We start from the raw sequence: 71,571 nt of genomic DNA, 5'->3' as shown, positions 1-71,571 counted from the left end.
TTGAAGGGATAGTGCCAAGATAGAAGTCAGTAAGAGGAAAGAATCTATTATCGAAATATTGAAAGAAAAGTTCCAAGAGGAACAATGTGAAGAGGATTGGCGGAGTCCCATAAGGGAGGTCTTGATGAAAGGAGGTGAGCCTGCGGAGTTAAAGGTACTAAAAGATTATACTCTGGTAGGAGGAGAACTATACCGCAGGATGCCAAGAGGGGTCCTGTCTAGATGTGTGGGGCAAGAAGAGCCCTAGAGAAAGTTGAAGGAGGTATATGACAAAGCCTGTGGATCCTGCGAAGAGATCAGCCTTTACCGCAGACTCCAAAGGGCAGGTTTTTACTGGCTGAGTATGGGAAAAGATGCGGACCAAGTCCAAGTCCAATGTGAGACCTGCCAGCTTGCGGCTGATAAAGAAGAAAGCTACGCTGTGTTTGTCAGCGAGGATTGGAGAAAGCCATTCACCCAATACTTAGCAGAAGGTGTCCTACCACAAAAACACAGTGAACGATACAAGCTTAAAAGGCTAGCAACACGTTACTTTCTGCACAACGGAATCCTCTTCAAAAAAGGGTATAATGGAGACCCACTACATTGTTTGGGCCTCGAGGAAGCAAAAAGTATGATAAAGGAGATACACGCAGGAGAATGTGAAGAGCACCAAGGAAAGAAGAAGTTATACAAATGTCTGCTACAGATGGGCTACTACTGGCCTACCATGAAAAGGGACATAGCAGAATTTGTAAAAAGATGTCACAGCTGCCAGGTACAGCCAACTTGATTCACACCCACCCGCAGCAATTGCACAATATGGTTACCCCATGGCCATTCCATACTTGGGGGCTTGATCTGGTAGGGCCAGTTAACCCACCATCACGCAAATACATATAGATCCTGATGGCTACGGAATACTTCACCAAGTGGGCAGAGGCAGTGCCACTTCGCAAAGCCACAGGAGGAGCAGTGGCGAACTTCATTAAGGAAAATATAATGGTATGGTTCGGGGTTCCCCATAGAATCAACAGCGACAATGGAACGTTGTTTGTCAATAGTGATGTAAGGAGGATGCTAGAATTCTACCAAGTCAAACGCCATTGATCATCACCCTACTATTAGCAAGGAAATGGGCAAGCAGAGGCGACAAACAAAATTCTCATAAAAATCATCAGTAAAATGAGTCAAGCGTATATAGGAGGATGGGCAACGCATCTGTCAGATGCCCTTTGAGTTCGTCGAATTCAGCCACAGTATTCTCACCCTTCTCTCTGGTCTACGGAACAAAAGTGATGAGCCCAGCAGAAATAATGACCCCTTCCCTACGAGTTATGCAAATGAAGGAAAAAGAAAATGAGAAAGAGGTCTTTGCGACAGAAAGATATGAGGACTTAGAAGGGCTTAAGGAGAAGAGAGAAGAAGCTCAGGAACGCAGCCACAGATATAGACGGAGGATGACAGAAGCTTACGGCAAGATGATCAAAGAAAGGGTATTCGAAGAAGGGCAACTTATATTAAAAGTGGCAGATTATGTCAGAAAAGGCATGGTAGGACCGTCTAAGTTTGCACCGAAATGGGAAGGACCCTTTGTGATAAGAGAGGCGTATCCCACTAGGTATTACCGCTTCACCCAGACGGATGGCAAGGACTTGATGGACCCATCAATGGGAAGTGGCCGAAATGTTATTATGCGTAGAAGGAAGAAGAACAAGAGGTCACGAAATCACCCTTTTTTCCTTTTGAAGAGTCTTATGTTTCCCTTTTGTTTTCTCTTATCTTTCAAGTGACTATGTCACGAAATAAGGAATTGTAACATGCTTCCATGAAATATGCAATGAAAAGTTATGAAGCATTATAAAACATCCCATGTCATAATAGTAGCCAAAAAAAAAAAAAAAGCAGTAGCATTTTATAGTTACAAAACCCAAATTGTGGCAAACCCGCCAAATAAGTGCTAAAAAAAAGAGAGAAGGGAAACATAAGAGGTACTAAACAGAAAAGGAAAGGAATCACATCAGTGAAGTCCGGAGATAAGAGTCTGGTCACCAAAATGGCTAGAACCACCAATGCTAGAAACGAGGCACTCACAACGACTCTCCAAGTCTGCCACCTCCTTCTTCAAAACCTCAAGGCGTGTGTCAATAGCATCAATGGCAAGCTGAACCTTCCTCATAAAAAAGGCACGAGCAATCTCACAGAGATGGTCCAAGATGAACTCTACAGCAAACCCCACACTGACAAGCTCCTGAATCGCTACCCTCCACTACAGGATCCTCTCAGTTGAAATAGTGTCAACAAAGTTATGCTCAATGTCGTTCATCACACTCCTTAGCAGCTTCAAAAAATGCTCCCTGGTAGACCGACCAAACCGAAATTCTAGCATAAAATCACCACGACTATTGTAAATCGCCATGAGATGGGAAGCGCAATCCTCAAAAATCCTAAAGTCATGGAAGTCAACATAGGGGGGCCCAGAACCCTAGAAATCTGCAGGATCGAGGTCGTTAACCTCGTGCTGGTCAAAGTAGGTGAAGAAGGCTGTAGCCTCACTCGTCGAATCCGACGCTGCGGCAGAACTGCTACCGACCTCAAACTGAGAGGGAACAATGGGAAGCGAACTTGGCAGAAGGTGTAAGAAGTGGAATATGAATACGCAAGGCAAGCAAATTGAAACGCACAGCTAATGGAGGATGAAGAGGAGGAAAAGAGGAACTCATCAGGGCCTGCGAGAGTGGGGGCTGTAGGAACGGCAGAAACAAGTGCTACGGGTGCGGCTGAGGAAGTAACTATAGGCATGTCTTTGTTTGCTGCAACTTCTAGCTCTTCAGAGGTCTCTGCAATAAGAAAAAATGGGCATGCAAAATAATAGGAGACTGCAGCAGGAAGAGTTTCATTGATATATATATAAAGAAGAGATAGCAAAAGAAAAAAAAAAAAAAAAAAAAAAAAAAAAAAAAAAAAAAAAAAAAAAAAAAAAAAAGGAAAGGAAATTTGGCAACACATAGAGATATGTACCCATGAGTTCAATTCCGTGCCTAGAACTTTCTTCTTCTCCTTCAGATTCGGAAACCCTCTTTTTCTTGGCAGGTTCATCATTAGAGTCCTCAAGAACATCCTCAGACTCTTCAAAAGACAAGTCCGCGTCAGGACCACGGGTGGTAGAAATAGGAATGGAGGAAAGGGTGACCACTAAAGAGGAGCCATCCTTCACAGCCTGGGATAGAGATGCGAAAGGATCATCGGTGGAGATAATAAGAGGCGCGACCGGAGAAATAGCATTGGCTTGAGCAACAGCAGCAAGAATAGCCCTTTCTTGGGAAGTAGGTGTCGAGGCAGGAATGTGAATAGTCTCACTGACCCCCTCAACAGGAACTCCCTGTGGAGTAGCAAGAGTAGTAGGGGTCGCAGTAGGAAACACCATATCCGCCCCGTCGAAGAAACCCTTCATAGGGGTGCCCTTAGAAGCAAAAATCTCCTCAACCGTAGGACGATACACAGAGATGGGTTCAGGATCGGCCTGAGAAAACAAAAGACGAAGGTTAGAAACACGAATATAACCACACAAAAAAAAAAAAGGAGGAAGAAGGCATACTTCAAACTCGGGCTCATCAAGCGGAATAGGATGGGTAGCAGACAAGTCTTTCTTGTACTTCAACTGTAAGAGAAAAATGAGAAGAAAGGGACAAGCCAGCATAGGCACGAGGTTAGCCACAAGAATAATCCTAAACAAGAATGACAAAGAGAAAATTAGAGATGGCATACCCTCCGCTCGGTAGTGGTAGGCGCTTTGGGGGGAGAACTTTTCCTTTCATTGCCCCGTGTCTTGCTGGAGGGAGGAGCATTAGTAGATGGCCGAGGAATGGTAGGCCTGGTCTTGCCTGCGGCGGAATGCTTGCTAGAATAGGTGCGAATGGAAAGAGGAGTAGTGCTCTCTAAAACGATGTTACTCATAGGAGGTAGATTACTTTCAAAAGGAACAATATCTGAGCAAGTTTCAGAAGAGTCATTACCTGCATTCTTCTTTGCAGGCTTGGACTTGGTAGAACTTTTCTTCGCTGGCACAGGGACATTAGTCACTTTCACTCTTTTCTCCTAGCCCGCGGGGTAATCGCCAGCGTGCTAGTACCACCCTTTCTCCTCCTCAACCCACTCGAATATGGTAGAATGGCTTTGTTTTCTAGCATAAGCCTGCATGGATGCAGAAGGTAAAAGCAAGCGAGGATTGGCGGAGACAACCGCGCCAAGCCCATCAAGAGGGATGAGGGAAAATCCACGGCTACCCAATAACTCCTTCTCAAAAGAAGTCATCACTGCCTGCCAGTACCCATGCATAGCAGCAGTGCAAATGCCCTCCCTATGAGAGCCTAGAATAGTAATTGCAGTGAAGTGCCAGCTCCAAAACTCAAAAGCAGTATGCCGCAGGAAAGGTCGGACAAAAGTAGGAGACTCTGCAAGAAAAGAGATGTCATCAAGAATGTCTTGATCCAGTCCAAATTGCCTCCTCACCCGGTTGGCAGGATAATGCACAAACCTGACGCCTTCATCAGCCAAATAAGGCAACCACCCAGCGTTGGTGGCTACCAAATATGTTATACCCCTCTCCTCAAAGTTAGTCAGCGGGGTAGTAGTGCCAACAACATCAACAAATGTACCCATAACAAAATCCATAAACGTATAACCTACACCTAAATTCCTATACGCCCTCTAAGAAAACCAAACTCCTTTATCGAAGAATTCAATGATAGGATGCTCAATTGGTTTTAAACCAGCCCAACGAAAAGCCAAAGGAAAATTGAATCAAACCTGCCACAGAAGTCCGTGATAACCTTCGGACACAAACTGTACTTCTCTTTGGCAAATCGGACAGGCTTACATTTTGCTAAATGCTTGGCACAACGTTCATACAACACGTGTTGCAAGATGGTACTGTGAACAGAAGTAGTGATCAAGTGACAAGAACCTGCTTGACTTTCGTCGCTCCGCAAGATGTCTAATTGGACATATAGGTTTCCCAAGAACATGGGTGCTAGTGGCAGGCTCACACTAACAGAAATCTTGATGCCCAATCGAAATTACAGAGGCTTCAGAGCATAGTGAGGGTGGGAACCAAAAACAAACTTACATAGCTAGAATGTGACAAAAGCCGCACGGCTAGCAACGACGGAAAGCTGTGAAGGAGAACCAATCCAGAACGACAACTTGGTGTTACCACTCATCATTTTCTTCAATTCGGCCTCTATGGCCTCTTCTTCTAGAGAAAGCTCAAGGGTGGCAGGATCGACATCGCCAAGGATGGGCAGAAGCAACTGATTCGCCACGTCCTCCAAGGTTACGATGATCTCACTGCAAGAAAGAAAGAAGGTGTGGGTGGTGGTGCACCATTGACGGACTAAGTGGCGGAGATTAAATAAGTCTCTGAAATTGGCCAAGCAACGGGATAGAACGATGGCCTTCAATACACCGGCCCATTGAAGTAAACCCACGAAGCTCGTATCAGATAACTCTCTGTCTACCCACTCTTTCCAACCTAAGGCAGCGCCGAACCCAAATTCAAAATGGATGGGTACAGGGAGTGAAATGCCTTAGCGAATAGAGAGATCAGAAATCGAAGAGGCCAACAGAGCCCAAGAAACGTCGGGGTTATGCCGGCAAAGGGCATGCCACACACGGCCTAGCGGTGGCGGCGCATAATCTTCGGGAACCTTAGGGAAATGGCCGTGAACATCATACCAAGGATATATGAGGTGGGCACACTCACTGTTAGGGTCGTGTCATTCTACTTCCTCGTCGAAATGGTCCGACTCAAAATAGGCGACCTTTTCGCCTGTCTCACGCGCAACAGGATCATCAACAACCTCTTTTCCCTTACAGCGGGAGAAGGTTTGACCTTTCCCCAGTGTCATGGTGTGTCGGTTGATTGGGGAAGACAATTTGTGGTGATTAGGAAGAAGGACACAAAGAAGAAAGGAGAAGAGAAAGAGTGTTTGTGTCCGAAATCTAAAGGGACTAGATCTTAAATAATCGCGCCATGGGGAAGGGTGCGAAGGGATGCGATGGGTCAATCAGCGGACAAGGGAAGAAGTTAATGAAGTAGAGGTTGTGTTTCAGAATACCTGCTAAACTAGGAAATTCAAAGAGACAACATTGTTCACGGCAGGAAAAGAAAAGAAAAAGTGTGTATGAGTTGGGTCCACCTTTTTTGAAAAAGCTCGCGAAGGAAAAGAAGAAGAAGAAAACTGAAGGGACAGGAAAGTCTTTATTCACATATGAACTACAGAAGCACTTCATATGCTCAGGGAGCTAAATGTAGATGCTCTTTTTTTTTTTTAGAAGCCTAGCAGGAGAAAAAGCCCAACGACATGGGCAGAAGAGAGTGGGATGGAAATACCAATAAGCCCAAGTGGCAAGAATAATGGATCATGGGTCCATAAAGCAAACAAATGGACTCTGAAGAAGTAAATGGGCCTAAGAAGGCTCGGAAGAGAGAAATAGCAAACCCATAGGCAGTATGGATGTAACAAAGTGAGAATGGGTCACGGCTGTCACATCAGGCCCAAAGCAATGTAAGTAAAGAGAGTAAAAGGCAATGGAGAATCCATGAGCCCCAAGGATGAAGTATGAAGCACTTGGGCTAGGGAAGCCCAATGAGTTAGTAAAAGCCCATGGGAAGCATAGAATTGGAAAGGGACAAGGATGCCCCAAGAAAGTAAACGAGCCAAGGATGCCCAAAGAAAATCAGGCGGGACAAGGGAGCCCGCAAGCAGTAAAGGGCCTAATGAGTTTATTAGGCCTTCAAAGAATGAAGAAACAGAAAAGCTCGAAGAGGCCCAACAGCCCTGGGCCAAGTAAACTTCACAGTAGGCATAATAGAATGATGTGGTAGGAAGCAAATGATAAGGCTGAGAATAAAGCACAAAACAGCCCACAATCGGGCAAGGCCCAGCCCCATAAAGAAGCAAGCCATAAATAAGAAGTTAGGGAAAGCAACCCACGACATAAGAAGTCAAAGATGAACGGCAGACTGGGCAGATGGACCTTAAGACTGCGGCAGACACATGAGCAGCGGGCAAAATTTGAACGAGCATGGAGGTAAGGCACGCACAAGGCCTAGACATCACCAGCCTATACCCAGCCAATACAAGAAGTGGTGAGGTCATGGGTCAGAGGTAAGAGAGCATGGTCTAGCGGTGGGGAGGGGAAAAAACTCATTTTCGTGTTTCCTGCTCAAGCTTTTTTGGAGGCAACGTCCTGCTGGGATGACATACCACCCAAAAGAGGCAAAGCTGAGTTGGAACCATTAGGTGCATGCCATGAGGGACGGAGAGAAAAAGAGTATTTATACCGTGGCAGGGAAGAATGCCACGGCAAGCAAGCAAACAAACAAAAGAGCCTTCTTTGTCTGGTGAGGTGGAGTGGCACAACGAGTGCAGGTAAGTGGCGCTGGCTGGGTGACTGGTCAGTCAGTAATAGTCGGCAAGGACACCTATACCAAACAAAAATGGTTGAAGGCTAAAATGGAAAAAGCCAAGCACGACTGGCATTATATAAGGAGTCTTTGCTATGCATGGCAGGGGAAGCAACCTCTGGGGGGATAATCGCAAGAATTGAAAAAGAAAGTAAGAATAAAAGTCAAGGGAAAAGAGAGAAAGAATTAGAGAGAATAGAAAGAAGAGTAAGAACGAATAGAAAGAAAGGAAAGAACTAAAGAATAGAGAGAGGAGAAAAGAAAGACAGAGAGAACAGAGTGGTAGGCATGCACCAAATGGGTCGATCTCCCTCTCCCTCTCCAACCCATGTTCTCTGGTAACGGAAAAGGACCTCACTAAACACAAGTCATTCAGGCCCACCCCTTCAAAGCAGTTAATTTCTCCATCAAAGAGGTCAATCGCGTTGAAGAGGTGATTCCCCTTCTTGACTTGGACTTGGCAACATAGCTTATGCGGCAGATTGACATTTGTTTCTTTTAATAAGCTTATTGTTGTTCATTCAATACCTACCCTTTTGTTACTATTTCATAAAGCAGGCATTCCTTATCAAAGCCCATTATTCACTTCTGTCTGAATCGTAAAGGAATTTTCATTATTGTCTTTATTGTATCTGTCTGCTGTAGTTAATGTAATAGTTCTACTTGCCATTGGCATGTGATCAAAGCCTGATTAACAAGGGCATCGTTTGCTCATAAGCAGGACCAAGGAGGGTTGCTCTTAGACCAGGATCAGCTCCCTAATCCAGAAATCTTTGGGCCTAGTGTAGCAGGCGACCCAGCCCAACATTTGTAAAAAAGGCCCACACACCCTCAAACCCTAATCAAACCATATACATCATATGTTGTTTTTGTTGCTATGGAGAGTGGGATAATAGATAGGACAATGGCGACAGCAATGAATTGGCCAGCTTGTGGTGGCTAGGGATGGCAATTTAAATCCGACCCGCGGATACCCGGTCTAGCCCGACCCTAATGGGCCGGGTTTTACCCGGTCCGATAAAGAATAGGGTCGGGTATGGATTTTAAAAAAAAAAACCCGAAGCGGGTCCGGGTCGAGTCCGGGTTTTATCAAAAAAATCCAGACCCAACCCGAAACCCGACCCGGATAAATACCCGGTTAAATACCTGGTATATTAAATTACTAAAATACCCCTTATATATATATTTTCTGATTTTGTATGGGAAACCCTAAGTCTCTACTCTCTACTCTCTCACACTCACAGCCAGCCGCCTCTCACACTCAGCCCTGCCCTCTCGCCTCTCTCACACTCACAGCTAGCCGCCCTCTTGCCTCAGCACACAGCCCTCTCGCCTCAGCCCGCAGCTCTCGCCTCGCCTCGCCTCGCCTCGCCTTGCCTCAGCACAGATTTGAGGTATGTCTTATGTTCTTACGTGAATTGTTTTTGCCTTTTGAAAAGCTCAGCTGGGTTTGATTTGGTTTTGTTCAATTTTGTCGTGTTTTGGTTTGTGATTATTGTTTATGATCTGGGTTATGGTTGTTGGGGAAATTTTTTCAGAACAGGGAAAAAAGATTGGATTTTGGAATTGGGTTTTGAATATTTATTTTATAGTTTTGATCTGATTAGCTTTTTGGGTTTCATTTGGACTTGTTTTGATTTGGGAGTGATTGAATTTTAATTTTGACGTGTTTTTGTTGAGAAAATCATAGATATAAATGCGATTTATTAATTAAAAGATTTGATATTAAGTTTCAATTCATCACAATAATTTTTAATGTTTGGCTGCTGGACATGGCATTAATATATGTTTGTTTGATGTGATTATTGGCATTGTATTTTGCTATGTTGACGAATTAACTTCAGGCATCAAAATATATGTTTGTTTGGCTGCTGGACATGGCATCAAAATATTTATATGTTTGTTTGCTGATAGATTTGATATATGTTTGTTTGATGTGATTATTGGCATTGTATTTTTAATGTTTGGCTGCTGGACATGGCATCAAAATATTTATTTTCTTCTATCAGCAAAGAAAATGAAATCGAGAATATACCAATCAATTAGCAACTCCATGTCATGACCTTATGGATTTCCTATGAAATTAAACTTAATATATCATGACCTTAAGGATTTCCTATGAAATTAAACTGACCCTACCTTCTTTCTTCTGATTATTCCTTGTTTCAAATGTCTTTAAGAAAAAAAAATCCCAATTGATAATTTTTTGCTTACTGATCCCAATTGATAATTATATCATATAATTACACTGCTACACATATGACCCTATAAAAAATCACTTCAAAATTATTAGTCTATCAAGTAATTCATGTCACATGATTTTGTGTTTGTTGTGAATGCAGAGCCTAAAACGGAGATGGAAAACACAAACAAATCTAGTTCTTCCTCGCCGAGCAGCTCTCCCTTGAGAAACAAATCTAGTTCTTCCTCGCCAAGCGGCTCTCCCTTGAGAACCGAACGTTTTCCTTTGCCAGCTATGCGGCCTTCTTCACCATTTTCACGTTCACCCTCACCATTGTCGCCTGGCAGCTCACCCTCAGGATCACCATCACCTTTATGCCCATTAAACAACGAGTAAGCGTTTGGAATTTGTAGTTAATCATGTTTAATTATATTTGGGTTGATAGAATTTGTGAATCTGTGTATTTATGAATTTGTGCGTATTAATCAATGAGTATGTCACATAATAAATTTAAGTATATTTGTTGTGATTCTAATTCCTAAACTTTTGAACCAATTAGGAGTCCAAAATCCCCAACGGTGGATTTAGGAGAAGACTTAGAGTTAGAGGAACAAGAAGGGGGAGGAGGAGAGGGAGAGGGAGAGGGAGAGCGAGAGCGAGAGCCTACAAATGAGGGCTTGGAGTTGGATACAACTAGAAAAAGAAAGACTACCTCAGATGTTTGGGATCATTTTACAAGGAAGAAAGTTGATGGAAAAATTAAAGCCCAATGTCATCATTGTAGCAAACTTTACTTGGGTGATTCTAGCCAAGGTACAACCCATTTACGTAATCATTTAGCAAGATGTCCACGGTTGAAGTTTAAAGATATAAGGGATATGCGACAACAAGTGTTAATTAAACAACAAAATAAGGTGGATGGAACTATGAGTTTAAATTCTTATCAATTTGATCAAGGCAAAGTGAGGAATAATCTTGCTCGTATGGTCATCCTACATGAATACCCCCTTTCAATAGTTGACCACATTGGATTTAGAGAATTTGTGGTTTCTCTTCAACCGTTGTTTAAACTTGTCACAAGAAATACTTTGAAGAGTGACATTCTTAAAATCTATGATAATGAGAGGGAGAAAGCTTTGAAGATGACGGACAAGAATGGAAGTAGGATGGCAATTACAACTGATATGTGGACTTCAAGTAACAAAAAGAGAGGGTTTATGGTCATTACCGCTCATTTTATTGATCATACTTGGACGTTGCAAAGTCGGGTTTTAAGGTAATTTTTTTATCTATAAATTGAATGTTAAAGACTTTACATTTAGAATGTTTATTGAGTTATGTTATAATTATTCCTATTATTTTTTTAGGTTTGTTTATGTTCCTTCTCTACACACAAAAGATGTCCTTGCTGATGTCCTTGTTGATTGCTTTTTAGAGTGGAATATTGATAGGAAGTTGTCTACAATAACCGTTGATAATTGTAGTACTAATGATGCTATGATAAGACTTCTCTTGAATAAGCTTGATACTAGTTCTCTCATGTTGGGTGGGTCTATGTTGCATATGAGATGTGCTGCACATATTTTGAATTTAATTGTTCAAGATGGATTGTCTCTTATTGGTGATGGTATTGAAAGGATTCGTGATAGTGTGATTTATTGGACTGGATCACCAAAAAGGAGGCAAAAATTTGAAGAAAATGCACGACAATTGCGTGTTCAATGCACCAAAGAGTTAGTCTTAGATTGTAAAACTCGTTGGAATTCAACTTACTTAATGCTTTCTACTGCATTGATTTATAAAGATGTTTTTCCTCGTTTGGCTAAACGTGAAACATCTTATTCTTCTTTGCCATATGATCATGATTGGGAGTTAGCTAAAGATATTTGTGGGAAGTTGGAGTTGTTTCATAGTGTGACTGAGTTTTTTGAGGTCGTAAGTACCCCACAACTAATATGTATTTTACTTTGGTGTGTGAGTTGAAAATTGCATTGAATGAATGGAGTTTGTCTTCAAATGAGATGATAGCTACAATGGCAGAAAGCATGCTTGCTAAATTTAATTCTTATTGGGCTAATGTTAGTGTTGTTATGGCTGTTGCTGCTATCTTAGATCCAAGATATAAGATGAAGTTATTGGAGTTTTATTATCCTAACATTTATGGTGATAATTCAAATTTGGAGATTGAAAAAATAAAGAATCTTTGTTATGATTTGCTTGATGAGTATGGAGATCTAGATGAGTCCCCTGCAAATAATGAAGGAAGTTCTCATATTCCTGCAAGTAGTGCTTCAAGCCCTGCGGCTCAAATGAAGTTTAGGTTGAGTGGGTCAATGTCATGTTTTGATTTGTTTGTGAACAATAGTTCAAAGAAACATGAGAGTGCTAGAATGGAATTTGATTATTTCATTGATGAGGGAGTGTTGAAGAGAAGTGAAGATTTTGATATTTTGGGATGGTGGAAAAGTAATGGTCTCAAGTATCCTACTTTACAAAGGATTGCAAGAGATATTTTAGCCATTCCTGTCATAACTGTTGCTTCAGAATCTGCCTTTAGCACTAGTGGGAGGCTTTTAAGTCCACACCGTAGTAGGCTACATCCCAAGACTATAGAGGCAATGATGTGTGCTCAGAATTGGTTATGGAGTGAAATCAACGGTTAGTAATTGTCTAATTTTTATTTATAAAATCAAAATTGTATTTTTATATTTTCTTGTTACAAATTGATGAAGTTTATTTCATTTTTTAATTCATTGTTGTTGTAGGTTCTTCAACTATGTCTGGTGATTGTGATTTTCAAAAAATTCTTGATGATAAGGAGCCTAATGAAGAGGAAGGGAGTTGTGTCACAGTTGTGGACGATTAAACATTTTGTAATAATTTAGTAGCCGTTTTAATTTCTTAGACTTGTTAGATTAATTTGTTGGTTTGTAATTATTCTAAACCATTTGCAATTTCTTAGTCTTTTTAATTTGTTGATTTGTGGAGGATAAGACATTTTGTAATTTCTTAGATTTGTGAGATTTATTTTGTAGCTTTTTAAGTAATTTATTGCCATATAAGATGATTTTGGGTGCCATATAATGATATAAATGGAGGTAAATGATTTGGCTACCATATAACAGGGCAAATTTTGGCATTTGGGCCATGTTAAATGACTTGAATGGGCTTGAATTTAGGAAAAAAAAATTTAATGGGCTTCAAAATTTTTTTTTTTTGGTTGGGCTAAATTTGGGCCCAATAAGTTAAACGGGGCCCAGCGGGGCGGGTCTGGGCCCCGAGAAAAAAAACCGATTATTATTCGGGCTGGGTCCGGGTTTCGGGTCTTGGCCCGCGGGTCGGGTCCAGGTATGCAAAAACCCGGCCCGAACCCGACCTGTTGCCATTCCTAGTGATGGCATACTGCAGCATGTGATGGCATATTTCGGCGTGGGTGGTGGGGTGCCTAGGTGTGCTTCTTAGTTCTTGAACTATAGAAGAGGAGCTGAGATTTTAATTTGTGGAATAGGATTATGTGTGGCAAGTTGTAATTAATTTTTTTAGTAAATGTTAATATGGCATTGTGTTATTGGTGGCATTAACCTTCAGACAAAATTTAAACTCTAATGTTACATATATATATATATATATATATACACCCACACATACAAATACACACATACTTGACATAATATTTTTTTTTTATAGGTAAGAAAATAGCATTTGTTAAATCATGTTACAAATAAATTTTATGTATATTTAGCTTGGCCCTCTGTGAAGATATTTTATGGCTCTATCACTGCATATATATATATATAAAAGTCCTTGGTTGTCCACTCAGCTTCAACCTCCTGCGCTAGTCCAAATCGGCAACCTCTAGTATATCTCTCTCAATGTTTATCCAGTTAGCTAGTTACTGCTAAAGACTAAAGGAACTGCAATTTACTCCTCAATTTAGAATAGAACCAACCAAAAAAATTTAAAACGTAAAGTAGTTTACTTTGGATTACGGTGTGTTGTTTTTAACAACAAAAAAAGTTTACCGTGTGCTATGTGTTTTACGGCTATACTACTGTTCATATTTTACTAATTTTTTTTATAGGTTTTTTCAATTTTACTGCCTGTGGTTCAGTGGCGGTCTAAAATAATTATTTAACTACTTAACGTTATTTCACTTATCTAAATAGTATTTTACAGTTATTCCTCACACAATTTGTTTCTTTTTTATTTTGCTTTATAACTAGCTTATAAAATTCAGTACTTAGGCTTCAAAGTGTGAATAATCTGTGGAGGAAACCATTCGTAACAAATGTTGGAACTTAAGAGGTTGAACCTTTAAAAAAAGGTTAAGGATTTCTTTTTATTAAACAGGTCCAAGATGTTAAAGCAATGGCAGTCGTAAGAGCCATTGAATTTGTGCATGAAGTTGGTGTATCAGCAATTATATATCCTAGAAGGAGATTTAGAAGAAATCATAAACTCTAAAAATCTCGTAGCTCTTTCAATATGGATGAAAAATGTTCCTTTTTATCTTAACATTGTATTTGAAGCCAATTTGGCTTTTATTTAATTGAAATCACAGCTTCTTTCTCAAAAAGATTATTTCAACTAATATGAAAATATATGGTTAATCAACACAATGAAGTCCATTAAAAATTTCTAAAAGCTTGACCTCCCTTAGAAAAAAATTCCCTAGCTTTGCCTGGATATGATTGATAATTTCTAGCCATTTTCTATGTTGCTTAATATTATAACTAATATATATGATGTTTATTAAAATATATATATATATATAATTTTTATATAAATGTGTTACAAAAATTAAAAGTTAGTTAATTTTCAAACAAAACAAAACGCAAATCCATTTTTTTAACAATTTCCAAACGCACACAGTTTACTACCACTACTACTAGGCTACTAGCCAACAGCTTTTACAGGCAACTTCGAAAATCGAAGTGCAGAGTTGACCCCTGGCTACTCTAAAGTCTAAATTCGTCCCGGCAACAGCACTTTGAAACAAACTCCCTGGGCCAGCGATTTACCCCATTATGGGCTCACCCGTCGCGAACAGTGATTAGTCTCTGGTTGAAAGCTTTGAGGATACACTGTGGGCAACCAAAAAAAAAAAAAAAGTCTAAATTCTAAACTCTTTTCAAAAAACTCTAAAGTCTAAACTTTTTTTTTTTAATTTTTTAATTTTTTTTTTTTTTTTGCTAAACAAGTCTAAACTAAATATTAATAACAACCGAGTAGAACCTGCATTTTATTTAACTGGACAAAGACCTAGGGGCCTAGCCCCTCTTGGATGAACCAAGAAGTAAGGAGATGGAGTAATTACCAAGCTTTAAAACCAACAGCTCACATAGTACGTTTGGGAACCACTCTATTGACTAATCTAGGAGCAAAAATAATTGACCAATTACAAAAAGATAAAATCTTTTCAACCTCTTCATGATTGACACCCTCTATTTCCCAATTCTTAGTTGAGTCCTCCTTTATTGCCAAAACAAACCTTCTTTACATCTTCAAAATGACCTTGGAGAGACCTAAACTCCTTGCTTCAGGGACAACTACCACTGCCACCTTTGTTTCCACCCACTCTCCAGCCATATCCCTAGCTGTCAAAGACTCCAAGCATGTCATATGTTCCAGAAGAATCCCTATACACAGCGGCACAATACACTCCATTTTCATGTACTGATGCATAAAAATTAAACTTCAGCCATCTATTTGGGTAAGGCAATCATTTATGCTTGTGCTCTAACAGCAGGATTAAGGAATCCCACACTGACTTATGAGTGAAATAACTCCGGTTGATAGATCTAGGTAGCTGTAACAGTTCCACACTCTCATCACTGAAGAAAAGCTCCTCTCATTTATCAAATTTGATCACATAAAATGGAAGCAAAGAGCAGGAAGTATTTTTCCTCCTCCTTGTCAATGTTCAAATGCAAGAAAGAGTTTGACCAAATGATCACAGCAAAAGACCAACCAGTGTACAGCTAGATTTCAGAAATTAGACAAGTTGCATAATGGTGTAATGAGCAATAATATTAGGTATGAAATCCTGCTTAGAATAACATGCAGCATGCTGTGAGAGACCCTGCTGCTCATGCTAGGACTCTGCTTAGCACAATCCCAGAAATTCTATTTTAGAAAAACCTGGCATTCTCTTATACAAAGATCTTTCATCCTCATTGAAATTAAAAGGGGAGTGAAGGATCCACATTGCAGAGTACCTAAATTCCATTCTATTTCTCATATGATCAAGCTCAAAATATAAATGCACATGAGTAAACACAAACACACAGACCTTGGGAGAATAATTGCAATTAATTAGGTGTTAAAAAAGCAACGTAGGGTATAGTTGATAAACGGAATGAAACTCAATTAGGCAAACCAATTTCAGGATCATGTGGGGAAAATAAATACAAAAAAATAAACCCCAAGTCCAACCATTCATTTTCAATATACTCCGAGATCTTATATGGTTTGATAATTAAACCAACTAACAATGCCAATGAATTGTTTGTTAGGACATCACCTAAATCAGGAAATCACCAAACTGATAACAAACACGCTCAAGAAATGGTAAGAAGGTTACAAAATTTGAGTATCTGAGTAGTATCTCAAACCCTCTTTTTCCTACCCAATAGAGGTCTCTTGCCAATAGTTGAAGTAGTCCTGCCAGAGTGTGGCATCAGACCACGCAGAATAGCTAAAACACCAAAACCCAAGAAAGGGAAGTACATCATCAATAGCTTATCAGATGCCTTGTGAGACCCAATTAGTTCGGATAATATAGTAACCTGAAATTCAGATGAGCACAAAATGTAAGAAGAAAGGAATTGGTAGTCTTAACTCCTAAGTAATATGTGACAAGTTCAGTATAAATGTATCTAGCTTGTAAGCTAGAAGACTTTTATGTTCAATAAACCAACCATATCCAGATTCCTCGTTAGTTTAAAAAAGGTTAGGCAAGCAAGTTTTGGGATCATTAGTAAAACTATTTGAGACACAAACTACCATGGCCACAATACATGCCACTTCACCAATCACCAATCACCAACCGGGAGGTGATAGCTTCTGCCCCAGAGGCATGCCTAAAAAATGAGGAATCAAAAGATAAATTATCATGCTATTCTGGATGGAGTTGAATCGAACTATCCAACCACATTTTCTGAATGATCAGATCTAAACTTTTCAAAGTAGTTCACCATTTTGTTAGATTTTACTCTACATCTCATACCACATAAAGCTAATTTCTTTTCATAGTTTTGTAGACTCGCTTATTTCCTCTAAAATGTGTAAATTTAATTGTTCACTCTCCAAACTGTACAAAAATTAAGTACCACTAGTAAACTTAAAATGTGATTCATTACCTTAGTTTCAAATTTCAAAACCATGTCTCTCTCTTTCACACACACACATACAAACACACAAAACCAGAAATTATTTCATGTGTATATATGTAATGTTCCTTTTAACATTCATATCCATAGAAACCCAGATCCCAATTCCCATGGACTCCAACCAACAATTGACTGTACGGAGAATTTGTAACATACCCAATTCAGCATACCAGATAATGAGCTAAAATCTAGACCCTAACACCTCTCACAAAGTAAAAAAAATTCAACTTTTTTTTTTTTTTTGGTTTTCTATGGGGACCCAACGAAACAAAGCATAGAAAAGAAAGAGAAGTAGTTACCATGGAAGTTATGCAAGAGGCCCCATAGATCAAGCAAGTAGTATTAAACCAAGGCTTCCGAGCCAGAATAGCATACAAATTGAGAAGAGCAAGCGGCCACTGGAAAAAAAGCTCGAGCCACACGATCCCAACGAAGAAATCGGGCTTCTCGGCTATTAAATAGTCTCCATACTCGCGGGCATACCAGTTCTTGAGGTCGAGGAGCAAGTCAGGGAACAAGCTCAGAGGAAGACACGTCTGCGCGTCTATCAGTGGCGCTGCCAACGCGATCACCATGAAAAACACAAACAGCACCGCGTCTATCAGCTTCAGCTATGCACCCATTTTTGAGGTTCTTCTTCTTCTTTCCTTTTTTTTATTTGGTTTTTGGAGATTGTGTAATTTGTATGATTGTATCTATGGGCGCTAGAGCAAAATGGGGATCTTGTACCGTTGAAAATTCAACGGAGGCAACTATTTATATGGGCTCTTGAACCTAGCTGGCCCATATCATTCTAAAGAAAAAAACAAGTGCGGTGTTCCACTTGGGATTCACATTTCAAGTTTTTTGCTGCTTTTTTAGTGGCGGTTTTAATGATTTCAAGGCTAAATTCCAAATTGATTCCTTTTAACCTTGCCTAAAAATTAATTAAGTCCTATGATTTTGTTTTTGTTCAATTTAGTCATCTAAATTTCAACTTTATTTAATTCAGTCCTCCCATTAATTTTCATAAGAATTGTGCCATCAATAAGCTCTAAAATGATGTCATTTTTGGGTCTTGTTTATGGAAACTTAATGACAATTTTCTAATAGATGTGGACATAAGGACTAAATTGAATTTTAGGCAAAGTTAAAAGGTGAAATTTATAACTTAACATTATTTAAAATTTTAATCATTTATCCTAAATTTTTTATTTTATATAATATATTAAAGTTGAAACACGATCAAAATCCAAATCGAATCCAAATTAGTTTTTATACTCACTCAAAGAGTAATTTGAGTGTTTGTATATTTTTGGTGAAAGAGTTATTGGGTGTATTGGAATTTTAGAATTGTGAATTTGGTTTGTAGGGTTTGATTGAGAGTGGTTGTAATTTATATCGTTGATAATGGATTTTAGTTGGCATTGCTCATGGATGAAGGCTTAGAGTTTGTCAAACCATGTTCAATATTGTTATCCTGTGTGGATGTTTTTATCTTTCTTATTCATGTGAACGTGCTCCCATTAACCCTAATTCACAATAATAATCTATACTACTAATAAGAGAATTTCCCTGTTTTGTCTTCAATTTTTGGAGTACCAAAATATCCTCATACAAATTTTAAAATAACATGCCTTTTAATTTAATGTTTTTTCCTACAAAAAACAAAAAAAAGTTAAAAGAGTAATACTATCTCACATAACAAAGGGGGAAAAACAGTTACTCTTATTTGTGTTTGATACATATCCTATCAAAAAAACAATGTCTGATACATATCTGTATTTATTATCTATTTGAATTCAAATACTTCAATTATGTTTACCCAAAAAAAAATACAAAATTACTTCTTACAAAAAAAAAAATCACTATTTCACATAAAAACTACTCATTCTTATCCCGTAATCAAATGTCTAATTCTTATCTGTATTTGTTATCTTTTTGAATTCAAATACTTCAATCATGTTTTAGGTTTTTTCCTTTATCTTTTCCATTCTGCCTGAAACTTAGGACACTATCTCTATCTCATTTTTAAACATTATTCTATGTTACCTTACCTTTTTATTTATTAAAAAAAAAAATTACACTTTACCATCCTATACAATGCATCATATTACACTTTGCATCCTAGACTATTTGAAGGCACACTTTACACCCTAAACTATCACACTTTGCACCCTCGGTGTTACTTTTAATGTTATATTTGATGAAATGCTACTGCATGTGACAAGCACATGCATTTTGCTTAAGTGAAACAAACTTAAAAGACCAAAATACCCTTCTTCAAAATCAATTAAAACAAAAGCCAATTTTTTCCACATCTCTCTCCCTATCTTCTTCCCCAAATTCAAATTCTTGTAAACCCTAAATCCCCGATTCGAAAATTGCTTGGGTTCCACCGTCCCAAATTGGAACCCTGGTGTGATAACTGGCATATCCATATGGCGTTGCTGTTGAAATATGGTTATAGAGAGTTGATTTCAGTGTTGTAAAGTCATGATTTTTCAACCAAAAAAAAATGCTAAAGAGATTCTCCGAATGTAAGAATCCCTTTTTCAAGCATCCACGAAAAGCTGGAAAAACTGTTAAGGAGATATTTATCATAATAATGCTCAAGTAATAGAGTTAAAGATAAACAATTGCAAATGCATCTCTTTTGTGACAGATAACAGATCACCTTAAGGTCAACTTGATGGGGGCCACAGCAAACGCTTTATCTCTTGGCTAGCAGTCAAAGTGTTTACAAGAATATGAATTTGAGAGAGAGAGAGAGAGAGAGAGAGGGGAAAAAATTGGCATTGTTTTAAATTTTTAATTGATTTTGAGGGAGGTGTTTCGGTTTTCTAAGTTTGTTCCACCTAAGCAAAATACACGTGCTTGCTATATGCATTAGCATTTCGTCAAATATAACAACAAAAGTAACACCGGAGTGTAAAGTGTGAAAAGTATAATAGTTTAGGGTATAAAGTGTGCGTTCGAATAGTTATGGTGCAAATTGTAATTTAATGCATACAATGTATCACTTTTAAACATAGGGGGAGAGTTTCAACTTATGGCATCCGCTCTTAATGATAGATTTTTATCATCAGACCAAGACACTAATCAGTTTTTGGTGTAGGCGGGAATTGAACCCCAGATCTCTTATACAACCATCAGAGACTTTATTAGTTGAGCTAACTGAAACTCACTATCACATTTAAACATTATAACACTAAACCAAAAAAAAAAAATGTATTATTGCTTGCGCTTTGATGAGTCTAGTAATAAGATAATATAATTAAGTTTACATTAATAATAATATAGCTGTAAATTGCATTATATATCATATTTTCTAGGGATAATTACAATTTCAAAGTAATCCATATAATTTCAAATGTTTTAAATTAGACTTTGAAGTTTGAAATGGATTATAAATTAAACCCTATAGTTTTGTTAGTTTCCAGTTGAACACTTAAAATTTTAAAATATTAAAATATAAACCCTTCAACAAAACCCAAATTTAAACCCCAAACTAAACCTAAAATGGACTTAATTTTAAAAATCAAAGAATAACACAATTAAATTTATGAGTATGAAAGCAAAGTTACCTCACATTTGGAGGACAAAAAGTGTACTTTGATTAAAAGTTGTCTTTCAATGTAAACAAATATTTACAGCATTTCAAAAACTTTTGGGCCCCAAAATCTTATCTAGTTCCGCGGATGATCCTCTGCAATGATATTAATGATAACGAAAATTGTACTTGACATGTTATCTTTTATAGCGGATGGTAAAGTGGGGTCACATTGAAATACAGTAAATTCGAACAAATTATGCTAAGGATATTGTAAGTTCCTAAAACTCTGAAGTACAAATAGTTTAACCTAGTTATTTAGTCAAGTAATTATTTAAATAAATTATTTAGTTTTAGGTTAGCACATTTAAATCATTTCATGTAATAATGTGAAAAAATAAAGAACACAACGATATGATAACCCTAGAAAACTAAACTAGTAAAAAACGAAGATTTAAACTAGCTATCCTTAAGGTAAAAACAAATTCACTATGAAAGAATTGAAGTTTTTAAAATAGAACTTAGACCACTAACATCCTATTGCTACCTCGAGTAGAAAACTTACTATCACAACTATGTGACAGCTCCGAGTCCACGAACTACTTCTTTCTTTAAGCAGCAACTGAAGCGATCATCAAGTTCTTGACGCGAATCTTGATCTTGATAAACCTATGTGTGTATGAAGATAAACACCTCTAAATCTCACAAAAGATTCAAAACACAACACTCCAAAAAGACCTCTAAAACGTAGCTAAGGTTTTTCCTTTTACACTTGGAGTAAAACATAAAACCCTACACGTCAAACAAGCTTGGGCTGAATTAGAAATTCTGCAGAAAAATAAATTTGCACGTGGTTTGATTGATTAAGTCTAATTTTCGATCGATCGAGCCTTGCAGATTTTGTCCAATAAATCATACAATCACTTGATTCCAATTTTACAATTAAACACACTTTGAGCAAGCTTAAACCTAGACTCTATGTTTTGATCATGGTTTACCTACATAATACATATTAAAGTTCTAATACATTAGTCCCTAAGGTCTTAGAACCTAACAGATATTATATAATTCATCCATGCTGATATAAAATACTTGGACAATCGAGTCAGTCTCTCAGTTGCTAAGAAAGTAAGCTCCTCTTACTTCGCTTAGGCTGTAGAAGTTCTGTCCCTTCTTCGAAGGAGAGTTTGTTGTTGTCCTCAAGGAGTATTAAGCATACTTTTAGAGCTAGTGGTATTTTTTCTTGTGGAGTTTTTTGGGAAACAATTTTTTTTTTTTTTTTTTTTTGAACTTCTCTCCTCTTAATCTAGCTTGTGCACTTTTTTGAGGTGAAACATGGAGCAATTAACTATGAGTTGGGAGAACCTATCATTATCCAAGAAGGAAAGGTCAAGATATATCCTTCCCGAAGATCATAGAAAAGGCGAGTTCATCATAGCGGCGAAATTCTTAACCTCCCATTTTCTTCAAATGGAGGCCGTGGCAAGAACATTCAAGCAGTTGTGGCGAACAAACAGTGGGTTCAGGATTTGCAATCAGGGCAACAACATAGTCTTCTTTGTATTTGATAACGTGGAGGAAGTTGACAAAATCCTCAAAAGCCAGCAGTGGAGCTTTAAGAAGCATTTGATAGTCATGCAAAGATATGTAGGCGATGTTCCAGTGCAAGAAATTAACTTTGATAAAGTTCCTTTTTGGGTGCAAGTCCACAACATTCCGGTTAACTTCCTGACACGTAAGGTGGCCGAGAGTTTATGTGAAATAGTGGGGGAAGTTCAGAATTAAATTGGAGCGGTGGATGAAGATGGTGGTAGTTTTTTTCAAGTAAGGGTGGAGATTAATATAACTACTCCACTATGCAAAGGACGAGTTATCACACTACCAAAAGGAGGCAAAACCTGGATTAATTTTAAATATGAATGACTATTGAGCATATGCTATTGGTGTGGCTGCTTGGATCATGATGACAGGGATTACGACATCTTGATGGAGAGCAATGGTACACTGTCGATGGATCAACAGTAGTTCGGTCCATATCTGCGCAATCCTCAGTTCAAAACTGCCAGTAAAGATGTTATTTATGTTCTAGAATTATTTGAGAAAACGAGTTGGAAATCTCAGTGGAGAAAGAGAGGGGAGGAGGATGCTCAGGTCACAGTGGGAGAAAACTCAACCACAATGCCTCCGGTGGTGGTCTTTGTTACAGATGGGGAAGTGCTAGAGACAAGTTTGAATAAGGAGACCATTACACACTTTAATGCTCAATGAAGAATGGGGAAGAAAAGTGTTACTCTAGAGAATTAGAATAGTACTCAATCCACCCCGAAAAATATGGAAGTAATTATGCCAAATTTAGGGAGCAATGATTTGGAATTAAACGCAACAACTGGCATGATTGATCACGCAATTGATTATGCCAGCCCAACTCTTGAAGCCTAACTCTTGAAGGATCAGATATGGTAACGAATAATGTGCTTAACTCTGGATTTTTGGATACAAATCCTATAATGAATGCAAATTCTATAATGAATGTAGATCCTGTAGAAGCAGTAGTTTTGGAGAGGTCAAATACTTTAGAGACAACCTTAGCCGCCTCAACACATGTGCACCACGTGACAATTAATTTGGATCAAGATCAATTAAGTCCATCAACGGTAGAGAATGGGGAACAACCAAAGAACATTAGGTCATGGAAGCATATCATGCGTCAACCTAGTCCTAATGTGACTGCAATTCTTGTTGAAACAGAAAGGAAGAGGAAATAGAGTAAATGCATGGAAGCTATCCTTGATTTTCCTTGTAAACGGATGCAAGTTCAGAGTGACCAATCATCTTCAAGTTCAATGGTAGAGGCTGCACAGCAGCCCCACCAGGAGCCATAAGTCTCTTAGTATGGAACTATTGCGGGCTTGGGAATCTGGTGAAAGAGAAGGAGCTTGGTGATTTAACCTGAGCACAAGATCCCTCCATCGTGTTCATAGCCAAAACATGGACGGATGAAGCTACACTAAAAAAAAATCAAACGAAATTTGCATTTTGATCATATGTTCTTTGTTCCACAAATTCATCGAGGTGGTGAATTTGTTTTATTCTAGAAGGAGTCATTGAACTTAAAAGTTGAGACATCATCAAAGAACCACATTGATTGCATCATTGGTAAGGGTAGTGAAGGTGCCTAGAGGTTCACTAGGTTCTATGGTGAACCGATCACAAGAGGTATGAATCATGGGACTTACTTCGTCAATTAAATTCCCAATTTAATCTGCCTTGGTTATGCTCAGGAGACTTTAATGAGATCTTGAGGGGATCGAAGAAGAAAGGTGGAACCAATCGAAGTCATGCTCAAATGCAACTCTTCCATGAAGCGATTGATGTGTGTGGTTTTATTGATATGGGGTTCAAAGGCAATCCATTTACTTGAATTTTTTTTTCAGAGATGGGCATTCGATGTGGGAGAGATTAGACAGAAGCTTTGCCAATAATGAATGGTTAATCAAGCTTGGAGGGTCCACTGTTCACCATCTGAGTTGTAGCACTTCAGACCATTCACCCCTTCTAATTGATATTATAGACTCAACTATACCAAATAAACCATTTCGATTTGAGGAAATACTGCTCACTGAAAAAGGTTGCTCAGACCCTGTTAAATCCAAATGAGGAAAGCAGAGGTTCAACAACCATGCTTCGGGTATTGTCTTAAGAATTAATGATTGCAGCGTGGCCTTGAAAAAATGGAGCAGCAAACACTTTGGTAGCATACAAAAGGAATTACAATACAAGCAGAAACTACTTGCACAGGCTGAACTGGATGCACTCAGTACATGTGTTAATTTTCAAGCCTGGATGCTAAGGTGCAAGGTAAATGATCTTCTTGATAAGGAGACAAGGATGTCATTCCAGGGTTCTCATTCTCTATGGGTTGTCCATGGAGACAAAAATTCTAAGTACTTCCACAGTAGAGCTACACAACAACATCGGAAGAACAAAATTAATGGAATAAAAAATTCTTTGGGGCAGTGGTGTACGGATTCAAGAGTGATAGCTAGAGAGGTGACTAATTTTTACAGCAACCTCTTCTCTTCATCTAACTCTTGCTAACCTGAGTTGGCAATGTAGGCAATAGAGGCCATTGTGACTGAAGACATGAACAAGCAACTAGTGGAGATTTCAAAGAGTGTGAAATACAAGAAGCACTTAATCAAATAGCACCACTGAAGTCTCCAAGTCCAAACAGCATGCCACCACTCTTCTTCCAGCACTTTTGGGATTTGGTGGGTAAGGAAGTCACATCCTCAGTTTTATCCTTCTTAAATTCGGCCACACTACCTGAGCACCTTAATCACACATTTATAACCTTGATTCCAAAAGTTAAAAACCCTGAATTGGTCTTGGAATTTCACCCCATAAGTTTATGTAATGTGTTGTACAAAATATTTTCTGAAGTGCTAGCCAACAGGTTGAAGAAGATTCTCCCTAACATCATCACCGAGCACCAAAATGCTTTCACAAAAGACCGTCTGATAACAGACAATATCCTTATTGCTTTTAAGTACTTTCACTGCATGTAAAACCATAATTCTGAAAATGATGGCTATATGGCACTTAAATTATACATGAGCAAGGCATACGTCTGAGTGGAATGGGCTTTCTTAGAGGAAATTATGAGAAAATTGGGATTCAATGAAATTATGGATCACTCTCATGATGCTTTATGTATCCACAGTCTCATACTCTATTCTCATAAATGGTGTACCTACGGGTTTTATTAGACCAACAAAGGGCATAAGACAAGGCGATCCCCTCTCTCCATTCATGTTTCTCCTATGCACTGAAGGGCTTCATGGCTTAATCACCCAATTAGCCTTGAGAGGAGATATTGATGGCTTTTCCTTGAGTAGGAGAAGCCCATCACTAACTCATCTTTTATTTGCAGATGATAGCTTGTTGTTTTGCAGATCTAATGCAGAGGAGTGCCAAAAAGTGTTGGAAGTTTTGCAAGTGCATGAGATGAGCTTGGGTCAACAAATAAATAAGGCTAAAATCACGGTGTTTTTTAGAAAATCCACCAAAGAGGAACGGACAGCTTCAATCAAAAATACATTAGGGGTGACCGAGATTCGACATTATGAGAAGTACTTAGGTTTGCCTTCCCTATTAGGAAGAAATAAAAAATCTAGCTTCAATTATATTAAGGAGCGTGTGTGGTGGAAACTACAAGGGTGGGAAGAGAAGCTACTTTCTCAAGCCGGTAGAGAAATACTCATCAAAGCAGTTGTCCAAGCCATCCCTACCTATACCATGAATTGCTTCAAGCTTCCAATTGGTCTTTGTAATGAGATTAAAGGTCTCATCCGGAGATTTTGGTGGGGACAAAAAGGAGAACGACAGAAAATCCATTGGGTGAGATGGGGTGAACTTTGTAAGCCTAAAGGTAAGGGTGGCATGGGGTTTAAGGACCTAGCATTGTTCAATGACGCAATTTTAGCTAAACAAGCATGGAGGCTCCTCCAAAATAGAAACTCACTATTTTATAGAGTTTTCAAACCAAAATTCTTCCCTCATGGTTCAATTTTGGAAGCGCCACAATCATAAGTAGGGTCGTATGCTTGGAGAAGTATTTTAAAGGGGAAGGATGTGCTAATGGAAGGGATGAGATGGAGGGTGGGCAATGGAACATGTACTCGTAGACATGGCAAAACAGGCGAGTTGGGTCGGGTCAAACGGGTTGCAAGTCAAAAACGGGTCATTTTAAGCTGGTTAAAAACAGATTCGAGTCAATCGAGTTGCGGATCAGGTCGAGTTGACCCGTATTTTCCACATGAATTTTTTTTAAAAGAAAACAACATATATTTGTCATTTGGAAAGTTATGCAAAAAATTACTTGATGTAAAATGTATTAGTTTGAATTCACCACTTATATCAAGAATGAACTCAATTAAACTTATTAATACTTATTCAATAAATTTAAAATTATACAAATCATAACATTGCTATCTAAAACAAAATAACACAAAGATAAGTAAAACAAATACACAAGTTTTATCAACATTCCAAAATATAAAATAAAATTACAAATGACTTATTGGATAACACATTTGATAAAGAATAAAGACATATAAGAAATTTACAATCTTGAAAATTAATTTTATAATCTATTATCAATTGTGGTTGACACTCTATTTCAATTTGAGATATATATTAAAGTTTGATTGTTTACTTATTTATACATGATCTTTTTTATGAATATCATATTATTGTTAAGCAACACACACTCTAGGAAATATCATAATTTATTTTGAAAAGTCGTTTATTTTGTACATAAATTGTTAAAAAAATAGGTCTAAGCATTCATAATTTATACTAATTTGATACTTTGGCTCCACTATTTTCACACTTGTGATTGTTTCTCACATATGTCTACAATTTTAAATTTATATTTTTAACTCTACTGTAACCAGATTATCTTAGCATGCACTTTGCTATTTGATATCTAAAAATCTTTACTTATTACAGAATGCTCAATCATTCATCTTTCAATTAATTTGCATGCTGTTATGTAATAATCAATTGTTTCTTTAAAGCTCACAACAAATAATTAAACCAACATTGTCTTAATTTTTCTATTTTTTACCCAAAAAAAAGTTTTAAAAAAATGGCTCAGGTTTGGGTTGGGTCGCGGGTCGGGTCGGGTTGACTCGCAAAAAATAAGGGTCGGGTCACGGATCATGGGTCAACCCATTTTTGCTTCGAGTAAGAAAAAAGGGGTTCGGGTCGGATTTTTTTTGGGTCGGTCAGAAAATTCTGATCCATTTTGCCATGTCTATGTATTCGGGTATGGACAGATGCTTGGCTGCCTTCTGAGTTTTTGCCCTTTGTGACTTCTTCAGTAGTACCAGGTTTGGAAAATTTGAGTGTATCTTCTTTGATCAAACCAGGCACTAATGAATGGAATGTGGACGCATTGCAGGAAGTATTCTCACCAAGGGATATCTCATTGATTGAGTCAATCCCTTTGAGCTCCATTCAAGTGGAAGACAAAGTCTTTTGGCCCTTTACTCCATTGGGTTCCTATACTGTTAAGTTGGGTTATCAATTTCTAATGATGCCAAAAATCGTCAGTAAGTCACACGGTTCTTACATGCTCCCAATATAGAATCTGCACAACACAAAAGCTGAAGACCTTAAAAGGAGTACCGGTGTGGTACCGGCCAAATACCCTCCAACGTTCAAGTTAGAGAAATCTCTTGTTCACAGCTCTAGAGTGCCAGAGTTGGGATGAATTATGCATACCTTGATTTATGAGAGTTTTGGGGTATTTATAGTAGTGTGGGGTTGACATCCATGCCTTGGCCAAGAAGTCCTTTCCTTCCAGGAAAGAACCTCTTGGATTTTGTATATCTCCTAGAGTTCCTTTATTTATAGGAGTTTTCTTGATTAGGGTTAAGGTTGTGGCCCAAGAACTCTCCTTATACACGTATGCATGAAGATCAAGTAAGGCTATAGATGGAGGTTCGCTTACCCTCTTCAGCTTGTTCTTGTCAACCTACCGAGTCGACCCTTTATTAGGGGTCGTCAGCTTATAACGTCGTCCCTTTGTTAGGGTCGTTAACCGTTATGAAGCTGTAAACTTCATGATGCAGTCACTTGTACTGCCGACGGGATCATTGGGTTCGTCGCCTTTTTTCCTCGTCATGGTTTAACTACAAAATTATCCTTATCAGCTGCCCTTACTTCATAGCCTCGTCAGCTTTGGCTGACGGGTTATAGAGTACACATCGTCAGCAAGGTCATTCATATGTGATACCTCGAGCCGCCTTCATTAAATGCTTGAACACGTGGCACGAATTGATTGGCTCCATTTCTGGACGAGCGTGTCGCTTCGTCTTCCGTGCCCTCTTTGCCTATATATATTTCACCTCCTTTCTCATTTCCAACTTTTCATCCTTTGCTAATTTTGAGAGAAAGTGACCGTCACTTTTCATCCTAGCCTCGTCATCTTCGTTGCCGTCAACTTCCTAGGATCGTCCCTTTTTCCAAGGAATCGCCCATCTATAAGTTGTCTTTCCTTTTATTCTACCTTTTATTTTTATTTTTCTAGCTAGTAAACTCTATAGTGAGGTCGTCGACTTAGGTTCTTAGAATGAATCTATCGCTTGTAGGTAGTCAGATGTCTAGAGAGGCGACGAGTGAACAATCATCGATCAGCGAGGGAGCGGGTTATGAGGAGGTCTTCCAATTAGGTTGTGAGCCCAAGGAAGGCTTCTCTTGGTCGTCGGAGAGGGAAACGTCAGCCCATTCTTCTGACGAGGAAGTGGAGAGTTGTAGAGAAGGTGAGATGAATGAGAGCAAAGACGAGGATGATGAAAGGGAGGAAGAAAGAATAAGTGACGAAGACAAAAAGACTGGTGAAGAGGAAAGGGAAAGAACGAGTGACGGGGGTGTAGACGACGGTGGTGAGGAGGTCTTAGAGAGCACCTCGGAATTCCCCGAGGATGACCATCCTTTCATTGTACCCAAGAAATGGACCATTAATGAATTCTTGCCGACGATGTCAGTCAATGTCTTCAATAATTTACGTGCCTGTTACCAAATTCCAGACGACATCCCAATCCGTCTCATTGAGGAGGGCGAGAAATGTTATTTAGAGCAAACCGAGGATGTTGGCATGTACGACGCCATGTTTGCAGCAGGATTGAGACTACTGCTGACAACACTTCATCGTTAGCTGGCTAATTTTTTGGGTTTATCCGTCAGCCAGATTGTGCCTAATGCTTGGTGAATATTTATTGGGGCTGAGATCTTGTGGGGTCGTCTGAGTGGCGGGAGCCGTCAGTTAACCCTTAATGAGTTCTTTTGGTGCTACCGACCCAAGCATATCTCCTCATCCTAAGGGATATACCATTTCGCAATAAGGAAGAAAGAGCTAAAGTTGGTGTCAGATATGCCCAATTCAAATAGGAATTGGAAGGGCAGATACTTTTTTGTCAAGGGGACAAACTGAGTGTGCCGTCAGGAGGAGTGGGAGTCAATGCCCCATGGTTTTGACAACACTTGGGCTTATGTCAGGGACTCAGGTTGATCCTGTCTGCTTCTTTACTTAGTCCATTTATTTTAAACTTCTAACACCATCTACTTTTCTTTTCAACTAGCGTTCCTCCACATATCACAGCGGAACAAGAGGACTTTATCCGTCGGGTAACAGCCATCTCTTTGGACGAGTGGAAGTGTCAAGACCTGATTACACTCGACGCTTTACATTTATATTGTGGAGGTCCAGAGCCAACGCCAGAAGCTTGTAGGTTAAACACCTACTCTTGTCGACGTATGCATCCCTTAACTTCCCCCGTCTCTTTTGTTCTTGTCATTTTCTCCTTTTCTGATTCTTACTTCTCGTCTTTTGCAGAAATGGAGGCAGCTAGGCAAAGGGTTTGGGCTGCTGCTGCCAAGAGGAAGGAAGAGGAGAAGAAAGCAAAGGGGGAGGGAACGTCTTCGTCAGCCCCTAAAGTCGTTGGGAAGATGGCTAACAAAAGAAAAGCTGACGGGAAGGAAGAATGTCCCTCCAAGAAAGCCAACATCATCCCTGAGGGCAAGCACCCCAAGAAGACATCGCCCCTGAAGCTGAGTCATCGAGCGGGCAAGGGGTTAATGACGTCGTCTGGCCTTGTCACACAAGAACCTGTCTATCGTCTTCTTACTCACAAGGACTATGCTATTGAGGTGATGGAGTCTGTCCTCAAAAGTGAGGAATTAAATCCTTGTGCCGAGCAAGCGACGTAAGAGTTGGGGGCGTCAGGCCTCTTTGACCTTTCCCAGGTATGTTACTTTATTCTTTATTAACATTTCTTCTTCTTTTTCACGTTACTGACGGTGTTTTCGTTGCATAGGCACTGGTTCGTATGAAGGCTTTGCATGATAGGGGCGTCGCTAAGGAAGGAGTAATTACCTGTTTGCATACGCGCATCAAGAACTTGACTGACGCCCAAAAGCAATACAAGGATGTTGTCCGCGATTTACATCAGATAGTGAAGGAGCTAACTGGAGAGCTGGAGGAGGAGGGTCGTCAGAGGAAAATAGAACAGGAGGCTAAAGAAACGGTAGAAAAAGAGTTAAAGGCTTTTTCAAGCCAGGTGGAGACGGCCAAGAGTGACGCCGTGGTGGAATTTAAGGATTCGCAACCCTTTATAGACGCTTGTGCCGTCTACTACGGTGACAGGTTTGAGGACTGCCTAAAGCAAGTCAAGTCCGTCTACCCTGACTTGGATTTATCCTTAGTCACAATGGATGAGCCTCTACCGTCAACTCCTGTGGGTGATACTATCTTTGAGGAAAGTGACGATGCTACTAAGCTCGAGGCAGACCCAAAAGATGATAGCATCGTCCTTGCCCAGCCTACCGTGGACAAGCCCGTCACCTTGACTCCGTCAGCCAATCCTCATGTTAAAGACCTTAATGCTGAAGATCCTTCCACTCCAAGCGTTCAGGCCCTTCTTCCAAAGGGTGAAGAAAAGTCTCAGGACCCCCGGTTCCATGAACTTAAGCTTTTTCTTTCTTTATTATAAAATATAAGCTAATTCCAAACAGTGTTTGACGCCCGCTTGTTTTTGGGCTTTTGCTTGTAAAAATCACTTTTTGCTCGTCACTTTCGGTATATATGCGTTACTTTTTATTTGGCATGTGTGTGTTTATCTTTTGCACTTGTATGCCAGGGTACTTAGTGAAATAGGGCGAAGCCGTCTACATAGGTTGTCCTTAGGCTCATCTTCTTTACTGATTTCAACCAGTCATTTTAGGTACTCGTCATGGATCCGTCAGCTCGGATAATGGCGTCAGCTTTCTTTTAGTTGACTACTCGTCCACTTTGTGGATTGTAATAAATTCATTCATTTTGTAGGTTTTGTAATGAACTTGTCCACTTAGTGGACGTTATATTGAACCTATCCACTTTGTGGACTTAATAAACCCATCCATTTGGTGGACTTTATATTAAATTTGTCTAGTTTGTAAACTGGTGATAAGTTTGTCCATTTTATGGACGTAGTGCTAAATTCATCCACTTCATGGACTTACCAGTAGACTGGTCCACCTTGTGGACTTAGGGATAAGTTCGACCATTTTGTGGACTTAATAGTAGACTCGTCCACTTTGTGGACAGTGGTAAGTTCGTCCACTTTGTGGACTTAGCAGTAGACTCGTCCACTTTGTGGACTTAGTGATTAGTTCGTCCACTTTGTGGACTTAGCAATAGACTCGTCCACTTTGTGGACTTAGTGACAAGTTCGTCCACTTTGTGGACTTAGTAGTAGACTCGTCCACTTTGTGGACTTAGTGATAAGGTCGTCCACTTGGACTTGATAATAAGGTCGTCTACTTGGACTTAATGATAAATTCGTCCACACAACAAATATGCCAATCGTTTCTGAATAAACTCCTTTTATTATGATGAATGCATATATAAGTAGAAAATTTTTCCAAAACGAATAAACTTCAGCCCTTTGGGCTTGAAAAGTATTGTAGGCAAAAGTAAACTAAGATAAATGACTAAAAGAAATAGACTGGGAATAAGGAGTAGCGTTCTTCATTTTGTCTTCTACTGGTAGTACTTCCTGAGATGCTCGGCGTTCCATGGGTGGCGCAGCTTCTACCCGTCAAGTGTCTCTAAGTGGTAGGTGCCCTTCCTTAGCCATGACGTTATTTTGTAGGGTTCTTCCCAGTTTGGGCTGAGCTTTCCTTGTGTAGGATCTCTAGCGGCGCCCATCACTTTCCTCAAGACGAGGTCTCTAACTTTGAAGTCTCGGTGCTTGACCTGGGAGTTGTAGTGTTTGGCCATGAGGTCCTGGTATTGTGCAAGTCTCTGATCAGCTGTCACCCTGACCTCGTCAACTAGATCAAGTTGTAGACGTATGGCTTCATCATTCCTCTCCTCGTCGTGATTGTCCACCCTGTAGCTCGTAAGTCCTACCTTGGCTGGGATGACCACTTCACTTCCGTATACTAGTCGAAATGGAGTCTCTCCTGTGGGGATCCTGGCCGTCGTCCTATACGCCCATAGGACGCTGGGCAACTCCTCTGGCCATATGCCATTTGCCCCCTCGAGCCGAGTCTTGATGATTCGAACTAAGGATCGGTTCGTGATTTCAACTTGTCCATTGGCTTGAGCATTGGCAGGGGAGGAGTAGTGGTTCCTAATTCCTAACTATAAGGAAAAGTCTCTGAAGGAATCATTGTCAAATTGCTTTCCATTGTCTGAGACCAAGACCCTAGGGATTCCGTACCTACAAATTATGTTTTTGCAAACAAAACTTCGCACGTTCTTCTCAGTTATGGTGGACAGGGCTTCAGCTTCCACCCATTTGGTGAAATAGTCTATATCGACTATTAGGAACTTCAGCTGCCTTACTGCTATCGGGAATTGGCCCATGATGTCTAGTCCCCATTGAGTGAACGGCCACGAAGCCGTTATCGAGGTCAACTCTTCCGTTAGTTGTCTGATGATGCTGCTGAACTTTTGACATTTGTCACAGGCTTTAACATAAGTTTGGGAGTCCTTCTGCATAATCGGCCAGTAGTATCCTACCCGAATCAATTTATGTACCAATGACCACGACCCTGAGTGGTTGCCGCAGATCCCCTCGTGTACTTCTCTCATGACATAATCCGCCTCTTCGGGGCCTAAACATCTTAAGTACGGTCAGGAGAAACCCCACTTATACAAAATGTCCCTTATCAATACGAATCACGCCGACTGGACCTTTAGCTCTCTTGCTGCTTCCCTCCCATCATGCAACGTGCCGTCTTTTAAGTAAGAGATTAAGGGGGTGGTCTAATTGCCTTCGGAACCTATCTACTGCACATCGACGACATCTATCAATGGTGAGAGCTGAATAAAGGAGAGTACCTTGTCGGGGGTGATCATGTATTCCGCCAATGCGGCCTTGGCAAGACGGTCGGCTTGCTCGTTCTCTAGTCTTGAAATTTGGATTATCTTGGCCTGCAACTCATTTACCCTTCTCTTTGCTTGCTCCAAGTACTGCTTCATCTTTTCGCCCTTACACTCATAATCACCGTTCACTTGGTTTGTGAAAACCTAGGAATCACAATGGATAACCATATTCGCAGCCCCTACTGCTTTGGCGAGATGTAGCCCTGCTATTAGGGCTTCATATTCTGCTTCGTTGTTAGTTATAGGGAAGTCAAGACGGACCATGCCTTCAATCTCATTGCCTTCTGAAGATTGAAGTACGACCCCTGCTCCACCAGCTTGTCTGTTGGACGATTCGTCCATGTATATGTTCCATTGGGGATATTCTGCCCCCTGGCCTTCTGCATTTGTGAACTCCGCAATGAAGACGGCAACCACCTGTCCCTTGACGGCAGTACGTGGGCGATATTGTATGTCGAATTCACTAAACTCTATTGCCCACAGCTCCATACATCCGGCAACTTCGGGACTGTTCATCGCTCGCCGTAAGGCTTGTCAATTAAGACGATCATCGTATGGGCTTGGAAGTATAGCTTGAGCTTACGGGCAGTTGTGACTAGAGTGAAGGCAAGCTTTTCCATTGGAGGGTACCTTTCTTCTGCACCATGAAGCGCCCGACTAGCGTAGTATACAGGCCTTTGCACCCGGTCGTTTTCTCTGACCAAGGCCGCACTGACGGCAGCTGGGGAGACAGCCAAATAGAGGACCAATTCTTCTCTCGATTGTGAGGGACTCAGCAGCGGTGGTGAAGAGAGGTAGGCCTTCAGGTCCTTGAATGCTTACTGACATTCAGCTGTCCACTCAAAAGATTTCTTCAGCGTGCGGAAGAACGGTAGACATTTATCCGTCGCTCTAGATATGAATCTATTAAGCGCGACAATCTTACCGTTAAGGCTTCGTACTTCTTTTACGTTTTTAGGAGGCGCCATTTCTATTATAGCCCAGACCTTGTCCGGGTTAGCCTTAATACCTCTCTGAGACACCATGTATCCTAAGAATTTTGCCGCTGTTACTCCAAAGGCACGTTTGCCTGGATTAAGTTTCATGTTGTTGGAACGAAGAGTGTTGAAGGTTTTCCTAAGATCCTCCAAGTGATCGTCTTCCTTTCGGCTTTTCAATAGCATGTCATTAACATATACCTGGACATTTCTCCCAATCTGCCATGCGAACATCTTGTTCATGAGCCTTCGATATGTTGCGCTGGCATTTTTTAAGCCGAATGGCATGACCTTGTAACAAAAAAGGCCTTGGCTAGTTATGAACGAAGTCTTCTCTTGATCAGCTTTGTTCATTTGGATTTGGTTGTATCCTGAAAATGCGTCCATGAAACTTAGCAACTGGTGCTGAGCGGTAGAGTCCACCAAGAGGTCGACCCACGGGAGGGGGTAGCTATCTTTAGGGCACGCTTTATTCAGGTCCTTAAAGTCTACTCACATCCTCCATTTTCTGTTGCTTTTCTTGACCATCACGATGTCCGCCAACCAATCAAGGTAGTGAACTTCCCTAATGAAACCTACCCCTTGTAGCTTGCAGACTTCTTCTGCCACAACCTGATCTCTCTTTGAGGCTAACACTCGTTTCTTTTGGTGGACAGGCAGAAAGGAAGGAGACACATTCAACCTGTGCACCATGACTGACAAGCCGATTCCTGGCATGTCTTTATGGCTCCAAGCGAATACGTCCCGATTTTTGTTGAGGAAAGTTGCGAGTGCTTGGCGAATCGTCGGGTCTGCAAGGGTGCCGATCTTGGTTATTCGTTCTGGTCGAGAATTGTCAAGAGGTATATCTTCGAGTCTTTCAACAGGCTCTGTTGCTGTCCGATGTTCTTCTATGCTCATAGCTTGGAGGTGGTCATCCATTTCCATCAAAGCTACATAACACTCGCGTGTAGCCACCTGATCTCCTCACAATTCTCCTACTCCATAGTCAGTAGGGAATTTTATCATCAAATGGTAGGTTGAGGTTATAGCCTTCCACGAATTGAGGGTAGGCCGTCCTATGATGGTGTTGTACACCGACAAGCAATTGACCACGAGGAATGTTACATTCTTAGTGATCTGTTGGGGATAGTCGCCTACAATTACAGCCAAAGTGACAACACCAAGGGGGAATACCCTTGTCCCTCCAAAGCCAACGAGTGGAGCGTTAATTGGAACTAGTCGCTTCCTACCAATCCCCATCTGCTGGAATGCGGGGTAGTAGAGGATGTCAGCCGAGCTGCCGTTATCAACCAGAACCCGGTGCATGTTATAGTCTCCTACTTGTATGGTGACAACGAGTGCGTCATCATGTGGGTGGTGAAGACGTTATGCATCTTCTTCCAATAATCCAATGAGGGGGTTGTCAATCCGCGCCATCTTGGGTACAAAACCCGTCATCTGGATGTTCTAAACCATCCTGAGGTAAGTCTTGCAGGCCTTTTTTTACGACCTAGCAGTCGCGGTGCCTCCTACGATTATTCTTATATCTCCTATGAGCGGCCTGGGGCGCTCGTTCTCCGGTCGTGGAGCCTATTCCTACGGCGAGTCCAATTCATTCCTTGCTAACGAACCTCTGCAACCTTTCTTGTCTAATAAGAGCTTCTATTTGTTGCTTCAAGTCATAGAAGTCAGTTGTGTCGTGGCCGTGATCATGATGAAAACGGCAATATTTGTCCCTTGACCTCTTGTTAGAATCTCCCTTCAGCTTGCCGGGAAAAGTCAGGGCTCCTTCATCCTTAATTTGCATCAGTACTTGGTCGATTGGGGCAGTTAGCGGGGTGAAGCTCGTGAACTTTCCTGCAGGTGGTTTGGAGCATCAGACCTTTAGTCGTTCTCCAGTTCTAGCCATCTTCTGCCCCTATCCGATCGTGCATCTTCCTGTCTTTCCCTTTTTTTGGGCTTCTACTCTCGGGCCAGTAGTGCACCTTCCGCATTTATGTACTTGGTCTCCCTGTAAAGCACCTCTGAAATGGTTGTTGGGTCATTCTTATATAGGGAAAATAGGAACTTTCCCTTCCATAGCCCATTGGTGAACGCCGCTACGAGTATCTTGTCATCTGCTTCGTCGATCGAGAGGGCCTCCTTATTAAAACGAGTTATGTAAGACTTCAGCTTCTCGTCTTTCTGCTACTTAATGTTCATCAGGCATGCGGTGGATTTCTTATACCTGTGCTCCCCGATGAAGTGCGAAGCGAATTGGGCGCTTAACTCTTTGAAAGTACCAATGGAGTTGGGCGTCAGCCTACTGAACCAGATCCTTGTGGGTCCCTTTAGCGTGGTGGGGAAGGCTCTGCACATGATTGCGTCCAGCACCCCTTGAAGGTGCATCAGGGTCTTGAAAGACTCCAAGTGATCTAAGGGATCCTTGGACCCGTCGTAGCTTTCTACCTGTGGCATACGAAACTTTTGTGGAAGGGGGAATGAACTAATGGACGCTGTGAATGGTGAGTCAGTTCGCTGGACCAGGTCATCAAGATTGGTGGACACCCGTCCTCTAAGGGCATTCATCATGCAGTCCATTCGCTCCTTCATCATCCGCATCTCAGCGACTATGTGAGGTGGGACGGTATCGGTGACAAATGGTCGGCTCGTGTCCTGTCGTTCCGGCCTACTTGGGGCGTTCTTACCTTCCGGCCCTTCTTGGTTCCTTCTCTCCGCGCTAGTTCCTTCTTGATCTTCCTCCTGGGTGTTAGCGCCCACGTTCCTTTGGCACAATTGTTCTTCCAAATCTTGGTTCTATTTGGTGAGGCGTTCCACAATGGCAGCCAGAGTTTGGACTTGTCTCTTGGGTGCTGTCGTGCGTGGCTCATCTCCTTGAACGTTGTTGGTGGTCATCATCGAGCGAGTGAGTACCATGCAACTCTTTGTTCGGGAAGCGATAGCACGGCTTTAAAAGTCGCTAAAGTTTCCCACAGACGGTGCCAACTAATGATGTTGAAAATCGTAAGTCACACGGTCTTCACGTGCTCCCGATATAGAACCTATACAACACAAAAGCTGAAGACTTTAAGAGGAGTACCGGTGTGGTACCGACCAAATACCCTCCGACGGTCAAGTTAGAGAAATCTCTTGTTCACAACTCTAGAGTGCCAGAGTTGAGATGAATTATGCGTACCTTGATTTATGAGGGTATTTATAGTAGTGTGGGGTTGACATCCGTGCCTTGGCCAAGAAGTCCTTTCCTTCCAGGAAAGAACCTCTTGGATTTTGTATATCTCCTAGAGTTCCTTTCCTTATACGAGTCTTCTTGATTAGGGTTAAGCATGTGGCACAAGAACTCTCCTTATACACGTATGCGTGGAAATCAAGTAAAGCTATAGATAGAGGTTCGCTTACCCTCTTCAGCTTGTTCTTGTCAGCCTATCGAGTCAACCCTTTATTAGGGTCGTTAGCTTATAGCGTCATCCCTTTGTTAGGGTCATCAGCCGTTATGAAGCTGTAGACTTCACAATGCAGTCACTTGTGGCAAGCGCTGCTGATGGGATCATTGGGTTCGTTGCCTTTTTTCCTCGTCATGGTTTAACTACAAAATTATCCTCATCAATTTCTATACAAGGCACAAAGCTTCAACAACAATGAATATCAACCGGAAGATAATAGCTTATGGAAGAGAGTTTGGGGGCTGAATGTTCACCAAAAATAAGAAACTTTCTATGGCGAGCCATAAAAAACACAATCCCATTGAAAGTGAACCTCCAAGACGCATTACCATAGCTGAGGATTGCTGTGAACAGTGCAAGGTAGAATCTGAAGATGTGGTGCACACAATTTGGTCTTGCTCTCAAATTTCCACGGTTTGGGAGCAGCAGGCAGAGTGTTCGGGAAACAGTGGCTTTTGTTACCTTTAAGGAGTTGGTGGAATATGTCGTGGAAGCAGGTAAAGACTTGGCACTTTTCGCAACCATTGCATGGACAGTGTGGCACAGGAGGAATGCCTTGCGAACAAGCTTTGTCCACTTCTCAGTTCAGCGAGTCTAGCAGATGGCAAGGTCATACAGAATTGACAATGCTCGTTCCTTACCCCCAAAACCCCCACACCTATCCATTACAGCCTCCCAACGACCCATCTGGAAACCCCCACCTTGGCCGAACCTTAAGGTAAACTCTGATGGATCATGCTTTCGAGGAGAAAATCTTGCAGGTGCAGGTGCTATAATCCGAGATGCAAATGGCCAAGTTCTAACATCAATGGCTGATAAGTTTCTCTTACCTCACTTTATAGTCGCGGTTGAAGTCATAGCAGCTATTAAAGCTCTCAGATTTGCAATTGAGCTTGGCCTTACTTCCATTATTCTCGAAGGTGATTCTAAAATCGCGATTAATGCAATGTTGTGCAAGGTACCAATGTTGGCTGAATACGGACACTTGATTGAGGAGGCAAAGCTGCTGGCAGACCAGTTTGTTTCAGTTGAGTTCAGCCATGTTCCAAGACAATGTAATAGTTTAGCCCATAACATTGCTACACATGCGAGACATGTTAGTATGTACACAGTGTGAATGGAGGATGTTCCTCCATACCTTTCCACTGTACTTCATGCCATTTCGGCTTCCTAAATAAAATCGCAATGTTCTTTTTCAAAAAATAAAATGCTGATATAGTCGTTATGCATAAATAAAGTTTTGATGTCTTTTCCCAATAAAAAAGGATATTAATAATTATTCATAAATTAATGTGTCAAATTTTACATATAAGATTTAAAAAATTAGTTTTTTTAAATGGACAAAAAAATGGTTTAAAAATTATTTATTATTACTCTCTAATCCCATGCAGTGCATGTATAAAAAAAATTAAAAATTATATATGATATATATATATATAATTAATAAGAACTAATAAATAAAAATTTAAATTAAATCATTTGTAAAAAAAATGACTTAATTTCATTAGAATTTATTTGCAGAATATTATATCTAATTTAATATATATTTTTGTGTGTATTAGGTTAAATTGGTTTATTATATAAAGAATGTGAGTTCTAATTAGTTTAATTTATATAGTTTAACACTATTTGTAACTTTAAAACTCAAATTTAAAAAATATATACAGTAAGGGTTTGATTGGTAGGAGAAGTTTTTATTTTCAAAACAATATAAAAACAATTTTCAAAAATTGAACTTGAAACTAGTCTTCAAATAATAATTTTATATTTATGTGTTTGGCTCTCACTTTTAAGAATAATTTTCAAAATACTAAAAGCAAAAAATAATTTTTTGGGAGACCATTTATATTTTTGAGATTTAAAAAAAATATAAATTTACAAAAAGTAATGTGTAGAATCTGTAGATTACTTTTTTTTTTTTTTTTTTTGTGATAATGATACGAGAATAAAGCTCATCGTGTACTTTTTTTTTTTAAATGATAAGTTTCAAATTTAAAGGGTGTGAATTCTTTTTGCGATAAGATAAACTCCTTATTTTAAAAGATAAAAGAGTTATGTGAGGTCAACTATTTTCAATTTATTTACAACTATGTCATTAAATACATTTTCTATATCAAAAACTCCCTCTTAACCATTTCAAAATCCTGTTCTAAACTAGGAAAATAGGACACGATTTTTAAAAAACTATATTTAGAATATATTAGCCAAATAATATATTGAAGTGCAAGACCCACTATTTTGTGGTTTGCAAAACAAAAAACTATATTTAAATACTCTTACCAAACAGGCCTTAAGTAACTCATTATCCATGCAAGTCAACAAAGAGAACTTATATATGATACATATTTATTTGGAAAAGGTTTTGCTGCATACTTGTATGCAGCAATTGTTGCATACAAGGTTATGTGGCAATAAAAAGAAAGTGACAAGTGTCTAAAGGACCACCCGACCGTGTGCATTGCACATGACTCTTGGACACATGTTGCTTTCTTTTTGCAATTACATAACCTTGTGTGTAGCAAAACTTTTCTCTATTTATTTTCTTTGTAGTAAACAAATTAGTTAATCATAAAATTTGTAAAAAATGATATACCTAATTCAAATTATTATTTATTTTGAGTGATGAAATCTAACTTAAATTTGAAATGTAGGCTTTCAAATGGTTATGCGGCAACTAACAACATTAAAAAAGTTAGCAAAAAATTAGACTTTCATTTTATATTATTTTAGGCAACAATTTTTGCAATGCATGAAAATGTTTTACAAAATATAATATTCTCTCTTTTAAAAAAAATTATGTTTGTATATGAAATTATCTATTTTATTGTTTATACATTTAGTTAAAGTTAGGGAGAGTGAAAGGATTAGAAAAGAATAAAGGAAGTGAAAGGGTAAACTATAAACAAAAAGGAACTGAATTAAATAAGCTTGGAAGTAAGGAGGAAATGGCAAAAGAAAATAAAAGAATACTCAATACTCCATATCTTATCCTTTCTTTGTTTGTTTTGCAAAGGAGAGAGAAATGGGAAAAACCATGTTTTGACTCTTATAAATTGACAGTGTGAAAGTTTATGGGCAAAAATGTAATTTTGTGAACCATTAGCATCAAATATGACACTTTAGCGCATTCAAATCAAGAATGCTAAATAATATAGTTTTTAGCAATTCAAAACACTACTTTATCTATTTTAACACCCTACTTTATAATATACCCAACATCAAAGGTTTTATATTTTTTACCACTTTATTAAAATATTATTTCTTTATGCTTCTTTAATTCTTAATCTCATCTCTTCCATTGCTCACACCCACACCCACTGCCATAGCCACCACCACCCATAACCTCAACATCTAATCACCAAAATCACAAACAAAAATAAACCCAAAACCAAATCACAACCAAATCACAAACTCAAACCCAACCCATTTCGACCACCCACCACTGCCTATATCCATTGCCACAGCCATCACCACCCACAACTTCAACTCCCAACCACCAAAATCACAAACAAAAACAAATCCAAAACCAAATCACAAACCCAAACCCAAACCCAAAACCAAAACCAAATCACAAACTCAAAATCAAATCACAAACCCAAACCCAACCCACTACCACCACCCTCCACCGCTCACATCCACTGCCACAACCACCACCACCCACAATCTCAACCCCCAACCACCAAAATCACAAACTCAAAACCAAATCACAAACCCAAACCCAAATCACAAATCCAAAATTAAATTACAACCAAATCTCAAACTCAAACCCACTTTGAAATCAAACACAAATCTAAACTGAAAATCCCTTATTTTCAAACCTTAACAACCAAACCCAAATAATAAAAAAATATCATTTTTCAATTCCCAAACCTGTTGATCAAACAGGGAGCCAAAAAAACAAAGCAAGAAGGAAATAGAAAGAGCTTAAGAGAAGAAAGAATTCAGCCTTGGACTGAAAGAGAGAGATTCCCATCGTGAAGGTGGTGATGAGTGGTGGTGTGCTTGTGGGAATTGTTCATGGAGGTTCAACCTTGGAGGGGAGAAGCATAAGCTGAGAAATAGAGAGAAACAAAGACGTTGGAATAGAGAAAAGAGAGAAGAGGAAAAGAGAGAGAGAGAGAGAGAGAGAGAGAAAAGAGACGTTGGAATAAAAAATTGATTTTTAGTTTAACTTGCTACTACGGCGAGCAGTCAGTGAGCTGTTATTTATAACAGCTCACCGTAGCTGAGTGTTATAAATTTTGGCATTTTAGAGCTTTGATGTAGTGGGTATTTTTGTATGTTGGTTGTTAAATTGGCTTTTTAGCATTTTTAGCATTCTTGTCGAGAATGCTCTAACTCGCTTGGTTGTTGTTGGTTGTTTTTTTTCATTATTTCCATCCAATTTGGGCAAATCATGAAAGTGGCTTGGGAATTTCATTTATGGCTAAAATGCAAATCTCAATACTCAAGTTTTATTAAAATTAATTTCAATCTTCTAACTTTGTTTTCGTTCATTTCAGTCATATAAGTTTCAAGTTTATTCAATTAAGGTCTCTCTATCAACTTTCGCTAAATTTTTAAAAAAAATATTGGAAATTATTTTCTATTATTAATTGGATTTTTTTAATTCAAATAATTTGAAGAAAAAATTAAAATTTTGGACAATTAACCACAATATTTAACAAAAGTTGATAGAGAGACTTTAATTGAAATTACTTGAAACTTGAAATGAATGAAAGAAAAGTTAAATGATTTAAATGAATATTGGGGAAATATAAAGGGTGAGTTTTGCATTTTATTTTTCCTCAATTTTAGTCATTTTCTTTTCTCTCATATAAACCAAACAAAAGGAGATTGCCTTTTGACTCAACATTTTTCTAATCCTTCGTATACTTTTTTTCCCTCCTTTTTCAACCAGTCCAACTCCAATGTTAAAAACAAAAAATATGATGTTGCAAGAGTCTAATAGAATGTAGAATTGTGAGGTTACGTAATTTAAATTCAATTAAAAATATATATTCTAATAATGACTTGAAAAATGTAAAATTTTGAAAGTTTAAGCGATAACATTAAAAGAAGTAAACAAATGATAAATTCTTTAATTTTATATTATATATAGATTATGAATAATTGATGTGACACAATTGCAACAATTGTCACTTTACTTTGTAAGCATTTTGCGTTAAAACTTATAGTAACTTTTGGATTTTTTCATCTCACTCTGAGACCATATCAAGCACTCTTTAAGTGTGTTTTTCTTTATTAAAAAAAAAAAAAAAAAGGTCGCAATAATACCATGATCCCAATGAAATTTTTCTGTATGACGATAGAACTAAATCCCAATGAATTTTTTTTGCATGACGATAGTACTAAGTACTTGTTTGGTTAAATAGTTTCAAACTATACCTTTTCAAAATACAATTTTTTCAATGAAAAAAAAAACTTTTTAAAACTTAGAAGTGTTTTTGTATTTTTTTTTATCTTCTGGGGTTTTTATTTATTTATTTAAAAATAGCCCTTTTGTATTTTTATTTTTTTAAAAGATGAATTATAAATTGTGCCAATCAAGTAAAATGTTCTAAAGAAACTTGTATTGTCAAGCTAAACGCTACTAACAAAAATATTAAGGGCCCGTTTGGCACATATATTTAAACAATAGTTTTTAAGTTTAAAAAGTTTTTTTGAAAATATGCGTGAGTGAAAAAATGTATAAAAATACATGCAATATTTTTTAAAAACTGAAAATTATTGTTTAAAATCATGTACCAAACACCCCTAAATTTTCGTATTAATTGGGTTGCTTCTATTAGTTTAAAATACCTCATCAGCTCTTTTTTTTTTTTTTTTAAGAAGAAAATACATCGTCGGGTGAAATCTCAATCTCTAATCGTAAAACGCAGTAAACGGCAAAAAAAAAATACTGCGTCCCAAAAAACGGCAACCCAAAAAACATGTAAAACCCGAAAACGTTGTCGTATTGGAGAAGGCTGAAAGACCGAGTGTATCTTCTAAAAGTTCTATCAATTATCAATTCAGAGCGAAGAAGAAAGAGTGGGAGAAGGAGAAGGAGAAGGAGAAGGAGAAAAATGAGCGAGACGAGACCAGTGCCGAGGAGAGAGAGCCCATGGGGATTGCCAGAAGGGGATCATCGTCAACCAAAGGCCCATCGATGCAATGACCGAGCCGAGGATGTCATCCAAGTACTCTCTTCTTTCTCATCACTTTTCTCTATTTGTCGCTTTACAAATCTAATCTATATGAACTACACTTTATCTCTATGTTGTTTTGATAGCTATTACAAGTTTCCAACCTCATTCTTTTGTTGGGTTGTCTTGGTTGATTTGGAGTCTTTTTGGCTTTGTGGGTTTTGATGGGTTTTAAGTGAGGTTCATGTATGTGCTTGATTTTTCTTTTTGTGGGTTTTTAGAGAAGAAATGGGATGGGAGGCTATTTTTGATTCTTTTCTTTTTTTGTTGAAAACTCGTTGCTTTTCTATCAATATTTTGATTTTGGGACTTGCTTTTGGATTCATTGAAATTGGTAGTATAATGTGATTCCTTTGAAAATTTATAATTTTTGGGTTGATTAGATCCACTTAGTTTCAATTGTAATTGTAATTGAAATTCGGAGAGGACATGCGGAGATTGCATGTTTTTAAGTGCATGTTGATTTTCGTGGGTTAAGATTTATGTTGAGGAGAAGAGTCGATCTTATTTAGTGTGTTTCTTAAAGTTTAGTTAATTAGAATGATCCTTGCCCATTTCTATGTCCAGCTAAACGCAAATTCATGTTGAAAATACTTTTTGATTTGTTTCTTTCTTCCAGTTTTGTTTTCCTTCATGGTTGAGGAAAAGTAAGTTTTGCCTTTACTCCTCTTGGGTTCAAATACATTGGTCTGTTGTGTAGGCTTGTTTTGAGGGAAACCCGTTTAGTACCGTTCCAGGACCTTTCAAGCTCTTCTGGCGATGCATGCGATCTAAACCTGGGTATGGTTCATTTAATCATTTTAAGTTTGCAGCTCTAATTTTTTATAATTATGTGTATACTCCATTATGTATGAATATATTTTATAAATTCATTTCAACATGAACCATTAATTGCTATGATGTAGCTTGTAGATGCCATCAATGTAATTGATGAAAGATGGCTCTTTAAAGTTACTCTACTTTCCACGAAATGCCCACTATCTTGTATTTTCAGCCCTCCATAAGATGAGGCCTTTTTTGTGGTGGCACACTGATTTGAAAGCTCTTCTATTTTTATCCATATCTGATACTTTATGTTTTGTTTGTAAGGGTGCATTCAGTTACATCTTGAAATTTATGTTATTACCCCCATTATCTGAAATAAGTGTGGTTGTGCAGGGAGGAACCGACAGAACCATATACCTATTTGCAGTTGGATCCCCCAAAAAGAGAGGTGAAACTTGAGTAAACCACTTCTTAGAACGCCATCAAGATGATTTTAGTTTTAGGTTGAATCACTATGATTTCTATACTTCCAGTTTTGTTGTCTATCAAATATGAGGCCTACATTAATTTCAAGCGCCAATAAGTTTTTGGCTTTCTATGTTTTGATAATAAGGATGTTAAATGAATCCCCAAACTTCCAATGTGATTATTATTTGCACCACCTATTAGTGATTTTATGTCTTTTTTATCTTATGATTGCAACCTGGTTTTCTTCTGCATAAATGGATCACCTGCTACAGGAAGAGTATGCTATTTGTATTCTGGAAATAGTTGTGGAAGAAAATTTGACAGTAAGTGGTATAGTTCTAGCCACTGACTCATTCATCTTCAAATAATGTCACGATGCCAAAGGAAGATTATTGATTTGCACTAATGAGTTCTAGCTCAAACAGCACCTCCCTTTTAGGTGGAGGGTGAGGTCATGGATTCAAGACCCATTATGTTTGAATATTATGTTTGTTCTTTGTGTATTTTGTTTTTTCTCAAAAGGCAAATGATTGTAAGACAGCTGTTTCCTGTGTTGATTGAAATATGTGTTTTCTCCTTTGTTGTTAACTTTGCTAGCAAGAATATCGGGGATAGTTACATATTAGGGGTTTGCCAGTGGACCTTGTAAGCCATAAATTTAATAGGGAAGAAGTCAAGTCTCGCCGCATTTGCGTTGGAAGAGGGAGGTGGTAGTTTTGTGTTGTCACTAGCTCTCCCCTAAACAACAGTTCTAATCCCTATCCTAAGCACTATGACCTGTTTTTTCTCGTAGCCTTTTAATTTCAGCCTTTTATCAGACAATGACAAGGTGCAAGTTAATGAAGTGCTTTATTATTAGAAATAAACTGTTACATGAAAGAGCAAGACAATATATTTGCAGCTATATATATATATATATATATATATATATATATATATATATATATATATATATATATATTTTGGTGCTAAAATACAAAATTCACCTTCTAGGTTTGTTTAGAATTTATTTTAGTCCTATAACTATAACTTTGTTTTCATTCATTGCAGTCCTCTAAGTTTTAAGTTTATTCAATTAAGGCCCCTTTGTCAACTTTTTTTTTTTATTTTAATTATGGAACATATTCTTTAAATTGTGGGAAATATTTTTCAATCATTAATTGAAAATTTTTAATTAAAAAATTTTGAAGAAATTTTTTTTAAAAAAAATTGGACAATTAACTGCAATATAACAAAAGTCGATAGAGAGGCCTTAAATGAATAAACTTGAAACTTAGAGGATTGAATTGAATGAAAGTAAAATTATAGGACTAAAATGAATTTTGGTGAAAATAAAGGGTGAGTTTTGCATTTTTTTTTTGGTTTTTTTTGTTTTTGTTTTTGGTTTTACAATTGCTGAACTTGGAGAACACAAATGCTATTCATAAATGGAGATGTGGGCTCTCCTGCCTCTGCCATTCTCCATGACATTTCAAATGTAGCAACACAATGACGAGTCCAACGACTGGTTGACTTTCATCGCTTTCTTGCATTTTAGGCAATTTTTCTATATCTACATCTTCAGTTCTTCTACGGCTGCACACTTTACCACAAAATAGTCTGCTAAAAATCAATAATGGGCTCTCTCACAATCAGATTCCTCTCCACCGTCAGTTCTTCTACGGCCACAAACTTTAGCACAAAATAGTACACTAAAAATCAATAATGGGCTCTCCCACAGTCAAATTCCTCTCCACAGTCCATGGTAGGTCAAAGAGCTTTGCAGTGATGAACTTGAAGATCTTATTCACGTTGATGTTGTAGGTTGCACTTGAAAAGAAAAGGGTTGCATTGAGGGCCTTTGCTAATTTTCTTGCCTGCCATAAATAACATAGAAAAACTAATCACAACTATTGCTATTTAGATTATGGTAGCTCTAAAATGAGTAATTGGCTGTTAAAAGAGGTTGTAAGGCAGTCCCCTACTGTTGTTGCTGAAATGGGTAGGGTAGTTGGGCTCAAATATCTCCTTAAAATGGATAGATCAGCGGATTGTGAGCCCCATTGCTCCTTAAATTGTGTGTCTAGGTTTATTGCTCCTTAAAAGAGTTGTTGGTTTGTCAAAACTATCCTTACCAAAATCATTTTTCACAGTAACTCTTAGTTTGGAGTCAAGGAGGATGCAAAATCCTTGTCAATTCTTGACTCTTGAAAATGAAGATGTTTTCAACATCCTTATCCACGTTTATTCTTGAAAGACCATCTGTCCTCAATCATGTCTATTTTAGACTGAGAAATCTAATCTACTTCTCCAAGGCCCTACAATAATTCATAATCTTGACAATGACATCTCAATAACTCACAGAATATTAGGTAGAATAAACCGATGTGATTTCTTAACTAAGAAACGTGAATGATTAACATCCACCAAAAAACACACCATGAATGATTATTAAGAGATCATCATTATATTATAAAATGAATCTACAAAACAATGTCATCGTCCTTAGTTTCTCTAAATTTAATGGTCAGTCAAGACGCAAAGATTGATCAGTTACAAAACAATATCATGAACGGATGAACCCTGAAATGTGGGATAACTTGAACATATGAATTTATAAACTAATAAGGTTAATGAATTTCTGGGTTACTTAATAAATAAATAAATAATTCCATAAACCCAAAATAGGCAAACTTTTATTGAAAGATTGGAAACTTTACCTGACTTGCAATCGTCCACTGCAAATCTATGGGGAGTTGGATGAATTCATCAAACTTTGTTCCAATTAAAACAGGAATTGCAGTCTAAAATCAAGCACACAAGAAAGAACACATATATGAGCATATAAGCAACCGTGGATCAGGTTTGTTCAAGAAATTGGGAAAAATTAGGATATGCCCAGGTCACATGCATACCTGATTCCATTTTCTTGCTTCTTGATGCCACTTTATGATACTGCAATTATACATAGAAAACCTCTTACATTTCCTTTCTTCAGTTAAATCAAGTTAAAGAAACTAGATCCACTAAGCCTAATTGTCTCTTATTTTCATTATCAATGCTTTAAAATAAATAATAATAAATAAATAAATAAACCCTCGAAAATTAAAAACTCACTTATTTAATGTACACCGACTTGTTAGATCAAACATGAACAACATTGCAACAGAGTCCTTGCAAGCAGCAGGAATGTGATCTAGAGACATTTTATCACCTACAAACATATAATGATGAAAAATCAAACAAATGGTTAGAATACCATTTATGTGACATTTTATTTGATCATTGAATACATGAAAGGCAAATTTTAGATTTTTTTTAAATTAATATATATATTTTTTCATAATTTCCTCAAATCCAGAGATGTATTTTGTGGTCCATGTTCTCTGGGCAACCAAATAAGGCCTAAAGAAACATAGAAACATGGATTCACGTTAAGAAAGAAAGGAAAAAGAAAAAATATAAGAAAATTTGCATACCTTCTACTTCCCAAATACTATAAGAAATACGTGCACCTCCAACCAATAATGTTTTATCCATCATATTTAGTCCTTTATTTTGCAGGGCTTCCTGTTCTTGCCCTACATACTTCACCTTCGATCAAGAACAAAACCAAAATCATGCTTCTTCTTTTTTTTTTTTTTCCAAAATTTGACATTTCATTGGCATAAATAAAAAATCATAACCACATATTTCTAACACCCCATTTAATTATAAGTTGATAAACATTATCCTTAATCTAAAAACAAGAATGAAACAAGTGAGTATGCAATAGATTCAAAAAGAATTCATCATACTAACGATAAATCTTTTTTTTTTTTTTTTTAAATACTAACCAGGAAACTAGTCTTTCCAATTTGGCAATCACCCAAAAGACTTATCTTCAAGGCAACCAAGTCGGAGTCCTTGTCATGGCTATGATGATGATGATACACGGGTGTCACATTCTCATTCTCCACAGAAGCAAAGCCACCCACTGGGGTGCCTATAGATGAAGATGTCACCGTGCCGTGTGTTAGCATGCGGTACCGGATTGGTTTCTTTAGGGGACAACTGAGAATTTGATCCAATACACGTCGAAACCATCGCCGGAGGATTAAAAGGCGACGATGAATCCTCCTCCTAAGGCTGAGTTGAGCTAATTGTTGGCCATGTTGTGTCATTTCAAAATTGTTATTATTATTATTTTATGTGATGATGGATGGCCTCAAAGCCTCAACTGAGTTTCTCCTCTATTTTGGCCATCAAAAAGAAAGGAATTTTTTTGAAAGCTGGCCTCTCCAATTCTCAAAACCTATGGGTTATTTTTAGTACATGCTTTTATTGGTTTTTTGGGTTTTTGGTTTTTGGTTTTTGGTTTTTTTTTTTTTTTTTGCTTCTTCTTCTTCTTCTTCTTATTTTAGTTACAACGACCTTTTGCTATCTATGTGACTACTTTAACGGGACAGTTGACCAGTAAGATAGACAAGATTTGATTATTTAAATAGTCCAAATTGTCTACTATGTTTTTGAGTTGTTCACATTTAATGGGTATATTATAAATTTTTGAATGTTTGTGGGCTTTTCTTCTATGAATTTTATCCCAAAGTCCTCAATTGATTGCAAATCACCTACGGAATAGGTTGAATTTGCGGAGAGTTATAAGTTGGTTGAAAAAATCAAGATCCTTTATACTTTTTTCCCACATTAAAAGTAGTTTTTTTTTTCTTTTTGTTTTATTTATTAGAAGATTAAAGATAAAAATAAAATAAATGAATATTCAAACCTCAAGGAAATTGAAATCTTAATTATTAGAGCTTTTACCCCCCAAAAAAAAAAAAATCCAAATAGTACTTAGCATCTTCAAGGACTTCTAGAGTTCTAGATATGATTCAACTGAGTTTTAATATTAGCATTTCATTCACACAATTACAGTCTAAACCCACTTGACCGAAAGGAGCTCATCAGATTGTGAAGTATATATCCGCATTCTTTTCATTTTACCACTTAACATTTAAGATATGGCAATAGGTAGAGAATGATAGAGATGGTTCAAATAAGAGAAGACGAATTCAAAATATGACCCATTAGGCTAAGATGGCACAAACTCATTGAGCTAAATTCTGAGCTTGATCATGTATCTAAGGTGATTAAAAGTTTGAAGTAATAATAATAATAATAATAATAATAATAATAATAATAATAATAATAATAATAATAATAATAATAATAGATTGGCCTAAAGAAGCTCTTAATTTACATTTACTCAACATGGGTATAAGTGTATAACGCTAAATTAATGATATTTCAAAGTGTCCCATAAAAAAAAAAATGATATTTCAAAGTGAATGATATACTCATAGCACATAAATATGCATTATTTAATAGAAATGCTTAGTTAGTAGAGAATAAAAAAAGTGATACTATCGCTCTGTTTGTTTCAATAATGATGTTTTCTAGAAAATGAGTCATTTTCTAAAAAACATTTTCTATAAAACTATCTCATTTTCTAATGTTTGGTAGCAACTTTAAATAAGTTGAAAAACAACCTTTTAACTTCCCTTATTTAGCTTGCTGTGAGATTGAGTTGTTTTCCAAAAAAATTTAATGGAAAACAATCTCTAAAAATAAGCCATACTTTTTATATTGACCAAATATAGTTTTTCTTTGACTCATATTTTTTTTATGCTACCAAACATTGGAAAATAAGGAAAACTATCTTTACACAAGGTTTTCCATTGAAACAAACAGAGCGTATGTGAGAGGATAGACAAAACTTGAAAAATAAAAAAGCGAAAGAATGGAGGAGACATCAGTTTATTATCATTTGCTTTTGGTAAAAGAAATGGAAAATATGTATAGTTTCCTTTTTTTTTAATTGAGAAAATAATGGAATGATTGAGAAAAACTTGGCAATTCAAAAGACTATTTAACTTAATCACATGAGACATGACTTATTACTTTGCAAAAAAAAAAATTCCATAATTAGTAATTACACGACTTATTTAAATAATTTAATAAATATGTGATTAAAATACACAAGAATTATATTAATCATCACATTATGTATCTAAAGATCTTCCTCCAAATCTTTTCAAGGCAATGTGGGCTGTGATGGAATTGTAGGAGCTTAAAGATTGGTATTAAATCACTTTCTAGTCTGTTTCTTTAAGGGGGGGGGGGGGGGGGGGGGGCCGTTTTATTTTTTATTTTTTCTTCATATTGAGAGGGTCCAAGTGTCAAGCTCTATAGGAATGTATCACCAAGATTAGTGTGGGCATTTTTTACAAAGTTAGAGTAGGCAATTGCCTCCCTGTACCATGTTTGCACTGCTCCTAACAACAAATGACTTTATCAATTGAGTTAATTGTTATTATTAAAAAAAAAAAAAAGTCTAATGATTCTACCAAGTGGCAATTTGGTGATGATTACACTCCTAGACCAAAAGTCTACAATGATGTAATTTCTTTTTAAAAAAAAAAAGTATACAATGATATTACTGATATTTCTCACTTAAAAAATATGAAATGCTGACTGGTAGTTGTATGATGCTAAGGAAGCTCCAAATCTTAGGTATACAAGAAAAACAAAATAGGAATACATGTACATCTCTAACAAGAAGTTAAAATCGAATAGTGATACAACACGAAGGAATAATCAACGTGGAATAATCTCATTATGCATCAACACAAACATATTTTAGTAAAAGTATCCGGCCAAAATGGCAAAATACCCTTTTCTCACAAATTTTTTAACAAAATGCCCTTGTCTGAAACTATTTAGGGATATGCCCCCGTTTTGAAACTCAATTTTCTAAAAATCGAGTTTCAAATGTAAAATTCAATTTTTGGACAATCAAGTTATAGCAAAATGAAACTAAAAAAAAAAGGTGGAACTCGAGTTCCTTGAAAATATTCAAGTGGAACTCGAGTTCCACAATTATTTTTTTGTTAAGTTTCATTTTGCTATAACTCGATTGTTCAGACAGGGGGCATTTTGCTGGAAAGTTGTGAGAAATGGGTAAAACTCCATTTTGGCCAAAAGTATCCCCTTTCGACATCATATGTGTAAGTGCACAATTGCACCTGACCCCAAGAACAGTTATGGGCTCAGGCCCAATGAGCCTTAAACAATATGTATTTGTAGAGTGTGGGCTTGAAACCCAGGTTAGAAGTGTTTGAGGATTAAATGACAAGCCAAAGATTGCAAACACATGAAAACAACAAGGAATATTGTAAATCAACCTGCTCGAACGTAAGCCGAGAGCTGTTCTTATATTATCTCTTTGTCTTTTTTCTTTTTCTTTTTTTAGATTACAAAGAAGGGAGCCCCTATTTCTGTTCTAGGTTGCTCCTTAAATACTCTTATTTCCGATACTTTGTACACGTGTTGCCCCAAATCCCCCTTAGCCTAGATATTTCTTTTCTTAGTGCCTTTGAATAGTAACCAGAAATTTCCCCTCCACTGTTCAGGTGTCACTTCCCCATTAATGCGGCCAGGGTGGTAGGTGCAGGGTCTTTAATGTGGAGGTGGCAGCCTTTATCTTTGGTATTTTCTTAACATCGGTGCTTCTAGGACATTCAAGGGTTTACCCCCTTTAACCATTGGTCTTGACCATGTCATTCCCCAACCTTTACCATAAAGTCCCGGGTTCTCCAGTGTCCCGGGTTCATCTTCGGCTGTATCCTCGGATCCACGGCATGTGGGCCAACCCGTAGTACTAACAAGTTCTAAACCCAAGAGCAGGTCGGCCTTCCTTAGCATGGCCCAAAGGCCCACGTCCCCATCAGGGTCCTTTTACTCCCCACAATATGATTAATGCTAATTCTTACTAAATTCATTACTCATCTCAATGTTGAACGCGTGTTCTTAGTGAAATAAAATAAAATAGCACAATCTCAAATAATTAAAGGGATATTGGAGTGATGTGCCCTCGTGATTGAGTTAATAAAAATTAAAGAAATTGATGGTAGACTCACACTTTGTGGCACAAAGTTATTGGTAATCAAATTAATTACTACATATGGTAATAAGAAAAAGACCAGAGCACCAACTAGAGGGCATGCATTAGAAATTTCATTAACCAAGTTCAGCTTACTACACATTGCTGTGTATCAAAAAATTTCATTAGCTCCAGCTATAGGTCACAACAGATTACTATGTTGGAAAAACTTGGATTATATACATGTATTGTCCTCATATTCAGAAAATTACCAATTTCAATCAATTTTGTTAAAAAGTGCACACTTTATTGCTACCAAAATTGGCTCTCCAACACCATGTGAGATTATTGCATGTAGGCCTCTTAGGGGAATCTGAAGCAGGGGTCTGAGCTTAATTTTCGGTTAAAGAATTTGGCCAACCAGGAAATTCATGGTAGTAAATGAAAGTTTGCTCTGATCGAATAAGAACCAAAAACAAAGGGTGTTATAATCGTAAAAAAATTCATTACAAACAAGTTATCTACCTGTTTGAATACCATGAACTTTATAATTTTATTGCCCACTTACATGACATGGCATAAGCTGTCAAAGACATCTTTAAGAGCTGAAGTGAAATGACCCAAATGGGATCCATTTTTTGGAATCAAGATTTAAGAACAACATTCTAGACATTGCCATATATGTATATACCAACACAGCAGGTGATTTAGTCGCCAAGCCTTGGGCCAAACAAAGACTTTATTTTTGGGTTTGAGTCTCTTGTTCCCCGCCAACAATGCATTGGTGCACATTTTTCTTCGTTTTGCCCTAGACGCTTAGAGATTGACACCCTTCCCACTTATGCTTTTTCGTTTACTAAAATGAAAAAGAATATTATATATATATATATATATATATATATATATATATATATATATATATACACACACACTTAGATATAATACTTATGTGTTTTTTCTTAAATTCCTTTTTTAAAATTTTGTCATGTAAATTTTTCCTCATGAGATGAAAGTGTATTTTTTTGTTGCTCGAAAACCTTATAATTAAGTTTTGTCCGTATATATATATATATATATATATATCCTTGAATGAGAATGCGCAAGTCCGAATAAATGGGAGCCATAAACATAATAATTATGCACATCGATCTATTCTTTTAGCTTAGTGCACATCAGTCAATTTTGGGACAGGACAAAAGATCAAACCACACTATCCCACAATAATGCTAGGCAACTCAAGAAGTTGAAATAGAAAGCTCAATGGCACACAAATATTCTCACATTTCCAAAGAACTTTTCTTTTCTTCCATTAAGATTATAAATGATAAAAAGCTATCTACTTGAATAGCTCGATTCCTTCGATGAAGAAACGGTACAAAAATCATGGTATACTACAAAATGATACAGCTTACCAAGATTCTCTCAGCGTATTCTATAGACTATGTAAACAACATCATTCTAGCTGCCTAACTTTTGGCATCAGAGGGTAAAACAAACATATTAGTATAGACGAAGATGTATTGATTGAAGCATTAGAAAACCCACCAGCCAAAGAACATATTTCCTTACGAGGGTGAATTGGATTGCCCATCTGAGCTATGGCTAGCTTGTCGTTTTCTATCACTGCTCTTCTGCTTAATAATCTCCTTGACCTCTGCTTCTTTCCTATCTACAAACCCCATCAAGTTTTTGAAGCTTGATGTTCGCATTGTGCGTCTAGACCTAGGATCAATCTCCTCAACATCCCCTTCCTCAGCCTCCGGGCTAAATCTGCGGTACTGACAAATGACCCTACAGAAGAATATAGTAAGCGCAATGAAGCATGCAATGCCACAAATAAGGAACAGGCCCCAGAAGCTCATCAGAGAAAGTTGGTTTGAATCAACTTGGTTAATTTGCATTGAGCACTCAGTCCGTGTCAGCCATTTATTATGGATCTTTTGAAGATCACCATTCTCTGAGAGCTGAAGAATGGCAGTTGATAAGTCAACTGCAAGAGGAGAGTCCCTTTGGAATGCCTGAGACAAGGGAATTGAATATTAGAAAGATATTGGAAAATTGTACACGTCTCATGAATTTCTATCTTAACAAATAAGAGATTCTGAAATCAAATCTAGAGTTTTGATTAAGTAAAAGATTAGAACAGCAAGCCAAGAGGGAGCTAGGTTGTTTAACATAGTGGTCAGCTAGTGCCAGCCAAAAAAAAAAAACGAAATGAGTTGTAATCAATATTTTGTCCATTTTTTCCTTGACATTAGAAATTTTTACTTATAATATTATAAATGCCTTGATATGATCAAAATACATTAGAAAGAAATTAACAAGTATTGATTTTAAAACAAAAATCAAATACAGAAACAGCATAAATAAGTATTGAAAAAATAAATAAATAAACCAAGTCATCTAATGATTGCATAATAAATCAGAATATTTTACATAAAACATGTAGATCTTTGCTACAGAAGAAGGAATAGAAGGATCCTAATAGGAGGTGTAGAATTGTATGACACTTTTGCTTGATTTGAGTGGGAATTTTCAATGCAATTCAATTAAAAGTCTGGAGCTAGAAATTTCAGTTTCCAACTCCTGCATCTGACTTTAGATCTAGATCACAGTTAGCATAAGGCAAGCAAACTTGTACCATTCTATAAGTGCCTCATTTCATATCAGTATTCATGATTTTGAATCTAGCTATCAGAAGTCTGGAGTAACCAGCAAGCAAGGACCATTCAGGCTTAGACAAATAAATGTTGATACTTACAAATCCCCATCCACTTTTGGTAAACTCTGACCCCACAGTCCTGAATTTGCAATTGGTGCTGGACAAGAAGAGTTCAATATAAGGAAGCTCGTCAACAATGGCAGCTACACCACCACCGCTTGGTCCACGTTGCAGGGCAATAGCATAGTCAGCCTGGCTTTTCAACTTAACGAGCCTGCTTGCTGCTATGTTGAGCTCATCAATGAGATAGTTCCATGCAAATGACCCATCTTGTATTCCGATTGGTTCAGTACTTGATATCAAGGTGTCAATTCCTTCAATTCGAGATGTCAGCTGTTGCACTGTGAGGATTGATGTTAAACTAGCTGTGTAGCTTGAATTTATTATTAACACAACAAATAGCCATATAATCAGCACCAATCGTCCAAGAGTGCTCACAGTGTTCTCCCCTGTGACAGACCCAAGCAGCAATAGGATGTTAGGAGTTTCAAGCATGGACTCTCAATCAATAAGAAGGATTATGTCAAGCAATTACTTTCAAAATCACAAGAGATTAGGAATGAAAATACATACTGTGTGAGAAAAACATTGTTGAGAAACTAAACCTGCAAGGTGAAAAGCAAAGCACGCATATTAAAGAACTGCAAAAACATCTGTGCAAGGTAGGAGCATGCTTAGGCAGGATTGTAAGCTATGCATACGTGTAATTGCATAGGAGCCAAGAACCTTGTGACTCAATGGCACTGTCTGGTTCTTTTCACGGGAAACTTGGGTTCCACATTCCCACTGTTGCCAGCCAAAGGCAAAGTGCATAGGAAAAGGTAATATTCATATGTTTACTTTATAATAGTCTATTAGCATCCTTAAAACTAGTAAACCAATATATAGCCTCATGATCATCTCTGCTCTACCATACAATAAAAGGAATATGTCATGATCTTCAAGAGGGGAAGAGGGCGGGAGTGCGCGCAATATTTTGAATTTTTATAGCAATTAGAGGGCTTTCAACTATAGCAACAAAGAAACGAAACTTTCAATGAGTTGAACATACTAACCAAAAAATTGTAATAAGTTGTTGACTTGGTGGACCACGGAACTCGTGATTAATCCGATGCTCAAGGATCCAAACAACAGCTCCAACAAGAAGAAAGAAGCCCCCAGTGACACCCCACATTTCAACAGTAAATGGCTTGAGGAAAGCCCAAGGACTTGACTTTAGCTCTTTGACAGGAGCAACGACGACAAGTCCTGATTCCATGTAAGGCTGAGTGAAATCCACAATCTTTGTTCTATTGGTAACAATTGTAATGTCCCCAACAGCTGCATCAAACTTCTGAAAAAGGAAGAAAATATGTCGAGATAATTATTATGATTTAAACACCACGTCTCATCATGTTATTAGATAATCTGATTCAGAAATTCAACAAAAGGAATTAACTCAAAGAGATTCACAAGTTAGCATCCATATTATAGCTAGTTATATTCCTAACCAAACAAAACATAACTATTCTGAAAAACAGCCGCCAAAAAATTAAAAGGTACAAATTAGAGCCAAATACTCACATTTGCTGCAACCGAGTACACAAGATCGTCATAAACAGGATTTCTTTTGCCACCTCCATATAAGATAAATGTATGTGGGACAGCATAAGGCAACAAGTTTATGGCAGCTTCAAAGACATCAATACAGTAACCTCTCACCCCTGAAGGGCCACTGTCTTTGGCCACAAATTCTTTGTAACTTACTCGGTTTGGCACTGCTATTCGCAGTGGTTTCCCATTGTTAGGGAATACCCATCCCCGAGGTGTTGCTGTAGTTTCACCAGGCCATATAACACTGTAAAGATGTTGATTACTGGTGGAAGTATTGGGGGGCTTAGAATATAAGATCTCTGGAGAAATGATTGAGAGACGAGAATGATTTGACCAATAACCAATCCTACGAGACCCAGTCCCACCAATGTTCAGAATATCATACGCTGGATCAATTAAATTTTTGTCTTTATCAAATTGAATCTTACCACTTACACCAGTGAAGTTCATCCCTAAAATTGTCTGGAGAAATTGTTGGCCTCCATCAAAAATTCGGAGTGACGTTAAATGCAGTGAGCTTCCATATGTGTCATGCAACCTTGGATCATTAGAGAAAGATATATTTCCACCTTCTTTCAAATAAGCATCAAGAGCACGGGCTGCTAACCAAACAGAATCATATGCATAGAGAGCATAAGAATTGAAGCTTGCACTAGATTTATTTTTTAGGCCACTCCACCTAGACGTAAATTTTTTTTTAAGATCAGTATCTGGGGTGTGATGGCGAAGAGCAATGACCCCTTGTAAGAGATTCATTGTGTCAGTGTCAACTGTTTCTGATGAATCCAGGTAGGAAGGAAGCCAATCTGTTGCAATCCAAACATAGCTAATGGACATCATCCCAAGTGATTTAGCCTCAGCAAATATATTCAAACCAGTGTCAGGATTTACGTGCACAACATACACCCGAGATTCCATGAGGTTTACTCCAACCAACAAGTCGTTAATTGTAGTATTGGGGGATTTAGGAGGGAATGGAGCTTTGTAAGAGATCTTGGCACGTTTTTTTGCCAGGGCATCACCCAATATAGAAATTCCACTTCTTCCATAATCATCATCTACAAAGATGGCAATTACCTCCCTCCAGCCATAATATTCAACCAAATCAGCAATTGCATACATTTGGAAATAGTCACTCTGTGTAGTGCGGAGGAAATATGGGTATTGCAGTGCAGCAAGACTGGGGTCTGTTGCTGCAAATGACAGAAGTGGCACATGGAGTTCATTAACAACATGGGAGATGACATGAGCTATACCAGAGGATTGTGGCCCAATTGCAACAACCACATCTTTTTCCATCAGCTGCAAAGCTACATTGTTAAGGACACCCCTGTCAAACTTCTGTATTTTTTCCCCCAATCTTCAAGAGAGAGCACACAAAAGAAGTAGTATCGTACAAATAATCCTAGTTAGTTCTTATCTTACTTAAGACTCCAAAGGTGCTGATATCATACATATAATCCGAGATATGCATCATATTAAGCAACTGAAGTATATAAAAGAAAAAACTAACTGAACTTTGAACACAATAGTACTCTCATCCTAGATTGTACCATTCAAAGGTTATGTGCTAGGTGAAAGAGGGCAGTAAATACAAAACTGAAATTGAAAAAGAAAATGGAAACTAATTTGATAAATAAGAGACCCCAAATTCAAAGGCCAAAGATCCCCTTCTAAATTTATAAAATCAATGACCACAGCTAAGAGAAAGATTTGACTCCATAGCCTAAGAAACAAAAGCTTGTGGAAATAAATACCTTCCACAGTTCCAAGAAATCCACTGCAATTCGTATCGTGTAATATGAGGTTCAATTTTGTTTCTGGAAGAACACCTGAATCAGAATTGACATCTTCGACTGCAGCCATAATCGCTGGTTTTGCTGACCTTCCGATAACCGAATTTAATGTAAATAGAGCTCCAATATTCACAACATTTTTTTTTGCAGAAGAAGAAACACTGGTATTCCCAGTCCTACCCAATACATTCATAGGCACCCATATACAAAAAATCACTAAAAGCAGTGTCCTTTTCATGACTATATGGCCAGGCCTACAAATCAAGAGGTTCTATTTGTTCAGCTCAGGCCAGCATGAGTTCAAGATGATAAATACCTGTCAGCATGAAGATATGATTACCACAGAGAGCTTGTGATTACAGGCTTAGAAGAGTCAAAATAAAGAAATTTATCCAATTAAAAAAAAATAAAATAAATTTATATAATTTTTCCCTTACACAATTCAACTACTACAGTGAATCTACAACACTTAGTAAGATTCAGCACCAGATAACATACACAAATCCTATATATATGGAGCTAAAATCCAGGTTTGACCAACTTGAATACTAAAAATTAACAACCACATGGGAAACCAGCATAGAAACCCCAGAAAAATATTTAACATGAATACGTGCAAAGATTGCCAATATTTTATATTATGCCCATTAATGTACTTTTCATTAACAAACCAAGAAAAACTCAAAATGAAGATAATAAATTATTTGTGAACAAATATTAGACTTACATGCATGGACAGAAAAAATATATCAAAAGAGAGGCATGTATATATGTAAGAAGTTGGGTGAAGATTATTATTAAAGAGTTAGGCGAAGATTACACTTTGAGACTACCTGAACTCCAAACTTGGGCAAAGCTTTGGATTCCACATAAACATTTATGGTGAAGGACACGGTACAGCCTCACATACCACAGAAGCAAAGACAGCCTCAAAGCTCTTAACAAACAGTCCACCAAGTTCAACTGTTCAAGTAAAGAATCTCTCTCTCTCTCCCTCTCTCTCTTTTTCAACTACTACTTCTATTTGTCTTTTAGCTTTCAAGACTACAGGGAGTTATTAACAATTTTTTTATCTTTCACAAGTTGCTATATTTTATAGTTTACGCTATCAGTCAGCAAAAAAAAAAAAAAAAAAAAAAAAAAAAAAAAAAAAAAAAAAAAAAAAACAGATATAGTATATTTTATAATAGTTCCTGGATAAAAGATGTCTACATTATGTGATGAATCTAAGTAAGCCACAGAGATGGAAACCTGTGGTAATTGGCCTCACACCTCATCTAATTCAGATGGCTCACTGTATTTAAAGACTAGGTAGGTCCCTTCCCAATGTGGAAAGTGGGTCCCAGTGTTTCCCAACCATTGTTTTTTGATAGGCGCCACAATTGTCAAGCGTGAAACATGTGGGTTCAGTGTCATATATCATATCATATCATATCATTTGTTTTTTTCGTCTTCTCAAGTGAAACATACAGTAAGTCAGTAAGCTCTTCGCCCATTAATTGATTCATTTCACACATAACTTAGGTCGGTTTGAATTGAGTGGAAACATACCGTGAATCAGTAAGCTCTTTGCCCATTAATTGATTCATTTCACACATAACATATGGTTGGTTTGAATTAAGAGGAGGAGGAGGAGGAGGAGGAAAGTAAAGTACAGTAAATTTAGCATAAAATTAGCTTATTTTTAATCAATATTACTTTACTCTCCCTCCTTTTCCTTCCATCCAAACAAACCATTAAATAGATAATGTTATTTTCAAAAAGAAAAAAAAAAAAAAAGGATAATGTTAATGTGATTTTTTTTTTCTCAATGTGAAATGGTTAGAAATATTAATACTATACATGTTGCTGGACCGAGCTCCCTGGACAAATTAGGTAGGAAAAGTCTAAGTCAATAAATTTTTTCACAATTTTTTATCATAATTATGATATGGCAGTGTAATTAATGAAAAAAAATAATTAATTTATGTAAAAGTGATAGTTGATTCACAATTTGTAACATCAGAATTGTGACATAAAAATTATGAAATAATTTGTAATTATAAAACCAGTCAATTCGGAAATGTCACATACGTCAAATACTCATAACTTATTAAACTTTTATTTAATATATATATATCAGGGACGTAGCTATGTTTGGACCAAGGGGGGCAATGGCCCCCCTTGGCCCAATGAGAAAAAGCACAATATAAAATATATGAAGCTTGGTTTTAAATTTTTATACTCAATTTTTGTTCAATACTTCCATGTTTTTACAAAAAAAACAATTTCTTTATTCAAATTTTCATTAAATTTTGATTCTTTTTGTGAGTTTCTGTCTGGATTCTAAATGATTTATGAAATTTATCTTAAAGTATTAGCATAGGATAATTACAGCTTAAGTGTTCGATGAAGTCCCCTAAAAAAGTTTGGGATAAACACACACACACACATATATTTTTTCTTTTATAAGTAGCTTGGATAAAAAAAAATTGGTTTTCATTGGGTTAATTTAGAGTTACAATATGAAAGTTTAGGTTATAACAAATTTTTTAAGCATTTGGGTTTGAGTATATCTCGCCCCCCTCACTCAAAATCCTAGCTCCGTCCCTGATATATATATATATATATATATATATATATATATATATATGGTTAGATTTTAATTCATAAGAAGTAACATCCAATTCCAATCCAATAGTGTGTGAAAATTCCCACAAGAAGTTACAAAATCAAAGCCAAGTTGATTCTCTCAACAACAAAAAAAAAAAGGCAAATTTTAAGCAACTATGCTCAAATAGTAAAAGTTCTCCTATGACCTAGCAAAATATCTTTATCCACCAACGAGAAACTGTGAAACCACGTTGCAATCGCACATGTATCTTACGTTATATGCCAGCCCAACGTATAACATACTTTCCGCACCACCTTCAATTTCATGACTTGTAGTCTTGTATAGTCCATAAAGATGGCAAAATATCTCCTACCTTAAAATAAGTCACCATCAAGGAGAAACTGTGGAACCCACGTGTTAATCTCACATATATTTTATACACCCCGTGTATAATGTACGGTATACCCTCCCCAGCACCTTCAATATTACGCTGTCATTGACATAAACAACAACCATTTATTGAAAAAACAACCACCACCACAATTGGGACGTCATTGTATTCTAGACTTGTGATCAGAATATCTTCAGCAATTTGCGACTTTGACTGCAGTACGACTCTACACATATTTTGATTGAGCCTAAATTTGCACCAAAGAAAATGGAATAGAAAATGAATTTATTAGTAGAGCACGTGATCCAAAATAGAGTTTAGGTAATGTGAGAGTGAAAACATATTCCTTTTAATTATTCGAAATTTTGATTTTGAATTTAGTATCTACCCATAGATAAACAAAATCATTTAGTCATGTACTCATAGATATTATCCTTCTTATTTTACTCAATCTCTTATTCTTTTTTTTTTTTCTGTGAGTTTAAACTTTTTAGATAGAATAAAATTAATGATAGAATAATATATATATAGAGAGAGAGAGAGAGAGAGAGAGAGAGAGAGAGAGAGAGAGTTCTTGATTATTTGATAAAAATTTATTACTCGTTCAATTTAGAATTTGTTCCGTGATGATTATTCTTTCTCAATTTTTTTTTTTTTTTTTTTTTTTTGTAAATGAGGTTTGAATTTCAAACTCAAAATCTCTTATTTAACAACAAAAGATTTTACCAATTAACTTAACTAGAATCCATGAGTTGGATTGGGTTGAATTTAAGCTTTTTAGATAGTTATAATATGCTACTAATCTAGCCACTCGAATTATTTCCCCTTAGATCCCAATCATTTTGTGCATGGAGATGTGTCAATTAAGGTACAAGGCTAGTGACAAGTTTAGGCTTTTTAGATAACTAATCGGAAACCTGTGCGATGCACGGGAAAACTTCGCCTAAAAGTATGTTGATCTCAAACTGAAACAATAAACTTGGTTTTTATGGGATTTTGATCTTCACTATTTACATTAATAGGAATTGAGTAAGTAGGAAAAGCATAAAGAGGATTCATAGAAATGAACATCTAAATAAGCATAGATTTTCTTTAATAAGTAAAATAAGTAAAAGAGATAAATGCTATCAGAATCTACGAGCGTAGTAGCTTAATTTTTTGTTAACATATGAACTTATGATCATCCTTATGCTTATGATGGACCTACCACTTTCATGCATTTGTGTAAAAAATAAAAAGTCACACGATTCGATCAAGGGCATCATAAACAATTTGGTCTAGCTAGCTATGAATTTTTTAATCAACTGTAAGAGTATATCAAAAGTTATATAAACAAATTGGTCTTCATACCTAATACCATAGCATCATAGATAACTCAAATTTTAATATTAATATAGTTGAATGCAATACAACTATTGGTAACTATGTCATACCTCATACCATTTGACAATTATGCTTTTTAGATAACTAGTTAGAAACCTATGCGATGCATGAAAAAACTTTGCCCAAAAGTATATTGATCCCATACTGAAACAATAAACTTTGTTTTTATAAGATTTCGATCTTCACTATTTACATTAATAGGAATTGAATGAGTAGGAAAAAATTAAAGAGGATTCATAGCAATTAACATCTAAATAAAAATATATTTGCTTTAATAAGTAAAATATAGAGTAATATTTACAGTAAAAAGATCACATATGGCATACCATTGCTCACATATTTGATTGAATGAACAACTTTCTAATAAAAAAAATTTGCTTTAAACCAAACCATGTAAATACAATAGGAAGACTTTTAAAAAAAATTTTGGTGTGCGTCTAACTTAAATTTCTGTAGTCCTGTCATATGGGATATGAAAATTATTTTTGCATCATAGATTATATGCCAAATATTTGTGGCTAGAATCCTATAAATTGTTTAGATTTTCAAAAGAGACAAATGCTAGCAAAATCTATGAGCGTAGTATCTCAATTGTTTGTCAACATATGAACTTATGATCATCCTTATGCTTGTGATGGATCTACCACTTTCATGCATTTGTGTAAAAAAAAAAAAAAAAACATGCGATTCAAAGGCATCACAAACAATTTGGTCCAGCTAGTTTTTAATTTCTTAATCGGCTGTAAGAGCATATCAAAGTCATATCAACAAATTGGTCTTCATATCTAGTACCATAACATCACAAATAACTCAAAATTTAATATTAATATAGTTGAATGCAAATGACTATTGGTAACTATGTCATACCGCATACCATTTGACATTTTCTGTAACACAGTAAGAGAAGCACTTGTTATCTTAGAAAACAATTCTTCCAATGTGTAGCTCATTGGTATATAGTGAATGCAATATGACTATTCGTAACCATGTCATACCGTGTACCATTTGACATTTTCTATAACATAGCAAGAGAAGCACTCGTTATCTTAGAAGACAATTCTTTCAATGTGTAACTCATTGGTAAGATTAAATATTATATTCAATTTGGGGATCCTAATATACCACTCAAAATGTGAGAGAGAGAGAGTAGTGTGGTGGGACTGTTGAGGTTAGACTGTACATTTTCTTTTCTTTTTTTCTTTTTCTTTTTTTAAATCTTTTAAAGTGATTGTATGTCTTCCTTGGAAATACATCTCCATTAGTTTACACAAGAGGTTTGAATTTAAACTTGAAAAATGAGTAGAAATGTTGGTTTGGTTAAATGGGATCACTGAATCCGGATTGCAAACTGTTGTTTGCAAAGAAGCTGAAGAGTGTATGTACTCTAAACAAAAGCTTGTACAGAAGAAGAGAGCTTCTAAGTGAGTCAGGGTTTTAGCTTTCAAGTTTCATTTACATGTGGGGGAGGAGAAAGAGAATTTGTAAGTGGGTTAGGTTCTTGGCTTTCATCTACACATGGGAAATGATCATGCTTGGGTCATAATATGTAAGGGAATAAGTGGGCTTAGGCTTTTCATAAGGTTTGGATTGATCTGGTCTAATCTTCAATAATAGCCCATCTTTTAGATAACAATAAAAAGAAGTTAACGTGATCTTTTGGGTAACAGTTAAAAAAAAGTTAATGAGAAGAGGATAAAGAGGCTAAATGCAAGATTAGAGTGCCATATGGCAAGACATTATGTTGTCCCATATGAGGTCTCTGCTTATATATATATATATATATATATATATATATATATATATATATATATATATATTTTATTATTAATATATTTTTTATGTATAGAGTGGGGATCTAGTATATTTGGTGTAACATTTTCTTAGATTAATATATTGAAAAAAAAAAAAAAAAGCACCATTAGAAAACATGTTCTTTATGGTCATTAGAAAACATGTCAAATTCCATTTTAATTAGATTTTATTTACTATTCGATCTATAAAATAATCTTTTATAAATAATCTTAAAAGATAAAAAACTTGAAATATAAAACATTTTAAAAATGAAATAACTATTGATTTTTGATCAAATTGAAAATTTCCAAGTATGGAGAGTATAAAAAATGAAATCTAATTGTGAATTTATTAAAATAGAAATTCAATAAAAAATATTATTTAAGGTTACACATGCATTCTTTATATAACTTGAACCCCAAGCAGAGAGAGCCCATAGATCAAACTCAAACTCCAACTCACCCTTTGCTTTTATCAAATAGGCGGAAATACAGTGACCTCTAACTTTATTAAATAGTCGGAATAAGTAAAAAAGGTGATAATTAAATGGGCAAAGATTTGTTACATACTTGGTTGCGGCAAAGATTTCCTACATACTTGGTTACAGCAAATCCTGCATAATGGTAGATGTGTCAACATATTAACGAGACACATGTCAAGTGCCAATTTAATGAAAACTTTTGTTAACCCTAACGTTAACGTTCTCTCTCTCTCACACACACACACACTCTCTCTCTCTATCACATGCAAGGGCAAAACCAAAATCAAAAGAAAAATCCCCCCCCCCCTCTCTCTCTCTCTCTCTCTTCCTCCACCTCCACCTCCCCCTCCTCCAACAATTACAATACCCCTCCTCTTTGATGAAGAAAACGATTTCGTTTTGAGCCCAAACGCCTTCTTATTTGACTTGCCGCTGATGAAGTTAGCAACCTCTGCAATGAAGCCGACGACATAATTGTAGGAGCCCTTTCGGGCTTCTCTAACTGAGGGATATAAGTCAACGGTCTCATATTGGAGCTCTGGCAAGCGTCGATGAGGATCTTGTAAACGGTTTCTCAAAGCTCCGAGTTGGAGAGATTTGGAGCCCCGAATGGAGAGAGTAGGTGCTCCATCAGTTGCATGAGAACTTGAAAGTCAATGTTGTTGTGTCTTTTGGAAGATTCTAAGGTGTTGTCTCTAAAAATCTTGGATATTGTTTTGTTCATGTGTTGCTATTGCTATTGTGTCAATCTGGTGTGGTGACACCAAAGTAAAGTGGTAGCCACAAACATGATGGTATGAGGAGTTTCCAAATAAGCATATATCCCAATCCAATCAATTTCTTAAGCCCAACCAAGTTTTTTTTTTAGCCTAGCAAATAAAGCCATTGTTTTGAAAAAATTCTCCAATAATTGAAGGATAATAATAAGTCATTTTCTCCAAGAAGTCAAAGAGTATTTAATGTTGGTTTCCTAGGAAATATTCAATCATTATGTTCTAGTTCTCCTAGGCAAACAAGTTATTTATATTGTTTATAGTTTCCATGAGTGTAGACACCGCATTTTGTACCATTTACGACTTGGGCCCCTGTTCCCCAATGATGCTGAAATTCTAAGACCCAAGGTTGATTTATGGCCTAAGCAAATGTTAAATTAACTTGAGAAATGTTAAAATGGAAAATATAACTTCAAATAATCAAATAAATCTATTTTTAGAAAAGTAAAGACAAGGAATCCCGTGACTTGTGCGCACACGAATCAACTTGCGTGCACGGCCATGATGCATGTGCACGCAAGCATAAACCTACACATGCATGCAGGGTTCCAAAAAATATGAAAGACAAGTTTTTTGCATTAAAGACTAAGATTTGGAACGAATCACATCGTCTAGAAGCCGTTCAAAACCCCCATATTCACAAAATGAATAGCCGTACATGGTACATTTTCAAAACACACAAAAATCCTAAGAGAAAACACTAACATTCACTAGAAATAGTGAATCAAAGAGGGAGTTTTTCAAAAAATATCATCAAGTCAATTTTCTTTTGATTAAGACATTTTCTAGCCTTAATCTTTGAGTTTAAGATTACTAATTACTTTTTCATTGATTGTGAATAGATTTGACTGAGGAAAACGGTAAAAAATCAAGCCTAGGAGCTTTTGTTTTGAGGTATTGAGTTCTAAGCTCTTTTCTCCATTTTCTGTTTTAATTTCGTTTTTAATCTTGTTTCTAAGTTTCTTTTATGCTTATATAGCTTAGTTTTAGTTAGCTTTTATATTTCTAAGCATGTTAAGTTGTTAGATTTATTGTTTTAAGTATTACTTTGTTATTTTGTGCTTTCTGCGTTATGGGCTAGTATTTTTGAGCCATCTTGCGCACACATGCATTATGCATATGCACACAGGCCAAAGTATGCACATGCATGTGTTGGACTTGTGCACACAGACTTCTACATACGCACGCATACCATTGCCCAAAAACCCTAATTTGAGTTTTTAGCTTTGTTTTCCTAATTTGTTTCACATGTTATGCCTCTATTTTGACTCTTTTTTATAAATCTAAGTCCCTATTCTCTATATATCTTTATTTTCCTTTCACATGTTTAAATTATGGTTTATCTTTTGTTTTTTTTTGTTTTGATGCCATGAACATGCATTCATATGTTCATGCATTAATGCCATAGGTGCTAAGATGCAGCAAGATAAGTGAGGTAAGTCATGCATTCACATAAACACGCATGATGTATGTTTAATGATAGATATGAACAGGTTTGTTTGGATGAGTTATTCTTAATGCATAGATGCAATCACATGTTACTTGGATCTTTCTATGCTTGTGTTTCTTCCATGATTGTTTGCTACCTATGTTTTTGCCTTGGATGCGATATGATGCTAGATGAATGATAGGTTGATATGAGATGCCATGTATGTTAGAGCATCCGTAGTTGGACTTCTAAATGCCACATTTAAGCATGTTTTAGCATTAAGGCATCAAAAGTGAGCTCCAGCCGGACTTGTCAAATTGTAAAATTATAAATAAATAAAAAAATTTACAATTGTGCTACAGTACCATCTTAAATGTAAGATGGTACTGTAGCTCAATTCAAAAAATAAATATTGTTTTTTATTTTGATGTCATGAACATGCATTCACATGTTTATGCATTAATGCCATAGGTGCTAAGATGCAGCAAGGTAAGTCATGCATTCACATGAACATGCATGATGTATGTTTAATGATAGATATGAACAGGTTTGTTTGGATGAGTTATTCTTAATGCATAGATGCAATCACATGTTACTTGGATCATTCTATGCTTGTGTTTCTTCCATGATTGTTTGCTACCTATGTTTTTGCCTTGGATGCGATATGATGGTAGATGAATGATAGGTTGATATGAGATGCCATGTATGTTAGAGCATCCGCAGTTGGACTTCTAAATGCCATATTTAACCATATTTTAGCATTAAGGCATCAAAAGTGAGCTCTAGCCGGACTTGTCAAATTGTATAATTGTAAAAAAATTTAAAATTGTGCTACAGTACCATCTTACATTTAAGATGGTACTGTAGCTCAATTCAAAAAATAAATTTTTTTATTATTATTTAGCACTCTCTCTTCACTCTCTCTCAGCACTCTCACTTTAGCTCTCTCTCTCCGTGTGACTGTACTCATTCCCTCTCTCGTTCAAGACTTGCCACCGAAGCTGCTTGGGCATTTTGCATGGAGTTCATCGTAGGGCGTGTGGGTTGTGGCAAGTCGTGCATGGAGATCGGTGTGGCGAGAGGGGTTTTGATTTTGGGTGGGTTCAGATGGGATTTTGATCGGCGGAAGGAGATCGGGTGGGTTCCGATGGAGTTTTGATCGGCGTGGGTTCTATGGAGATCGAAGTTTTGATTGACGTATATGGAGATCGGGTTTTGATTGCGTGAGTTTCATTCTGATGGGGTTTTGATAGAGTGGATTTTTCCGGTGGGCGTGTGGCGTGGTGGTGGTGATTGGTGGTTTGTTGGGGTTCGGCGGCAGTGGCAAGTCCGATCACTTTAAAGATCGGCATGGATTGTTGATGGTGGGCTTTTCTTCAAATTTTTGTTTTGGGATTGTTGTTGTGATTTGTTAGGGTGGCTGGTGTTGATTTTTTGTTGTGATTTTGGTATGAATTTTTAGGTTTGTTGTGATTTTGCTAGGGTGGCAGGTGGATTTCTGGTGCTTGTTTGATTTGGGTGATTTTTTGTTGTGATTTTGCTGGGTATGGGTTTGCTAGAGGTTGAGGCCGGTGCTAGAAGTTGAGGGAGAAAGAGAGGAAAAGGAAGAGAAAAAGAGAAAAAAAAAAAAGATTAAAAAAAAGATTTAAATAAAATGGGAAAAAATAGAGTTTTGGGATGTTGGGTGTAATGAAAAATGGTATGGTATAAGTGATAAAGTAGTTTTTTGGGATGGTAAAATAGGATGGGATGAGATTTTCGGCTGTGGATGCTCGTAGGCTTGGGTTGTGATAGGCCATAATAGATGAATAATTAGGTTTTTGGATGATCAATGCCATGATTGTATGCTTAGATGTATGCTAGTGTGTGTGTGTAAGTATAGATCCAATATTGAATTTGCCTTTAATAGGATTAAACATAAGACACAATAAGTGGAAGCCAACCCTAGGGTTGGGTAGTTTTGGGTGCCCAACACCTTCCCAAAACCGTATTTAAACTCCGAACCCATACTCTGGTAGTAAGATGAAAAAGTCATTCCTCGGGAAGACGCTATATTCTTGGTTCCTAGGTCATTGTAAAACTAGATGGTGATTCCCTGTTGTGTCCACAATGAGTTAAGTTCTTGAAAATGTAATGTTTTTAATTGCTAATTTCATTCTCCCATGCTTTAAGGGCTGTCCTAAGATTTATATAAGCCTTTTGGCTGAATTGAGTAAAAAAAAAAAAACAAATTATAGAGTATTTTCAGAACTAGCCTTTGTGTTTTTCAGAAGATGGATTTTTTCTAAATTAACTCTTGGGTGGCAAGTTTTAGTTTCTATTTCTCTTTAGGTGGTGATATTTTGTATCCCATTGAGTGGTGAGCAAATTCAGTTCTGCGTTCTTAGTTAAATTCCTTTGGGATGGTATCTATATCCCTTTGGGTTTCCTTTGATAGTGAGTTTATCTATCATATTAGTTCTTGAGTGTTTTTCTTATTTCATATAACTAGAAAATATAAAAATATATACGTCTACCCTGCCTTCATTTATCATATCAGATAAGTTTGGCTTGCCCCATACAATTTCGGTATCATGTAGGCTCACTTTGTCTCTCTCTTCACCTGCGGTTGGTCTGCTCCTTTAGTTCTCCAGATCTGGACATCCTTCACACCACTTGCACCACTATTAGATCCGGGTTCACAAGGATTTGGCTGTCAAAGCCCCAAGTGGCCATCTCCTTCGTCTGTGTTGTAGGTAATGTAGAGAAGTGTGAATGAAGCTAAAGCAAAGCCAAATCCTTCACAGATCTCTTTCATTTAAAGAAAAAAAATTTAGAAAAATTATTTATGCGTTTCTCTTTGTTATTGTTAGAGGTGTTGGATTCATTTTTCTTTTTTTCATTGAGTTTTGACATCTTTACCTCTCATCCTCTCCAAGCATATCGAATTGAGAAGAGATAAATACCGAGAAATATGGGTGTTTATGTAATGGGATTTTTTTGATAATTGGATTTGAATATAAACCAATACATATGGAATTATTGTTCTTTTCGACAGAAAAGGATTTGAAAGAGCTTTCTTGGTTTGATTTGGGAAATGGGTTGCTTTTGTGTTTGAGTAGATAAGTGATTAGGTTGATTATTTTGGTTGTTCAAGATCTAAGTTTATGATCCTAAGAGAGTGATTTTTCTTTTAATTTTGGTTTTGCTCGTGCGTGTGATAGAGAGGGTGTGTGAGAGAAGACGTTAACGTTAGGGTTAATAGAAGTTTTCATTAAATTGGCACTTGACAGATATATCTTTTTAATATGTTGACACTTTTACCATTATGCAAGATTTGCTACAACCAAGTATGCAGCAAATCCTTACCCTAATTAAATATCTTGAAGACTGCAACTATATGCCTATCGACATTTCTCTAATAT

At 37.2% G+C, this 71,571-nt stretch overlaps 5 protein-coding genes and 2 pseudogenes across 8 annotated transcripts; 3 read left to right on the top strand and 4 right to left on the bottom strand.

Moving 5' to 3' along the window:
- Window positions 1–9,758: 9,758 nt before the first annotated feature.
- Window positions 9,759–12,615, top strand: LOC142639810 (zinc finger BED domain-containing protein RICESLEEPER 2-like; annotated as a pseudogene).
- Window positions 12,616–15,975: 3,360 nt separating this feature from the next.
- LOC142638420 (uncharacterized) lies at window positions 15,976–17,646 on the bottom strand (annotated as a pseudogene).
- A 17,792-nt stretch (window positions 17,647–35,438) lies between these two features.
- Window positions 35,439–35,780, bottom strand: LOC142639809 (uncharacterized). The gene has a single exon (XM_075813949.1). The coding sequence runs from the start codon at window positions 35,778–35,780 to the stop codon at window positions 35,439–35,441; it is 342 nt and encodes a 113-aa protein (XP_075670064.1).
- A 2,715-nt stretch (window positions 35,781–38,495) lies between these two features.
- Window positions 38,496–39,011, top strand: LOC142639808 (uncharacterized). The gene has a single exon (XM_075813948.1). It carries the CDS (start codon window positions 38,496–38,498, stop codon window positions 39,009–39,011), a length of 516 nt encoding a protein of 171 aa, XP_075670063.1.
- Window positions 39,012–43,866: 4,855 nt separating this feature from the next.
- Window positions 43,867–45,508, top strand: LOC142638303 (uncharacterized). Its single transcript, XM_075812323.1, has 3 exons — window positions 43,867–44,076; window positions 44,783–44,862; window positions 45,241–45,508. The coding sequence occupies exons 1-3, from the start codon at window positions 43,963–43,965 to the stop codon at window positions 45,308–45,310; spliced, it is 264 nt and encodes an 87-aa protein (XP_075668438.1). The 5' UTR covers window positions 43,867–43,962; the 3' UTR covers window positions 45,311–45,508.
- Window positions 45,509–46,631: 1,123 nt separating this feature from the next.
- LOC142641123 (septum-promoting GTP-binding protein 1) lies at window positions 46,632–49,591 on the bottom strand. The gene is made up of 6 exons (XM_075815515.1): window positions 49,131–49,591; window positions 48,774–48,888; window positions 48,412–48,508; window positions 48,210–48,249; window positions 48,015–48,098; window positions 46,632–47,171 (listed from the first exon to the last, which is right to left on the bottom strand). Exons 1-6 carry the CDS (start codon window positions 49,455–49,457, stop codon window positions 47,007–47,009), a joined length of 828 nt encoding a protein of 275 aa, XP_075671630.1. The 5' UTR covers window positions 49,458–49,591; the 3' UTR covers window positions 46,632–47,006.
- Window positions 49,592–54,497: 4,906 nt separating this feature from the next.
- On the bottom strand, window positions 54,498–60,383 carry LOC142640542 (glutamate receptor 3.4-like). Of its 4 annotated transcripts, none has more exons than XM_075814681.1 (7): window positions 60,160–60,383; window positions 59,288–59,642; window positions 57,501–58,840; window positions 56,993–57,270; window positions 56,511–56,542; window positions 55,977–56,386; window positions 54,498–55,233 (listed from the first exon to the last, which is right to left on the bottom strand). In XM_075814681.1, the coding sequence occupies exons 2-7, from the start codon at window positions 59,562–59,564 to the stop codon at window positions 54,781–54,783; spliced, it is 2,790 nt and encodes a 929-aa protein (XP_075670796.1). In that variant the 5' UTR covers window positions 59,565–59,642; window positions 60,160–60,383; the 3' UTR covers window positions 54,498–54,780. The 4 variants fall into 4 exon arrangements, with proteins under 4 accessions (XP_075670796.1, XP_075670798.1, XP_075670797.1 ...); XM_075814683.1 differs by having other exon boundaries at window positions 60,147–60,164; XM_075814682.1 differs by lacking the exon at window positions 60,160–60,383 and adding an exon at window positions 60,054–60,159.
- Between the last annotated feature and the right edge of the window lie 11,188 nt (window positions 60,384–71,571).

Source organism: Castanea sativa, chromosome 6 (genome assembly GCF_040712315.1).
Source record: "Castanea sativa cultivar Marrone di Chiusa Pesio chromosome 6, ASM4071231v1".
Taxonomy (NCBI): Eukaryota; Viridiplantae; Streptophyta; class Magnoliopsida; order Fagales; family Fagaceae; genus Castanea; species Castanea sativa.
This window is presented reverse-complemented; position numbering and strand designations above follow the sequence as displayed.

Bases quoted from the DNA above. Each gene is read 5' to 3' on its own strand.
- LOC142641123 (XM_075815515.1), bottom strand. From the start codon at position 49,457: ATGACACAACATGGCCAACAATTAGCTCAACTCAGCCTTAGGAGGAGG. The intron at 48,250-48,411 runs GTGAGTTTTTAA...GTATAATTGCAG, and splicing joins AGTCGGTGTACATTAAATAA to TATCATAAAGTGGCATCAAG. The intron at 47,172-48,014 runs GTAAAGTTTCCA...TATTTATGGCAG, and splicing joins AGTGGACGATTGCAAGTCAG to GCAAGAAAATTAGCAAAGGC.
- LOC142639808 (XM_075813948.1), top strand. From the start codon at position 38,496: ATGGCAAGGTCATACAGAATTGACAATGCTCGTTCCTTACCCCCAAAA.
- LOC142640542 (XM_075814681.1), bottom strand. From the start codon at position 59,564: ATGAAAAGGACACTGCTTTTAGTGATTTTTTGTATATGGGTGCCTATG. The intron at 56,543-56,992 runs GTTAGTATGTTC...TTCACCTTGCAG, and splicing joins CAACTTATTACAATTTTTTG to GTTTAGTTTCTCAACAATGT. The intron at 55,234-55,976 runs GTAAGTATCAAC...CCCTTGTCTCAG, and splicing joins CCAAAAGTGGATGGGGATTT to GCATTCCAAAGGGACTCTCC.
- LOC142638303 (XM_075812323.1), top strand. From the start codon at position 43,963: ATGAGCGAGACGAGACCAGTGCCGAGGAGAGAGAGCCCATGGGGATTG. The intron at 44,077-44,782 runs GTACTCTCTTCT...TCTGTTGTGTAG, and splicing joins GAGCCGAGGATGTCATCCAA to GCTTGTTTTGAGGGAAACCC. The intron at 44,863-45,240 runs GTATGGTTCATT...GTGGTTGTGCAG, and splicing joins TGCATGCGATCTAAACCTGG to GGAGGAACCGACAGAACCAT.
- LOC142639809 (XM_075813949.1), bottom strand. From the start codon at position 35,780: ATGCACCGGGTTCTGGTTGATAACGGCAGCTCGGCTGACATCCTCTAC.